Source organism: Vicia villosa, linkage group LG1, assembly GCF_029867415.1.
Source record: "Vicia villosa cultivar HV-30 ecotype Madison, WI linkage group LG1, Vvil1.0, whole genome shotgun sequence".
Classification (NCBI taxonomy): Eukaryota; Viridiplantae; Streptophyta; class Magnoliopsida; order Fabales; family Fabaceae; genus Vicia; species Vicia villosa.
The window spans coordinates 95492488-95563437 of record NC_081180.1 but is presented as its reverse complement, the minus strand read 5'-3'; the positions used below and the strand labels follow the sequence as shown (position 1 = coordinate 95563437).

The 70950-nt window shown below is 37.5% G+C and overlaps 7 protein-coding genes and 2 long non-coding RNA genes across 13 annotated transcripts in view; 7 read left to right on the top strand and 2 right to left on the bottom strand.

The window, feature by feature from the left end:
- Positions 1–326, top strand: part of LOC131612890 (L-type lectin-domain containing receptor kinase S.6) — a 2199-nt gene extending 1873 nt beyond the window's left edge. Inside the window, exon 2 of the mRNA XM_058884641.1 lies at positions 1–326. This exon is cut by the window's left edge and continues 1302 nt beyond it. Within this exon, the coding sequence (XP_058740624.1) occupies positions 1–280 (280 nt within the window). The 3' untranslated portion in view covers positions 281–326.
- A 4102-nt stretch (positions 327–4428) lies between these two features.
- Positions 4429–7145, top strand: LOC131612879 (uncharacterized). Its single transcript, XM_058884629.1, has 6 exons — positions 4429–4654; positions 5508–5593; positions 5748–6158; positions 6253–6477; positions 6566–6681; positions 6781–7145. Exons 1-6 carry the CDS (start codon positions 4652–4654, stop codon positions 6858–6860), a joined length of 921 nt encoding a protein of 306 aa, XP_058740612.1. The 5' UTR covers positions 4429–4651; the 3' UTR covers positions 6861–7145.
- Positions 7146–9940: 2795 nt separating this feature from the next.
- Positions 9941–10568, top strand: LOC131612871 (uncharacterized). Its single transcript, XR_009287491.1, has 3 exons — positions 9941–10003; positions 10315–10364; positions 10505–10568. It is a non-coding gene; the product is annotated as an uncharacterized LOC131612871 (long non-coding RNA).
- Positions 10569–32505: 21937 nt separating this feature from the next.
- LOC131649675 (uncharacterized) lies at positions 32506–33798 on the top strand. The gene has a single exon (XM_058919426.1). It carries the CDS (start codon positions 32506–32508, stop codon positions 33796–33798), a length of 1293 nt encoding a protein of 430 aa, XP_058775409.1.
- Positions 33799–38222: 4424 nt separating this feature from the next.
- LOC131643611 (ABC transporter C family member 10-like) lies at positions 38223–44847 on the top strand. The gene is made up of 12 exons (XM_058913872.1): positions 38223–38330; positions 38688–40755; positions 40939–41259; positions 41386–41472; positions 41601–42194; positions 42294–42458; positions 42589–42883; positions 42993–43207; positions 43302–43607; positions 43746–43809; positions 44112–44351; positions 44469–44847. The coding sequence occupies exons 2-12, from the start codon at positions 38716–38718 to the stop codon at positions 44579–44581; spliced, it is 4440 nt and encodes a 1479-aa protein (XP_058769855.1). The 5' UTR covers positions 38223–38330; positions 38688–38715; the 3' UTR covers positions 44582–44847.
- A 27-nt stretch (positions 44848–44874) lies between these two features.
- Positions 44875–46045, bottom strand: LOC131643613 (acidic endochitinase-like). Its single transcript, XM_058913874.1, has one exon. It carries the CDS (start codon positions 45937–45939, stop codon positions 45055–45057), a length of 885 nt encoding a protein of 294 aa, XP_058769857.1. The 5' UTR covers positions 45940–46045; the 3' UTR covers positions 44875–45054.
- Positions 46046–48094: 2049 nt separating this feature from the next.
- LOC131643614 (ABC transporter C family member 10-like) lies at positions 48095–49322 on the top strand. The gene is made up of 4 exons (XM_058913875.1): positions 48095–48427; positions 48567–48630; positions 48848–49087; positions 49204–49322. Exons 1-4 carry the CDS (start codon positions 48095–48097, stop codon positions 49314–49316), a joined length of 750 nt encoding a protein of 249 aa, XP_058769858.1. The 3' UTR covers positions 49317–49322.
- Positions 49323–50400: 1078 nt separating this feature from the next.
- LOC131649659 (F-box/kelch-repeat protein At3g06240-like) lies at positions 50401–51198 on the bottom strand. Its single transcript, XM_058919413.1, has one exon. The coding sequence runs from the start codon at positions 51196–51198 to the stop codon at positions 50401–50403; it is 798 nt and encodes a 265-aa protein (XP_058775396.1).
- Positions 51199–61785: 10587 nt separating this feature from the next.
- LOC131643615 (uncharacterized) lies at positions 61786–65855 on the top strand. 5 transcript variants are annotated; one of them, XR_009296250.1, is made up of 5 exons: positions 61787–62332; positions 62595–63425; positions 63854–63922; positions 64048–64352; positions 65488–65855. It is a non-coding gene; the product is annotated as an uncharacterized LOC131643615 (long non-coding RNA). The 5 variants fall into 5 exon arrangements; XR_009296252.1 differs by having other exon boundaries at positions 61787–62798; positions 63283–63425; XR_009296253.1 differs by having other exon boundaries at positions 61787–63425; positions 64048–64083; positions 64228–64352.
- The last annotated feature ends 5095 nt before the right edge of the window (positions 65856–70950 follow it).

Below are 70950 nucleotides of genomic sequence, written 5' to 3'. Positions count from 1 at the left end.
CGCGGCGGATCCGAAATTGATGGGGGAATTCGATATCGTTGAGATGGAAAGAGTGTTATTGGTAGGGCTTGTTTGTGTTCATCCTGATAATGAGAAGAGGCCTAGAGTGAGGGATGCAGCTAGAATGATTAAGAATGAAGCATCAGTTCCTTTGTTGCCACCATGTAAACCAAGGGTGAGGATTAGGCCTATTTGTTTTAATGAAACACAGAATTTTGGTGATGATTGGGTTAGTAATGATGAAGCTCTTTATATGACTCCTAGAAGCCAGTTTTACTAGGTTTTTGTGTTCTGGAATCAGTTTTTTGATGATTGGATCTTGTAAATTTTTAGGACATAAGAAAAAGTTCTTGTTTTCTTTAGTATTTTTAGTTGATTATTGAAACAAAATGATTATAATGCACTTTGTTTAGATGACTATATTAACATAAATGGACATTGTTTCAAACTTAATGTAACAAGCTAAGCAAGGTTATGTGATAATTGATGAGTACTTGTCATAGAGCAATAAACAAAAATTGAGATTGATAAGAAGCAGAAGAAACAAAACGTAGTAGATATGTCTGAATGCATTCATAATTGCTACACATTGAAAAAGCAACAAAATTTCTCTGTAAGAAGCAACATCAGTTTTGGTTGCCAGTATTCAGATTTCCATATGGAGAAAAAATTAAAGGACAAACATTGTATGCTTTTAATCAAATCTGTGTGATTCGTACTTTTGTCAGTCATTTAATCTTGGCCATTTATTTCAAAATTTTGAAGATCCAACTGTTAAAGTTTTCGTTTATTTATTTTGATTAACTAATTACTTATTTTTGGTTGAACACTTTAATTACAATATTTCACTAAACAAGTAATTACTAAAATAACCGGGTTTGTGATACTCACTCCATAGACTCTCTTTAGTAAAAATAGCGGTTGATAGATAAACTACTTTATAGCTTATAGTTGATGACTTATAGATGATCATTGATGACTGATGGCTAATGACTAATAGCTTATAGCTGATGAATTATAGATGATAAGTTAGTTGAAGTGTTTAGTAAAATTAGTAGTTTAATAGCTGATAAATTGAAATGTCATAAAAGATATTTAATATATAATTGTTTTATATAAATTAAAATAAATTATAAAGAATAATAATAAAATTTAATTAAAATAATAAAGACAAAAGTGGAAGAAAATATGATAAGTTATAAGCTAAAACGCTATTTAAAGTAGCGTCTGAAAAATAAGCTATAAGTTAGTAAAATAAACTATAAGTTCGTGATGAAAAGACGGTTATCAAACAACTTTTTAGTATCATATGAGCTTATAAACTATAAACGTTAAGACATAAGCACAAAAACTGTCTTACTAAACCGAGCCATAGACCATTATATAATTTAATTTTTAAAATAATATAAAAATATATCAATTAATTTTATAAGATACATAATTATTTAATACATGAACAATGATACATTCTTAGTAACAAAAAAAAGTAATACTTCACTATCTTGAGTAGTTGAGTTAATAATATTTTACAATAAAATTCAACTGCTAAACCTTTAAGATTTAATTCATGGTGTGGTTACGTGGAAAGAGATTTCACAATCTTTATATTTATGTATATATTTCAAGAATTAATATTACATCATAATCTACATAACAAAATTTACACAATTACTAAATCAAATATATATTTGTTGAGATATTTCACACATAATTAAAATACATTATGTTATATATATATATATATATATATATATATATATATATATATATATATATATATATATATATATATATATATATATATATATATATATATATATATATATATATATATATATATATATATATATATATATATATATATATATATATATATATATATATTTTCTTTTACCAAAACAAACTTAACTTCTTTCATTCATAAGAATAGAATCAATACAACGAGGAATACTGTTAACATAACTGCGTCGAGGCTAAGAATTGACCGCCTTTGTAAGACAATGGGCAACCATATTCGCTTGACGTTTAACGAACTCTACCTCAAAGTTCGGAAAATTACAAAGTAAAAGTTTAATAGAGCGAATAATAAAATTAAATTCAGAACCACCTATGATATTGGAATGAATAGCTTGAACTACTTGAAGAGAATCACCCTCAAAAATAACATGATCAAGCTGAAGGGCTAAAGCACTTTGGATAGCTTCCTTTAAAGCCAATGCTTCCGCTTCTATGATAGAAAATGAACCAACATCCTAAGCAACACCGGCTTTAACAAAGTTCCCCAAATTATCCTGGATACACCAACCTCTATTAGTAGTTCCTTGGTGACGGTTAAAACCCGCATCAACATTACACTTAACCCAACCGGGAAGGGGGGATCCAAGAAAGAGTGGAAGGAAGGGCATCCTATCCATCCTGAGGATTTTTAGCCAACCACCACTCATGCCTCTTGTGAAAAGCTAACCACCCAAGCCTTGATGCCTCCTCCTTCTCATTATTCCAAATAAAATCATTCCTGTTATGCCTCATCAACTCAATCATCATAGCAAAGCGCCCCGCCGCCTTCCTATCCTCCCTAGTACACAAGTTCAAAATAAGAGATCGAATATCATTAGAAAGAAGAAGGAGAGGTGCAACAATGTCGTACAAACCTGCTGTCCTCCAAAACTCGATAGTCTCCGGACATCCGACAAAAACATGTCAATCATCCTCCTCCACCTCCCCGCAAAATTGACACGTAATAGGACAAGGGACATGGTGTTGTCTTAGCCGGACCCGGGAAGGAAAACAACCTGAGCAAATCCGCCAAAGAAGGTGTTTCACTCGTGGGGGGAAATAATAGACCACAATCCATTCCAATTAACCTCAATATTCTCCTGAATAGGAAGCTTCTGTCTACTCTTCCAAACACGATAACCGGAACGAACACTATATTGACCATCTTTCTTCTCCCTCCACACCAAACGATCAACGACAACGTCCTCCACTAACGGGACAATAGTGATAGCTTCCGCTCTTGTAAAATCAAACAGCTCTCGAATCAACCTCATATTCCACTGTTTTACATTTGGCAACAACACATCTTTAACCACCATATTATAGATACCATGTTGTTGTGGTCCCGAAACATACCTCTCATCTTTTCCCCGAATCCAAGGTTTCTGCATAACCTTAATCTGCCTACCGTCACCTATACTCCACCTACAACCGAGCATAAGAACATCTCTAGCTTTCCAAATACTCCTCCATACAAAACTAGGATTAGAACCAAGATTAGTTTCAAAGAAAGATGTTTTTGGGAAGTACCTTGCTTTGAAGAATTTGGACACTAAAGATTGCGGGTGACTCAAAATAAACCATCCTTGCTTAGCCATCATAGCCATATTAAAAGCTCTAAAATTTCTGAAACCAAGACCTCCGTCCTTCTTAGAACAAGCTAAACGGTCCCACGCCATCCAACAAATACCCTTACTGTTAGAACCTCCACCCCACCAAAAAGCATTCAACATTCTCTCACTATCATTAATCACTGATTCAGGCAAAATAAATATACTCATCACGTAAGCCGGGATAGCTTGGAGAACCGATTTAATCATGACTTCTTTACCAGCTTTTGACAGGGACCGAACTTTCCGAGAATTAATCCGTTGCCAAATACGGTCTTTGATGAAAGCAAAAGTAAACTTTTTACTCCTCCCGATCATAGAGGGCAGCCATAAGTACTTGCCTGTCCCTAAGACATGACGGACTCCCATGATATTTGCAAGATCCTTCTGGGCAGGCAAACTCAGATTCCGGTTGAAAAAAGACCTCAGATTTGGTTAAATTGATTTCCTGACCAGAAGCCTTTGCATAGATATTCAGAACCTCCATAAGATGATAAACTTCCTCCACATTGGCCCTGCAAAATAGAAAACAGTCGTCAGCAAAAAGAAGATGCGACACACTAGGTGCCCCTCTGCAAATTTGGATACCATGGATATCTCCTCTCGCTACAGAACCCTTGATGAGGGTCGAAAGACCTTCAGATATAAGAATGAAAAGATAAGGCGACAGTCGGTCGCCTTGCCTGAGTCCTCTTTCAGGCACAATAGGTCTAACTGTGTCCGAGTTAACTAGAACCGAATAGTGAACTGACGTAACACACATCCAAATCCAGTGTGTCCACCTCTCCGAAAAACCCATCTTCAGCATCATACTTCTTAAGAATCCCCAATCCACCCTATTGTAAGCCTTTCTGATATCAATCTTAAGAGTTAACTGAGCTCTCCTACCATGTTCTATATTTAAATTTCCACAATTTATGTATTTTATTTTGTCCTATTATAATTCTATTTACCAAACCTATCTATATATAAATAAAATAAAATTTTCTTTTTGAAAATTTCAGCTGATTTAATTTATTTTTAAAATAATGAGATTTTGAAGTTATTTCCTTCTAGTTTTGCGTATTCGGGTTCGTAACAGACAAATAATCCGTTTCCACTTGTGTTTTGTACTTGATGAATCAAAGCCTTTGTTTTTGCTTCCAAATCCTCAAAATCGCTTCTCAATCAAAAAAGTGAATTACTCCAAAATCGCTTCTCAGAGTAACAACTTATTGAAATCCAAACATCGCTTTCTTGATTGCCTTCTTCACGCTACAATTTCAATGGTAATTTTTCTTTTTCAGCTGATTAATTCAATGTTCAAATGTTGCTATTGTTAACGAAATTTCAATGGTAATGTGGTTTTAATTCAGGGATGCAACTTTTTTTCTTTCTTGCTTTGTTTTTTATTTAAATTTTTATTTATTTAATCATTCTGTGTTTTTTATTATTAATTCTTACTATTATAGATCTATATTAGGATATTTAGTTGCAAGGTTATTTTAGAAATCCAATGTCCTGATCCTACTCAGTGATTTTTAATTACAATTAATAAATCTTTGTTTCTGTAATTTAGGTTTATTTTAATGCTTTTGATACAGAATATTGTTAACTGTTATTAGCACCGAAACCTCTGAAAAATGGCGTGTCTGAGTTGGGATTACGTTTAATTTATTCAATTTTTCAAATTATTACTGGAGTTGCCGAGTTGATGTCGGTGTCATGTTCGGGGTGTCCGTGCTTCATGTTTGTTACCATTAACTAACCAACAGTTCTGCTAGCATGTACAAAAGTTGATAAACATGATATCCATAAAATTTGAAATGATCAGTAGAATATGTTAGTTTTTTTTTTTACAGCTGGTACAAATGTTTATGTTCTGATTTTCGGCGAAAATGTTGGACCTCAAAATGGGGGAAAGTGTTATTAAGTTCTAGTAATTGTGTTTTTGTTTTTGATCGAGCACGCACGACTCAAAAGTCGAACTGAGCTTACTAATTAACTACAGGTTTTATGTGCAGACATGAATCATGATTACATCTGTTATAGTTTTTATAGAAGAATACATATGCGGAGCTTCACTTTTGATCTTAATTGAGTTAGGAACCATTTCAGTAAAAATCTATATACCTGTTGCAGGAGAGTGTTTGTCTCAAGTGTGGCGATGTAGGTTTTATCGAGGCTATAGTTTTTTGCAACAAGTGTGAGGCTTGTGCTCTTCACAGGTACTTATCGTTCACTGCTTACTTCTTTTTGCTGCATTATTTGATGCTCTTGTAGCAAGTTTTTGTTGTCGTATTTAGCTTCAGGTTTAAACACCTCAAATTATGAACTTTATAAAGTTGCAATTTCATGCTCTTTGTGTCCTTTTCCTTCCAGGTACTGTTTAGATGGACCTGTGATTTTTACTGATGAAGTTATATGGTTTTGTGAGGATTGTGAACCAAAGCAAATATCGCAAAAAACTAAATTGGCAAGTTTGGCCAATTACAGAATCCAAACCCGAAGAAAACTGAAACATTGTGTAAAGAGACTGAAGGAAAGAAATCAACAGCACAAAAGGAAGATTAAAGAGAAGGGGAAGAACGGAAAAGTTAAATCTGGCATGCATAATATCAGCCATGAACAAGAAACTGAATCTAAAAATGAGTGTGAACCAGTTCCATCAAATTCACCAAATAGCAACGTTGTTCCTGAATCTATTCAAATCTCTCAAGTTACTGTCACTGATGATTTAATTCCTTTGGAAGTTCATGTTGATGCACAACCGATTGCAGAACCAATATGGAGGTATCAATTTTGTTTTGCCTCCTTCGTTTGAAAATCAGTGAACTTTTATAGCTTAATGGTGAATATCATTGAAGTTGAATTTTCTGGTTAGTAGGGGAAACTTGCTCTTCTGTGATAAAAGTAAAACTACCGGTACTGTCAAACTTCTGGCCCATTTGTCCAGTTTAGCATCCCCCAAAGTTCTGGAGGAGGTTGATCTTTTCCCAGAAGTGCTTTCCGCTGATTTGCTTCCCAGATCTGCGGTGTGGCCTACTAGCTTCAAGAAGAAAGGACCAACTGATAAGAGCATTGCTCTTTATTTCTTTCCTGTAAATGAAAGGTAGTTTCTTAGACAAGTTTGAAATCATGTCAATGCGATCTTACATTAAATTGATATATCTATATAATATTTACCGATCATCTATCAGTGTCTTTGATAAGCTGGTTGATGATATCATTCGGACTGAAGAGGCCGTAAGAGTTGTGACCGAAAATGCAGTGCTTTTAATTTTTCCTTCCACCTTGCTTCCAATCCAACATCAGAGTGAGTTTCATCTATTCTAGCGAAATTCAGTTTAACATTTCAGTCCAATTATTTATCCATCTTAAGATTCCATTTTAATTTACGTCATCGTTTGGACAGGGTTTCAATCCAAACATTACTTGTGGGGTGTCTTCAAGAAAAAGCAAACTTCACTCGAGGCAAATGATGCTGTGAGCTGAAAGGATGCTCATGTTACGAAACCCTTAACTCGGCCTAACCATAGTCAGTTTTATATTCTTGAGAAATAATAGTAGCTATAGTTATAATGCTTAGATTGTACTACTGTAGTAGTTATATGATATTTGCATGATGATGTGATGGTGTTACTTAGTTGCATAATTGGTCATTATTTAGGTAAGGATTATCATTCTTTACTAATCCTTAGTCAATTTCGTGTTTTCACGGTGAATCATATGAAGCTTTTGACAGTTAGAAATTATCTATAATGAGAATTGTCATTTTTACCGATGTTGTTCAAATGAGTTATATATTGCATCTGACATCCACAACCACAAGGGTTTTTTCCAGCTCAATTTCATTGATCAGAGGTACAGGTCATCAATGACATATTTTCTCCTGCTATATCAGTTTAACTCAGAGAAGAAACTAAGTATTACAACTAAGCAGAAGAATGAAAAAAATGCATGAGACCAAGGCCAGAGTTTATCAAAAAGATGAAAATGCTTATTACAGTAACAGTTGCAAATTTGAAGAGATTGAGATGGACAAAAAAGTTCCATCATAACACGCTACTCCTATTGTAGAATCCCAACTTGCTTGTAAGTGATTCATGTCTCTGATCAATGTATAAATCTTCAGCAGTAGCGGCAGTTGGTAGCTTACACTCAAGTTTGAATGGCTAGAACCCTATCACAGACTTGGATTGAGGGGAGACTAGGGATGTCAACGGGGCAGGAAATGTTCGGAGGATGTTTCCCCGCTCCCCGCCTCCAAATTGATTCCTTGGGAGACCAATATTATTATTATTATTATCAGTTGTTCTGTTCAATCTTTTAAATCTAATTCTTTATCCAGGATCCTTGATTCAAGGGCAACCTCGCATACTACTCATTCCTTTACATTTTTTAATTTATAAAAATCGCCTTTCACAAAAATGACACTCTTCCTAATTATATGGAAGTTTTAGTTCCTGCAATAGGCACAATATTTGGAGCTCCAAATCTGATTATTGAAAATGTCATTTGCATTCCAGATTTTCACTTTAGTCTAATTTAAGCCATTTCCTTGATACTTAACTTGAATCTTGAAATTATGTTCTCAGAAGGACACATGTCGGACTTGATGTTTGGGACAATTTGTACAAATGATTTATAATAATTGACTGATTTTAGGGATAGATGTCAGGGACAATTTGTACAAATGATTTATAATAATTGATTGATTTTAGGGATAGATCTTTTTAGAGTAAATCTTTTGGATGTTTCAAAATAACTTTTTACCGTCATTACTTACTTTTTCAAGCAATCGTTATTTTCTGACACCAAAACCTTTCTAAAATCCTTACTCAAAACATTATTAATTGTAGAACAGCGGTAATATCGCATCGATCCATGGGAAAATGATAAAGCAAATACTACCCTAACAAGAGTGTTTTAACAGACATGCAATTCTAATATAGACTTGTGTCGAAGTTTAATGTTAAATGTTGGGATTGAAGTCCCTATACAAGGAAAATAATTTTAATAAACACGAGTTAAGGTTTAACGAGTTTATTGCCTTGACTTGTCTTAAATTTTCAACGCTCTAAAAGTGAACTTGTAAAAACCATTCCCCAATAAAATCAAACCCCATTTGCATAAGAAACCTCACTTAAACGCAAGGCGTTGACTTTAAAGAAAGCATATCTTTGGGTCAGATAATAAGTTTATGGAGATTGTGCTTACAATTCTCCACAGCTACCAAATATTCTTCTTCAAAGATGATGATTTCCATCTGATCATCCTTAATCATTGGTTTACGAAGCTAACTCAGAGGTATATTACAAACATTGTTAATTGTTTGGGCGAAACTTCTTTGTTGTGCATGTAGGTTGGGGTTAGGGGTTTAAGATTGAAACGAATGTGGAAGCTAAGAGTCAAGTAAAAAGTACGAGATAATCACATTATTCTTCATGGTCAGAGTAGGGCGGGGGTAGGGGATTCATAGGAAACCTTTAAAGTGTGTTTAGATGAGGCGGTTGAAAAATTTTAAAAAATTTAAAAATTTAAACAATTCAAATGATTCAATTCAAATTTATTTAGTTTTAAATTCTTTTATTTTGATATAGTATTAAGATAAATCATTGTTAGATTTTGGAATATTTTATAAATTTTAAAATACACTTTTTAATTTGGTTTTTGAAAATTGCAATGCTTTTAATAGAAAAGAATGATTATATGTCATAAGTTGAAGAATACTATAGTAAATAAGTTCTAATTTCATTTTAACTTTTCTTGGTGTCAATGTTTGTTAATGGGTAAATAGTAAGATAACCATAGTTTCTTTGGATCTTGTCTACTATTACTATGTCCAATTATTTAATGTCTTATTATTTCGTTTATATTTATTTTATCGGTTTTGTTGCGACTTAAATCATGGTAGCAAGTTTTCTTTCAATCATGCTTATGAGAATTGGAGCATCAACCCAAACATGGTAGCACAAGAGAGAATCATTTTTACTTTTTGCATCCATGAGATAAAAATCTACTAATAGCAATAAGTTGATTTGTTTTAAAGAGATTAGGTGGTCTCTTATCATGATTATGAGTTCCAATTAAATAACCTTGTAAAGTTTATCTACAAGATCTTATGTGAATATCTCACATGAGTAGTTGTTTTTGAGAATTTTTTGCTTTTTTTATCGTGATTAATAACTCATATATACTCGTATTGATAAATTAAAAGCAATAATGATTGGATGCACTTAAAATTATTGTAATTTGGTTCTTTTATTTTATCTTTTTCTGGTTTTGGTTCCCCATTTCTATAAGAAAATTTCTTTAGCCACCTTCCTATGGGGTCACCCCCAGCGAAAATTTCAAAATACCTCTGCTTCGGAAGTTCATTTCCGAAAGCGTCTTTTTTTGAAAAAATTGACTTATTTCGGAAGTTCATTTCCGAAAACATTATTTCGGAAGTTCACTTCCGAAATACTGCGATTTCTGCAGATTTATCAAAACACTCCCCCTCCCCCAATCATTTACCCTAAATCAAAACAAAAAGTGGCAAAGGCGAAAATTTGTGCAAACAGAACTCCAAAGCTGCATCAAGGCTCCAATCACACTGCTAAACAACATTCAAAAGCCCTCAATCCTAACACTTTGTAAGTTTTGAAGTTTTTAGATATATTATTCAAATGCATGTTATTTAGGGTTTTAATTGCATAAATGATATATGGTTAGGTTGTTAGTAGTATTTAGGTTGTTTAGAAGCATTTTGATTTGGTTTGAAGTTTGGTTTAGGGGTCTGCCATGGAAGTTGCAGAAAACTCCATCGCAGGGGTGTTTCGGAAGTTCATTTCCGAAAACACCTCCATCCCAGTTTTCGGAAATGAACTTCCGAAATGTATCAGAAGTTCAAATTTTTTTGTTTTTTATTTTGTCTCGCATATTAATCGATTTCAATTGTTTACAGGAACATGTCAGACAATCAACCAGCACGCAGGACTGCGTCTTCTAGAGAGGGTAGGGAGTGCCCGTTTTAATTTGCAAGTACTTTATTTTTAACGCCTTTGTTTATTGTGCCTATTTCTTTGAAGTTTGTGTCCCTTTATTCTTTTATAAAAGGAGGTCTCATGGACCTTTCTTTCTTCATTTTTACGCAGGAATGGGTGGCGCTAAGGGAAGAAAGGGTTCTTCAAAGAAGGAGGTGAAGGAGGTGAAGGAGAAGAAGAAGGTTTTGACTGGTTCTGCTTCTCGTCCCCTAGGGGTCCATGGCTCGGACGTGCAGACTCAGTCTTCAGGCGTGATCAACGCTGATGGTTCTGATACTGAGTGAGATGAGGATTGGTATAATTATATTCATTCGGAGGAGTTCGCTCGTCGGGAAGAATAATGTGTTTTTATTTTGTTTGATGTGTATTTTGTAACGCTCGTCGGGCAGAATAACGTGTTTTTGTTTTGTTTGACGTGTTTTGTTTTGTTTTGTTCTGATTTCGGATTGTATCGCACAGTGTTATTGTATTGGATTTATCATCTTAGTTTTTGGATTGTTCTGATTTCAATATGTAGATTCTTGGATTTCATCGCCGCGAACACTATCCATCTTCTGGATTATAAACATAGAACTTTGACTTTCCCAGCGCACCCCTTTGTTTGATTTTTTTGTAATGACGTCCCCTGATCAGGTAAGAAATGTGGACACATGTGCCTACGTAAGCCTTCTAAGACGGTTACCTTCTAAGAAATATGGTAACACTTTCCTACTTAAAAGCCTACGTAACAAAAATTGGGAAGCTCCACAGCCACGCCCTATTTAAAAGAATAAAAAACCTTTTGAAATTTCGAAGTTCTCTTTTCCTTCTCCCCACCACTCTCAGACGGTTAACTTCTAAAACACTTTCCTATTTAAAAGCTTCTCACCCATTTTTCTTTCAAAATATCCCAAATCATTTTCGATCCTAAGTCTTCTTCTTTGCTTTAACGTTTTCTATCTCTTGTTACTGCTTTCATCACAATGTCTCGCCGCGGTGGAGGAAATCATCCCGAAAATCGCCGGAGTCAACCATCTCCTGCACATTCTCAACAATCATCCATCAATGCTGCAGGATCAGACCGTGGTGGTGGTGGCCGTGGCTCTCGCGGTGGACGTACCTCCAATCCTTCTTCCTCCGGACATCCACCTCCTCCGTCATATGCTCCGGCCCCGGTTACCTCTCCTCCGTCTGTTGTTGCAGCTCCGGTTGTTCGTCCATCTGTTTCAGCGCCGTTTGTTCCATCTATCGCAGCGCCGGTTGCTTCCTTGAGTTCGGCTCTGATCTCCATCGAGAGCCTGACTGCCGAAGTTAAACAGAAGGCTACTCTAGAGTCGGCTCCGTCGTCTCAGAAGGAAAATTGGGAAGGAAAATTCAAGTTCGTGCTAATCATTTTCAGTTGCGAGTGGCTGATAAGGATCTACACCACTATGATGTAAGTATAGTTTGCTCATAAGTTTTTTATTGTTGTTTATTATGTTGGTAAGTTACAATGTGGTATGGATTTCTAGAGGATCAGGACTTTCTAACCTGTTGCAGCGTCTCCTCCATCGTTTTCATCCGATTAAATAAAGCGAATCGTTCTTGTTTGTTATTTTTCTTCTGTCCAGACCTTTTTTCGGAAGTGCATTTCCGAATTCCTCCAAGGGGGGTGAGTTCGGAGATGAACTTCCGAAACACCACATTTTCTGAAAATGTAACTTTATTTCGGAGATGCATCTCCGAAATCAATATTTTATATTAAAAAAAACACGTTTTCGGAAGTTCATTTCCGAAAACACCTTTTTTTCAAAAAAAAGTACCTTTTCGGAAATGAACTTCCGAAACAAGGGGTAGTGTTGTAAATTCACCAGGGGTGAGCAAGAAGGTTAGGAGGTGGGTGAAGAAATTTCCTTTTATAAAACCACAATTTTAGTCTTCCTTTTAAGTTTTCTTTTGAAAAGAAAAATAAGAACTAATTTTATAGAAAAAAAATTATACAGAAAATTTAAGAAAATGACTAAAATAGTAGTTTTTAAAATAGAGTGGTCAAAATCAAGAAAAAGACAAAATAAAAAGACTAAAATTATAATTAAACCTAAATAAAAATTAAAACTAGTTGATGCTGAAGTCTATAGTTTATAGTTTATAGTCATAAATTTACCTAAATGAATAACCAGAAGTGAAATTCTTAGATGAATTAGAGATAGTAAATTATTCATGAAAATCTATCCAAATGAAGTATTTTATTAAATATAGTTTGAATATGTTTTTGTCCCCATAAAATATAAATTTAGAGAATTTCTTTAGCCACCTCCTAACCTTCTTGCCCACCCCTAGTGAATTTACCACATTACCCCTTGTTTCGGAAGTTCATTTCCGAAACGGTACTTTTTTTTGCAAAAAAGGTGTTTTCGGAAATGAACTTCCGAAAAAGTGTTTTTTTTAATATAAAATATTGATTTCGGAGATGCATCTCCGAAATAAAGTTAAATTTTCAGAAAATGTGGTGTTTCGGAAGTTCATCTCCGAGCGCATCCCCCATGATGGAATTCGGAAATGCACTTCCGAAGTTATGTCTGGACAGAAGCAAAATGAAAAATAACAACGATTCGCTTTATTTAATCGGGTGAAGATTACAACGATAATATTATTGAAAATCAAAGTTACATATTGTTGAACACGGGTAGGTGGGGATGAGTCAACATTTTGATAACGTCGTCCGCCGATCTTTGAAGTTTGGCGTCCAACTCGATCGGGCCTTTCGAAGAAAATCGGTCGAACGTTGTCCACATAACCGCCAAATCTTCGTCGTTCTTGATCTCAAAAGGTGTGAACTTAATGCCTCCCTCGTCGTTAAGCGATGGCGAGCGGTACTCGAGCTTGACAACCTTTCGATTCTCGGGATAGCGCAAAAGCGTGTTGAGCGACGGTATCAACTCCGCAAATGGCGTGTCGCGCGAGAAGCGAAATTGGAACGGCATCGGGTAGCCGGTTTCAAAGTATATGAATGCTAGGTGGGGGTAGGTTTGTGTCATTTTGTGTTTTGTGGTGTGGAGAGGTTGAAGAAGAGTGTGTGGTATTTATAGACTTATTGGAGCATTGATGGCCCAACAAACCTTATCCTGCATCAGGGGACATTTCGGAAATGAACTTCCGAAAATAGGCTCCAGACATGTATATTTCGGAAGTTCATTTCCGAATTATGCAGAAACAGACATAAATTTTGCATTTTGTTGATTGCTTAGTGTGTTGTCAAAATTGAACATATGCAATTAACATTAACCATAAATTAGACAAGCAAGTCATAAAACATAATTATATTATAAATGTATTGAATCGGTCCGATTTTACATGATAAACAACAATACATACAAAAAACGATCCGGAACAAACTAAAATTCACCGAACCAATCGGTGGATCCTAAGTCCAAAATAGGCTCATTCTTCGATCGCTCTCTATTTTGCTCGCGCTCTTGGCTCATCATTTCTTCAAACTCCGCCATTTCTTCAAAGACTTGCAAATTCCCAAGGCCCACGTAAAGTTTTCTTCTTTTTCACACTCCAAAAAAGCAAACCCCACCGAATAAGTCATGTCCGTCGAGGTCACACCGACGATCTCTAGAAGAGGAAGCCTATACTTGTTTGTCTTGTACGTCGAATCCATGACTAGAACGGTTGGAAATGTGTTGAACAATTTGATACTTTCGGGATGAGTCCAAAAAATATCACGCACGGTAACTTTGTCCTCGGAGGTTCGGAAGCTTGAAACGTAATTGTTATTGCCTAGAAGTTTCAAAAGTTGTTGCATTTCCGACCGAGGGCCCATATTCAAAACCTTGAGATTGTGCCGTTCATTGTAAACTTGCTTGATATTTGAAACGTTGTCCGGTTTCTTACGCTTCAAATCGGCAAGTATGTTGCGAGGCGCCACTTTGACTATCGTTAGGTCCGATATCACATTCCTCTCTTCGCGGGACAAACGACACGCCATTGGATGCCCGTGTAACTTGACATCCAAGGCATGATGATGCATTCCACAAATTACGGTTAACCGCCACAAATCATCAACCCTCCGAGTGGCACGCAACTTAAACGGACACCCGCACTTTCTCGATCCCGTGTCCTCGTGTTTTAGCACACGGTTTGATTGCACATAACTACCACCACGTTCGCAATTCAAAACAACGAAAGCTTTCCGCCTACTATTTCCGTTGTCCGACCTTAAAATGACAATTCCAAATCCAAGTTTACTAGCTTCGTTTCGAACCCAATCAATCAATTGTTCTCGACTAACGAAGCTCCGATCATTTGTAAAATGTTGCCTAACATCGACCGCATTGATCATAGGAGTAGCGTCAATAACCGGATCGTTATTAACGTTGACAATTTCCGGATTTAATACCCCATCGTCTTGCACAATATTGTCCGGATGCACCATACCTAGCAAATGCAAAAATTAGCAAAATTGGCCAAAACTATTTTTTTTTAAACTGCCAGGGCATATTTCGGAAGTTCATTTCCGAAATTTGTTAGGTAATATATTTCGGAAATGAACTTCCGAACCATATCAGTTTTCAGCATAAATTTGTTGAATCAATGTAGTGAAATAGGGGATGAAATGAGAGATGTTTACCTGAAATTGTAGCTTTCTATGCCCCCTTTAACGTGATCAACGGTTTGAAACTTGCTTTTAGGGCTAAAAATTGATGGAGAGTGATAGGGTTTAGAGAGGGTTTTGATAAGTTTTTGGAGAAAAATGATGAAAAAGTGAAGGAGGGAAATTTGTATATGCAGCAACAGCTTCGGAAATGAACTTCCGAAAATATGCACGGATTTTGAATTTTTTTTAGTTCGGAAATGAATCTCCGAAAACATCAAATTTTTGATGTTTTCGGAGATTCATTTCCGAACTAAACAAAAAACAAAAAAAAAATAACTTCGGAGATGCATCTCCGAAGCAGGGGCAGTTTTGGGATTTCGCTGGGGGTTTCCCCCATAGGGAGGTGGGTAAAGAAAAATTCTAAATTTAACATTTAACCTTTATAAAAAAAAGTCATGTTTTAGTCTTAACAAAATTATTTATAAAATTATTTATGTACGTAGTTTTAGTTCTGATAGAATAATTAAAATATTATGGAAAAATAATTTTAAAATAATTAAAGCATAACATTTTTTTTATAGTTACTAATAATCAAATTAAAAATATTTATAAAAACTAAATATATATTTAACTCTTAAATATAATACCAATGGTTTATGAGAATGGGAGCTTCAACCCAAACATATTATCCTATATATTTTTCCTATAGATATAAGAGATAGTAAATTACATTCAAGAAAAGCATTATTCTATCTATTTTTTAATCTATAAAAATAAGTTGAAAATTTTTAAAAACGTTCACCTTAAAAAAAATCACACCTAAACTAAAAAGGCATCAACATTTATCAAAAGTAATTAAAAAGAATCTTTAATGATGGTTGTTAAAGCATATACATTTCCTATTAATTTATAGGGAACAAGAAATATGTCGTGAAGTGATGTAATATAAATTTGGTGGGATGGAGCAGACTTTCGATACGACAAAGAGGGATTAAATATGTAAAGTTAACATTCTAACGCATATGTCATTGATAAATGAGAAGTAGTTTGAGAGTGAAATGAATTAAATACTAAAAATAGCACGACATATCTTTATATAGTATGAATAGTTCAAATCGTTCATTTGTGATTCGATGTCTGATGCAGATAGCCGTTTGATTAGATTCAACATTGAGAGGTGTAATGAAGAGCATTATTGCGTGTCCTCCGTGGAGGTAAGTGTCCATATATTTCGTGTTCCATTTTCTACGTTTGTTATTGAGTCTTCTTCATGAATTTTGTGAATGATCCATAACACCTATGAAAGAAGAAGAAGAACAATCAACAAATAAAACCCTACAATATCAAAATGCCATTACAAGGAGAAGGAACAAAAAAAAACTTTAAATCCACCATATATGTTAGATTTAAGCCAACAATAAAGACGGGTTTTTCAGTCCACTTAAATTATAGAAGGTGCTTTATTTCAGGACAATAAATCACTCTAAAAAGAATTAAGAATTGAAAATTCTTTGATAGTATTGAACATGTTATTAGAGGAAACAGGTCTAGAAATAAAGAACAATAATTTACTTGAATTGGTGATAGATATGCCAAAGATGAGTAGCCTGAAGGAAAATAATGATACAATGCGCAGCGGAAAACTTAACATGATTAACGACTCACATGATTAAGTCACACTTAACATTTTATTAAACGGTATCAATATGTCCAATGTCTAATGATTCACATGAATATTGTCCTTCTGAAGCCAACTCTAACTATAGCAATTACCACATCTTATAGTAAATCGATATCATATTATAAACATTGCTACATGCTAATGATGTTGAGAATGTAATTCATAGTTTCAAAGATGTTGCTGCCAAAACATCTAGTGCTGCCGAAATGTCGAAAAAGTAAGCCTCGATAGGAATTTCGACTTCAGCTTATTTAATGTGTTTTAGAAGAATTAGGTTATTTGAATTTTGTTCAGGGAACAAGCAAACCCAACCTATAAATAGGGAGTTACCCTATTGTTGTCAACTCGTGATTCACTTGCAGTTGCAAATAATAAAAATCATAGTCTAAGAAAAGAGAGAAACTTTGCAAAAACTCTCTTTCTTCTTCCCCATTTTTTATGAAACCATAATTCCCTTTCTTCCCCAATTCATCTTTTTCTTTCTTCTTCCATTATTGATTGTGCACCAAAATCATCTTGCAATCAAGGTTGGTTAATCAACTCGAGTGAATAGTGGATAACAAGAGGAGAATTTGATCAGTGCGATTAAATCTTGTTCATCAAGATTGATTCGAAATTCTTCGTAGGTTTGGTGTAATTGCAACATCTAGTATCTAGAGCACTGGATGTGAGATTCGTGGGAAACATAGCGCGGCAAATCATCCGATAAACCATTCGAGTGGGCATTTTTTTGGAAAGTCTCCTAATTTTGAAGAGTCAAAATTATGAGGACTGATGCAAGCAAATGAAGGTTGTTTCGGTTATCAAGATCTTTAGGATCTTGTGAAGAAATGAGTAACACTGCTTGCAGAAAATGCAACAGATGAACAAAAGACTGCGCATAAAGAATTGAAGAAGAAAGATTATAAAGTTCTCGTTATAATTCATCAATGTGTTGATCCAGATAATTTTGAAAAGCCGAGTGATGTTGAATCAACGAAAGAAGCATGGGAAATTCTGGAAAAAAATTTTGGTCGCTGAGAAGGTGAAAGAGGTGAAGTTACAAACTCACAAAAGAGCATATAAATTGCTTCATATGGAAGAAAGTGAAAGCATAAGTGATTTCTTCACTAAGGTTATGAAACTGGTGAATCAAATCAAATTATGTCGAGAAGCATTGACATAAAGATCAATTGTTGCAAAGATCTTGAGGTCATTTCCTTTAAAATTTGATCACAAGGTAGTAGCCATAGAAGATTCAAAATATTTGTCAACATTGACAAAGGAAGAGCTTCAAACGAAGCTTGAATCTCATGAACAAAGAATGACTGAAAACAGTTGTAGGCAAGTCAAAGAGTAATGTAGTTGTGCAGGCTTAACCAGCAAGAGAAAAGAAAGGAAAAGGAAAATGGTTCGACAACAAAGGTAGAGGAGGCTACAACAATCGAATGGTCGAGGAAACCAACAAGAAGGAAATGCATCGAACTAGAGAAGACCATCATACTAAAGCAACCGAAAAGGTGATGTTGCATGTAGAGGAAGAGGTAGTGGTCGAAAACTTGACAAAAGCCACATTCAGTGTTTCAATTGTCAGAAGTATGGTAACTACTCTAGTGATTATCCTAAAAAAACAAAAGAATCAAGAAAATGATGCAAAGTTTGCAAATCACGAAAAAGAAGATGTGGTACTGATGGTCACAACAAGAGATGGAGAAATATTCATAGACGGATTGTAATTGGACTCAGGATGCTCATCACACATGCATGGAAGGAAAAATCGATTTTTCAATATAAAACCCTCAATGAAGAACATAGTGAAATTTTCAAATGACAATACTCTAGCAATTGAAGGTATTGGTGATGTTCGGATTATGAGGAAAGATAGAAAAAGGTCGGTAGTTTCCAATTTATTGTATATACCAGACATGAAAATTAATTTTATCAACATAGGTTAGTTGGCTAAAAATAATTACAAAGTGTCGATTGAAGAAAAGATGATGAGAGTTGTGAACTCAAGAGGAAGGTTACTCTTGAAGGCTCCTATGCTCATAATAGAACCTTTAATATTTAACTTAATGTGATGGAGCACAAGTGTCTTCAATACTACTTAAAAGGCATTTAACAGCGGTTGAGATAGATATATAACCACGTGGGACCAGAAGTTGTTATGTAGCGTGTGGTTGTATATGTGGTACTTACAATCACGGTCCTGTGACCGTTGTTGTATTCTAAAAAGTGTGTGCCATATGACAATTGTTCGTTAACCCAACCGTTGTGATATAACTAAAGGTCCCAGGTTCGACTCTTAGCATCAATATTTTGTAATTTATATTATTCTAGTCACCGTTCAATATACAATCACAGTCAGGTTTTATAACCGCTGTCAAAACTTCCTCTGTTTTAAATATGCAATTATCTACTTATCAAATTTTTCCCCTTTTTTACCTTGTAACTAATATAACCAAATCAGAGAATTTACAACAATCCGTATTTTTATTAACCATGCATTAAGAGCATAAAAACAGTTAACATTGTGCATCAAAAGCCAAAATTAATATTTACATCAAACACAATGTGTTTAAGTCAAAGTAATATTCAAACAATAATATATAGAAAATAATTCATTAGCACATCTCAATAAATCAAATAGCAGAACCCTTAAGTACATTGTGGATATACGCTCAACAATTACGAAGATCGACGAAGTCCTCAACGGGGAATGAGGTTACATCGTTAAACATCTACATATGAAAGAGCAAAAAAGAAAATATCATGCATGATAATAATTCAATAGTCAACTTATATATTAATATATGTATACATGTTATGACATATATACCTTATCCTATGAATCAACAATGTCAGCAAGGACAATGTTAAACATGTATTTCATGACATAATACCCACACTCGTATTTCTTATGTTGTTTCCTAGTCTACAAATGAATATAACTACACATGAATGTAACCACACATGAATATTACTCTAGGAGATATCCATGAGGGCTTTATTCTAACATTTTTCATCATATTCACTTGCTCCACAACACTGTACATTGAATATGAATTAAACATATTCCATGATAAACTACTTACAATATTAAGTAAAATGAATGTAACATACACTTACGAATTAATAATCTCTTTCATTTTCTTATCGAGTGGATTATGCTGAGAACACAGTACATTTATCATATTCGTCTTAAATGATATCATAATCAATTTCCAGTGTCCATTGAACAAATATGAGCATATATATTATTAGTATTTGCTAAAACAAAACTAAATATAAAATATGATCGTACCTGATCAGAAGAATCGTCGTAGGCTGCTCGGACTGGATCTTCTAGGAAGGAGAAAGGGGGGGTGTACCTGCAAGGTACTCCAATGCCAAAGTAAGTTGACGAGCAAAGGAGCGCAAGTACTAGCTAAGAGTGAGTAAGAATTGAATACCTGACCCTCTACTGAGAGAGGGTATTTATAGCCCCCAGCGCTGGGCCATGATCACGCTAGTGGACTGGATTTCCAAGCCCAACTAGGAGACTGCCAGGTTTCCTAGGCGGAAATATCGGAGGTGCGTGATGCCCTCTGTCCTGGTTAACCGCTCCGGAATCCAAGGGAGACGCGGTCTTATAGGGGCCACGTGGACTCCGTAGTATTCGGAGGATTGGGTGTGAAGGACCACTGCGCGGAGCAGGGTCCTCGGCAACGAAGGTGTTTGCGGGGTCGTCAGTGCCGAGCATGTCGGGTGTCATATGCTCCGGGGATATAGGACAGCCGAGCATGTCTGAGATGGGCATCCTAAGTGCGTAGGAGGGCCGAGGAGGAACGTGGGCCTCTGAGGTTTATTGGGCCGAAAATCATAGTGGGCCTAACCTTGGCCCAGTCCAGAACAGGAGCCCCCCAAGTCGGAGTTTTCTGGTCAAGAAGCTGTGACTTTACCTGATGCTCGGGCCGGGGAGATGCTCGATGAGATGGCTCCTCGTCAACCAGGCGTGCTCGGAGGAATAACCTGTGGAGGGACGAAACGTCGCGCGTGGGTGGCGCGCGCTGACGTGGCATAGGTAATAATGGCCTAGGGTCTAGGAGGCGGCGTTTGTCAGAAGAGGCGACGCTTCGCCTTCCGAGCCCTTTCCCTATAAAAGGGGGCGAATCCTCTCATTTGGAAGTTTCACTCTCTCTGTTTACCTGCTCGGCATCAGACAGGCGTTCCCCGGAAGATACTCTTCCAGATTGTTCACCATACCATTCGTCTACCGAGAAGCTCATCCGGTCATCGTTACCATGTCTTCACGTAAGTTCGCTTCCCTCTTCGTTGCTTTATTCTTTTCCGTAGGGTTTGTGTGCTTTACTTTCGCGGTCGTCGTCGTAGACGTAGGCTGGAATCAACGAGCGATCGTTGTTTCCTCCTCGGGTTATCCAGGCGATGCCCGGGGGTTAGTATGGGTCGGCGGACTAGATGACGTGGCGTTGGGCCACCGTGTTTGTTCGGATGATTTTTCGTTGTCATGTCGCGTGCTTTCGCGAGTCCTCGGCTGACGGGCGTCTTTCCTCGATGGGGGTTTAGCCGGGGGCTCCGCCGCTCCTGCTCTACCCTTTCGCTTGCATTGCGGTGGAAGGGTGGATTTGATGAACTGTCGAATTCACTTTCTCCCTTCTGCGTGCAGGTGAATCTGATTCGAGCGCTAGCTCGGGGTCCGGCTCGGGATCTGATTCGTCGTGGAGTAGCGAGTCGGATGCCTCGACGGCCACAAGTTCAGACGTCGAGATCATCGAGGATCAAAACGCGCCCTCTCTGGCCGACGACGACCATGTTGATTCTCCCGGCCCGGACGCCGAGGGAGGGGTCTCCCCAATGCCCTTGTTTAGTTACGAATGCACGGTTGCGGCCGACTGGATAGCCGAGGAAGCCTTAACGGTCACTTCCCGATATACTGAGTCTCTAGATGGGGTCTTTACAGAAATCGAGGTTTTGAGAGAGGGCGAAGCGCCGAATTACCAAGTGACGTGCCCGTCTCAGGACGAGCGCATATGTTCTCGGTTCAACGGGGATGGCTTCGCGATGTACGAGTACGTGTTCAAGGAGCTCGGCTTCTGACTGCCCTTCTCCGACTTTCAGAAATCGATGATGGCGTTTCTAAATTTGGCGCCGTCCCAATTGCACCCCAATGCTTTTGCTTTTATGCGAGCATTCGAGATTGTTTGTGATTACTTGGGTATTGGCGCCACGACCGCATTGTTCGGCCGGTGCTTTCGTGTTCAAAGACAGGCGGCAGACGGGCGATATGGTTGGGTCTCGTTCAAGAATGCCGAGCGGAAGCTCTTCGGGATGTACACTGACTCTGTGAAAGGTTTCAAGGATCGATACTTTGTCGTTCGTCCGCTCAGCCCGGCGGCTTACCACGATGTGTCGGATTCCGTGGTCCTTCGTGACGACGACGGGGAGTTAGTGAGGGGTGAGGACGGGCAGGTAGCAAGGGAATTCTGTACGAGGTTCCCGTTTTTCTGGTGGAAAGGTCACTTCTCGTCTCCCCCTAAACATTACGTTTGGGAAGATGGGGACCTGGACGAGCAAGACGCGGAGTCCTATTCGGTCCTATGCAAATATGTGGACAGCTTTACTATGTCCCGGTGGGTGACGAGGAATGGGAGTCCCATATTGGACAAGAATGGTGTGCCGGTCGTGGAGCAGCGGCCTATTAATACCAAGGCTCTGCTATCTTGTCGGACTCCCGAGGAGACTCGGGCGTTGTTCGGTTGTGCCTATTCACCCTGCTTTCCTTTTTCTGTCCTGTGTTTTCGCTAACTCCTTTTATTTTTTCTTTGCAGATGCCATGCCGGAGAAGGAGGACCCAGTCCTGAAGATGGCCCTGGATGCAAAGAGGAATCAGAAGAAGAAGAATCGGGGCACTGGTGCTGCAGAGAACTCGGCCTCAGCAGGTTCTCCTCGGATGAAGGAGGACGAGAGGTCTTCCAAGAGACCTCGTGCTACCGAGGGGCGTCATGAGCCGTCGAGCTTAGGTCCCGAGCGTGGTTTTGTATTGCCTCCTTGCTACAAGGATGGAGGTTATTTTGAAAAGTTTCCCATGGTTACTTCTCCGGATGAAGCTCGTCGGATCGGAGAGATGGACCCTCCGTCCCTTCAGAAACAGCTGGCGTGCGACGCTGCTGCCGTGATGAGGGTTTTGGGGATGGCCCAAATGTTAGCCAGTGGTGGCTCGGGCTCGTCCGAGGCCCTGAAAGAGGCGGAGGCGGCAAAGAAGACTGCCGAGGACAGGGTGAAGACCCTGGAGACCGACCGCAAGGAGTTGAAGAGAAAGATCGACGCGGTTCTCAAACAGAAGGACGGAGAGATTGCGGCGGAGAAGAAAAAGCTCGCCGACCTTCAGCTTGAGTGGGCTCCCTCGGCTGACGAGTCGTCGGATGTGGCCGTTCTGCGGACTAGGGCTGAATTCGTGGAGAAGATAGATAGCCTGAAGATAAGCTTGGCCGACATGGCTGAAGTCGGTTTCGAGCGTGCTGTCCGTCAACTTAGGCTTCTAAACCCTGGTTTGAAGGAGGATAACGTCGGGCTTTCTTCGAAGATTGTGGACGGCGCGTTGGTGCCCGAGTCTCCAGAGAGTGAAGAGTAGGTAGTGGTCCTGGGCCTGCGTGCCCTTCTTCTTCGGCCTGCGTGCCATTTTATCTTTTGTTGGGTAATGCCCGGATTACTTTGGGGGCCTGCGTGCCCGGCATTTTGATTGTAACTTTTGGACATCGTCGACCATGTTGGTCGGCAATTTTAATGTTTTATAACTTTGTTTGCTTATATCTGTTTATCTGCACCTTCGGTGTTATCGTTGTATGCTCGTGTTTTGATAACTTTCCTGTTGTGCTCGTATGACGAGGTATTTCCTCCATACTTAGAATATTTTTCGATTGTTTTAGGTAACTGATGGCTTATGCTCGGAACGCCGGAGAGTTACTCATATACTTGTGATATTATCGGTTTTGTGGATTATGCTCGGCCTAGATTGATTGCCCGGGCGTGTTGAGTACGGCCCGGGTGCGCAGAGCAGGTGTGCGCTGTTAGCGAGTACGAGTCCATGATCATGGCCAAGTCCTCGCGGCGTGAAAGGTCCCATCGCGAGCTGGGGTTCTGCCATGCAGGTACTTCCACGGAGGGTCTAGGTGTAGAGTCTTCCGTGTGGTCGGTTCTCCCATTTTGTGGTAGTATCCGACCGTTGCTGTCGTGGAGTCCTCGCGTTCGTACCTACGACGCGGGTCCATACCCGGTTAGCACCTGTGTCGGATACAGGCGTCCGGGAGTGTTAGGTCGGGTCTAACTGTAGTAACGTCTGAGTTTTTCAGCGTTCCAGGGCCGAGCAAGTCTTACTCCGAGGAGATCCTCGAGGTAATAGGCGCCGTTCTCTGTTTTATCGTAAACTCGGTACGGGCCTTCCCAGTTTGGGGCTAGTTTTCCCTCGCGTGAGTCTTTCATGTTTCTGCGGAGCACTAGGGCGCCGATTTCAAATTCGCGCTTTATAACTTTGGTGTTATGGCGAAGGGCTATTTGCTGTTTTAGTTTAGCTTCTCGGAGGGAGGATCCTGCTCGGATCTCCTCTACCATATCGAGCTCTTCCCTCATGGCCTCGTCGTTAAGTTCTTCCTCGAGGGGGTATTCGGTGCGCCGAGAAGGTTCTCGGATTTCCACGGGGATTACGGCTTCGGTGCCGTAGGTTAATCTGAAGGGAGTCTCGCCCGTGCTCGAATGGGGCGTCGTTCTATACGCCCAAAGTACACTATGTAGTTCCTCGACCCAAGTCTTTTTAGCTTCGCCGAGCCTCTTTTTCAGTCCTCGGAGGATGACTCGGTTGGCTGCCTCCGCCTGCCCGTTCGTTTGAGGGTGTTCGACTGAGGTGAAGTGCTGTTTTGTGCCGAGCTTGGCCACGAATTCTTGGAACTTCCTATCGGTGAATTGGGTGCCATTGTCGGTGATTATAGCCTGTGGCACCCCGAACCGAGCGAGTATGTTTCGTTTGTAGAAGCGTAGTACGTTTTGAGACGTGATCTTGGCGAGAGGTTCGGCCTCTATCCATTTCGTGAAGTAATCCACGGCGACCACCAGGTACTTATTCTGGTATGATCCGACTGGGAAGGGGCCGAGGAGGTCCATTCCCCAGGTGGAGAAAGGCCAAGGAGAGGAAAGGGATTTAAGCTCGTTGGGGGGAGCTAGGTGCATGTCGGCATGCCGCTGACATCTGTCGCATTTCTGAACATGCTCTTTGGCGTCCTGCTGCATAGTCGGCCAATAATAGCCGGCTCTGAGGGCTTTCCTCGCCAGCGACCGACCGCCGAGATGCTGGCCGTTAATCCCCTCGTGAAGCTCTTGCAGTACTTCTAGTGCTTGCGAGCCGTCGATGCATTTAAGGAGTGGGACGGAGAAGCCTCGTCGGTAGAGTTTGTTTTCGATGACTGTGTACGAGCAGGCTCTCCTCTTAATGGCTGAGGCTTCCTTCGGGTCCTCGGGGAGCTCGTCGTTCGTGATGTATTTGTACACCGGGGTCATCCAGCAATGGTCGTCTCCGATGGCAAACACTTGTATGGCTTGCGCGTTTTTGCCTATGCTTGGATCGGACAAGATTTCTTGTATCACTGACTTGTTCCCTCCTTTCTTCCTCGTGCTCGCAAGCTTGGATAAAAGGTCGGCCCGTGAGTTGTGCTCCCGAGGGATGTGTGCGATGTCTGCCTTTGTGAATCCTTTCATCTTTTCTTTGACGAGCGATAGATACTCGGCTAGTGTGTCGTTTTTGTCCTGGTAGTCGCCGCTGACTTGGGACGCGACCAGTTGAGAGTCGGTATAAATCATGACTTCTTGAGCGCCCACGTCCTCGGCGAGGCGCAGGCCCGCTAGGAGGGCTTCGTACTCAGCCTGGTTGTTCGACGTGGTGAAGGATAGGACTAAGGATACTTCGATGACGAGCCCCTCGTCGTTCTCCAAGATGATACCGGCTCCGCTGCCCGCGTGGCTTGAGGCGCCATCAACATAGATGGTCCACTTATTCTCGGTGGGTGTTGGGGAGTTGGAGATCGTCGTCATCTCGGCTACGAAGTCGGCGAGTGCTTGGGCTTTTAGCGCTTTCCTGCCCTCGTATTGTATGTCGAACTCGGACAGTTCGAGGGACCACCTCAGCATTCTCCCGGCCATGTCCGGTCGGCTGAGTAGCTGTTTAATTGGTTGGTCTGTTCGGACGACAATAGTGTGGGCGAGGAAGTAGTACCTCAGTCTTCTGGCGGCCGTTATTAGGGCTAGCGCGATTTTTTCTATCTGTTGATAGCGGACCTCGGGTCCCTGAAGGGCTTTGCTAGTGAAGTACACCGGCTTCTGCCCGTCTTCCGTTTCTCGGATTAGGGCCGCGCTGGCCGCCTCGCCCGAAACGGCCAAGTAGAGATAGAGAACCTCGTTGCTGTCTGGTCGGGATAGCACCGGGGGTTTGGATAGCACTTGTTTGAGGTGGGACAATGCTTGTTCGCATTCCTCGGACCACTCGAAAGCTGCTTCCTTCCGAAGAAGCTTAAAGAATGGAAGTGCATGCTGGGCGGATTTCGCGACGAAGCGGGATAATGCCGTGAGCATTCCGTTTAGTACTTGGATGGATTTTTTATTGGTGGGGGTAGGGAGGTCTGAGAATGCTCGGCATTTATCGGGGTTGGCTTCTATTCCTCGTTCTGTTAAGTAAAAGCCGAGGAATTTACCTGCCCGTACTCCGAAGGTGCACTTCTCTGGATTGAAGCGCATCCTGCAGGACCTGGCCTGCTTGAAGACCCGCTCGAGGTGTAGCGTGTGGTCGGAGTCCTCTCGAGATTTGACGATCATGTCGTCCATATATACCTCGAGCGTGTCGCCGATTTCTCCTCGGAATACCTTGTTCATCATCCGCTGGTAAGTTGCCCCGGCGTTTTTGAGTCCGAAGGGCATTACATTGTAGTAATAATTGCCCGATTCGGTCATGAAAGCCGTGCATTGCTTGTCGTATTTCGCCATGGGAATCTGGTTGTAACCAGAATAAGCGTCCATAAAGGACAACAGTTTATAGCCGACCGAGTTGTCGACCAGTCTATCAATACTAGGTAAAGGGTAGGCGTCTTTTGGACATGCCCGGTTAACATCAGTATAATCAACACACATTCTCCATTTTCCATTAGATTTTTTAACAAGTACAACGTTTGAGAGCCAAGTTGAATACTTGGCCTCGAAAATAAAATTTGCCTCTAGGAGGTCTTTACAGCTTTCTCGGCAGCCTCCGCTTTCTCGGGAGACTGCCGACGCCTACGTTGTACTACGGCCTTGGCGGTTGGATTGATGGAGAGGTGGTGGCAGGCGACCTCAGGGTCGAGTCCGGGCATCTCTGCGGCGCTCCAGGCGAACAGGTCGGCATTGGCTCGAAGGCAGGCTACGAGTTGCTTCTTTGGCAGTTCAGGGATGCCTTTGCCGATCTTCACTACTCTGTCGGCGTTGTCTCCCAGGGGGATCAGCTCGAAATCTCCGTCGGGGACAGGCCGGACGGGATGGGGGGCCTTTGATTGTGTTTCTTCCCCGGTCTTCAGTTCTTCTTGTGTGAACCTTGCATCGAGGTCGACTGAGCTGACGTTGGCCGTTGGAACCTGATCTTCCCGGGGGCGTTTGTCTTCGACTCTCGGTTTTTTGTTGGAGCTGGTCGGAGGGGCGATCAGCTCTAGTCCTTTGACGGAGGCATCGAAGATTCTCCTCGCAGCTTCAATGTCGGCGTTGATGGTGGCCACTTTCCCTGTCCTCGTGTAGAACTTCATCTTCAGATGGACCGTGGAGGGCACGGCGGTTAGCTCGGCCAGTGTTGGGCGTCCGATGATGCAGTTGTACAATGTTTTGCAGTCGATCACCAAAAACCTGGTTTTGACTTGTCTGGACGCTTCCCCTTCCCCGAAGGTGACAATCAGCTCGACGTAGCCCCATGGTTTGGTGGTGGCTCCGTTAAAACCCTGGAGGTCGGAACCCACATAGGGAGTGAGGTGCGAGTCGTCCAGCTGAAGTGTTCGGAAAAGGTGAGAGTACATGATGTCGACCGAACTACCTTCATCCACCAGGACTCGTCGAACATCGAAGTTTGCCATTCTGGCTCGGACGAGGAGGGGAATGGTGGCGTTTGGAGCTCCGCCGGGCAGTTCCTCGAGGTAGAAAGTGATTGGCTCCGACTTTCCTCGGAATTTCCGCAGAGTAGGGCCGAGGTCGGCATTGGCGCTGAGTAGCTCGTCGAACTTTCTCTTGACTGAACTGACGGTGAGAGAGCCGGGGTCGCCGCCGTTGGAGATGACCATTGCGGTGGGGAAATGTTCCCAGGTGCTGAGGGCGGTCGTCACGCCGAGTGAAGGGATGAAGTCTTCCGGTCGGGTCACGGACAACGCGACTTGAAGCGGTCTGCTGTCTGGTGAGTTCCCCTCGTCAGAGTTTCGAGGGATGTCTCTTCTGGAGGGTTCTCCCTTCTTGGTGTATTTTGCCAGGTGGCCCTCTTTGATCAGGGTCTCTATGGCATCTTTGAGATGTACGCATTCGTCGGTCATGTGCCCGTGACTCTTGTGGTACTTGCAATACTTGGACTTGTCCGTCCCCGGTCTTGTAGGATTTGACTTCGGGGGCCTGATGTTGGATTTTTTGAACTCGGCGTTCTGGCAGTCGGCCAGGATTCTCTCCCGGGAGGTGTTCAAAGGAGTGTAGTCGTTGAAACGCCCTGCCGGTCCTCGCCGTTCTTTGACATCTCGGGACCTGTCGTCCCTTCTTTTGTCTTGTCCTCGGCGTGACCCTGGATCCTCGAGGTTTGAGCTGCGAGCGGCATTACTGCCCCTCGAGGCTTTGATCGCGGCTGCCTCGCCTTCCTCAAAGTCGATGAATGCCTTTGCTTTGCGGAGGAGGGCATTCATCGAGTGCACCTCCTCAATCTTGATGGCCTTCTTGAAGTCACTGCCGGGGAGAAGTCCTCGCTCCAAGATGTACCTCTTCATGTAGTCGGCCGTCTGCACTTGGACGGCCTCCTTGTTGAATCTTTCAAGGTAATCCCGAAGAGGTTCGTTGGGTCCTTGTATCACGGCCTCGAGATTGGCTTCCGATTTCGGTTGTCGTTGGGAGGCTGTGAAGTGGCTCAAGAAGAGTTCTTTGAGCTCGGTCCAAGAGTGGATGGAGTTCGGAGGGAGGTTCCTGTACCAATTCATCGCTCCCTTCCTGAGGGTGGTCGGGAAAATGCGGCACTTGATCGAGCCTCTGACGACGTGATAGTCCATGACCGCTTCGATGCTCCGAATATGGTCGTCGGGGTCAGTGGTCCCGTCGTATTGGTCCAATACTGGCGGTTTTTCCATCCCCCGAGGGAGGTGAGCTCTCCGAATATTGGCGGACAAGGGGCTGCGGAAGTCCTCCTCGTCGCTCGGTCCCGGTGAACGGTAGTGCCTGTTTCATCGGGAATCCTCTTGGTTGTCACCCAACGCGGCCTTGGAGGGGCCTCGACGGCCCTATTCGGGGGAGGGGCTTCTTTGTTCAGCGGCTTCGGGTTTCTGGTTCCTCCTGTTCTTTCTGGATGGAGAACGGGAACGGGTCCTCCTTCGGCGATGTCTTCTCGGGGGAGACCTTGAAGAGGATGGAGAACGCCGACGGTATCTTCTCGGCGGTGAGCGTGAGGAGGAATAGGAGCGAGACCTGTGGCGCCTCCGCGGAGAGGGGCGACGTCGTCGCTGTCTTTCCAGTTCGTGAATTCGGTCGTCCTGGATTCTGAGGAGGCTATTCGTCAATTGTATTTCTTTGAGCAAGCGGACGGTGATGGGGTCAGTGTCCTCGGGAATGTTGAGTGGCTCCTCGTCTTCTCCATGACGGGTTCTCCGCCTCTCGGAGGTGTGGGTGAATGAGGAAGCATGTTGCCCGTCTCGGAGGTCGGTCTCATTCACATTCTGGGCATGTTCCGGCCCGTTGGTCGTTGGGATCTGCTCGCCGTTCTGAACGTGACCCTCTGGAGGAACTTGGTCAACATTCTGGACCTGTTGTAGGACCTGCAGCAGCTGAGTGTCCTGGGTTATATGCCCGGACCTTTGTTGCCGACGATCCCCCCGACGACGATTAGCTAGCTCGCGGGAGGATTCCTCGATCAGCTCGTGAAGGAGGAAAGGGTCAGCGCTTGGGATGTTGTTGTTGTTGTCAGCCATGACGATTGGAGATGATTAGCTTTGATCTTTGTTTGTTAAAGATGGGGAAGCAAGTTTCCCACAGACGGCGCCACTGATCGTACCTGATCAGAAGAATCGTCGTAGGCTGCTCGGACTGGATCTTCTAGGAAGGAGAAAGGGGGGGTGTACCTGCAAGGTACTCCAATGCCAAAGTAAGTTGACGAGCAAAGGAGCGCAAGTACTAGCTAAGAGTGAGTAAGAATTGAATACCTGACCCTCTACTGAGAGAGGGTATTTATAGCCCCCAGCGCTGGGCCATGATCACGCTAGTGGACTGGATTTCCAAGCCCAACTAGGAGACTGCCAGGTTTCCTAGGCGGAAATATCGGAGGTGCGTGATGCCCTCTGTCCTGGTTAACCGCTCCGGAATCCAAGGGAGACGCGGTCTTATAGGGGCCACGTGGACTCCGTAGTATTCGGAGGATTGGGTGTGAAGGACCACTGCGCGGAGCAGGGTCCTCGGCAACGAAGGTGTTTGCGGGGTCGTCAGTGCCGAGCATGTCAGGTGTCATATGCTCCGGGGATATAGGACAGCCGAGCATGTCTGAGATGGGCATCCTAAGTGCGTAGGAGGGCCGAGGAGGAACGTGGGCCTCTGAGGTTTATTGGGCCGAAAATCATAGTGGGCCTAACCTTGGCCCAGTCCAGAACAGAATACATGAATATCAATTAAAAAAATACGTACAAACAGAGAAATGGTGCGAAGTAACATTCTTTTTTCTCCCTCATTTAACCGATTTTTCAAGTAATCTTGAATGTCTCTTGGCTGATTATACGCCCATCAAATAAAAAGCAGATCCAAGATTCCATTAATACTCGATTTATTTAACTCTATACAAACACGGTGAATGTACCTAAATGGTTAAAGAAAATGAATAAATTAATTGAGGAAATACAAAAATGATATTGTTCAATAATGACATGTATATTCAACTATATACTTATGTGCACCAAACTTGTAACATTCCTACATCCAACCACTTATATCCACAGAGAAAATCCCTTACATCTGTAGGAGTGTAATAGAATAACTCCACATATGGATAATGTTCTAGCGGGAGAGGTTACGTATCATTTATCACCACAACGTTCAAGTATAACGTGGTGATTTCATTTGAGTTAGAGTCCACTAACTCATTGCGGTTAGCTGGAGGGGGGAAAAGGATGAACAATTACTTCTTTTTATAGAAGCATGGTGTACAACACTTCTACTTAGAGTTTAATCATGATCCTGATCATTATCACCATCAACATAACGTTGTTCGAGGATTTCACTTAATCTCTATATCATAATATTCACTTAGAACATAAATTAGCACAATATATATAGGGGATGTATCAAATGAGAACTTTGGTTATTACGAGAACTGAGAACTTTTAATAATTACCATACGATTTAAAATCAATGCTTCATAATTCACTCATATTTTAAGAGACAATAATAAATAGATATATTATGGTTTAAATACATATCACATAAATGCAGATCTGAGCATTGATTTTAAATCGTATGGTTATTATTAAAAGTTCTCAGTTCTCATAATACCAAAGTTCTCATTTGATACGCCCCCTTATTTTAATCAATAGTTCCTCCACGCTTGCCTTTGATTGCTTCTCACTCACTACAGTCTTATTTTAATTAATATTTTAATTATTTATTTCAATAATTATCATTTTATTTCATAATATGTAAATAAGTAAATATTTAAATATGTAATCTTTAAATATGTTTTATTTTAAATAAGTAAATATTTATTTGTATATTATCTTAAATAAGTAAATATTTATTTATGTATTATTTGAAATAATTAAATATTTATTTACGTCTTATTTTAAAGAAATAAATATTTATTTATTTCTTATATTAAATAAATAAATACTTATTTATATATTTTCTTAATTTAGTAAATATTTATTTAATGTGTTATTTAAAATATTTACTTATTTTTAAAATATACTAATCAATACTTATTTTAAATACTTAGTGTAAATAATACACAAATAAATAATTATTTATTTAAAATAATATAAGAAATAAAATTTTATTTATTTAAAATAAGAACTAAATAAATATGTACTTTTTAAGGATAATATACAAATACATATACTTATTTGCGATAATATACAAATAATATTTTTATTAAAGACAATAATTATTATCTTAGTTAATAAATTATTTATTTACTTATTCTCGTATAATAAAGTATTTATATATTCATTATATTTGTTTTTTTTAATCAAATGGGCACAATTCATGAAATAAAAAAGGGAAATAGTTACCAAAAATGAGGAGGGCAAAGAACCTAAACTCAAACGTATTTAATTATATAAATTGGTAAACCTAACTTGTTTTTGTTAAACAACAAAACATTTGAGTGAACCTCATTTCATCAAATAAAACTACTAACCTATAAACCTAAATTAATTAATTTATCTGCAACGTAAATATGTGTGAAGAAAATATTTCCCACGTGTTTCTAGAGTGAGAAGGTCCAACTTCTCACTAGAAATTTAGCGTGCCTTTTCCCCTTCTTTTAGGGTTTTCCCCCCTTTTTGTCTAGGGTTTCCCCGACGGCGCCTCCGTCGTTATCCCCAGTGTTAGCTGGTTTTTCACCTCACATCAAGTTAATAAAACAAAAACCCGGTTGCTTTTCATCTATTCGTTCTAATGGAAAGGTGGAAAGAAATCCCTTTGTCCAAAGAAGAAGAGGAAGGAGTCACTATTGAAGCAGAAGAGGAGCAGGGTGGAGATGTTTTTGAACGTACGTTAGCCGGGAAATTGTGGACGGAAAATAGATTCAACTCTAAAGCCTTTATCTCTACTATAACTGGAGCCTGGAAGCTTAGGAATCCCATTGAAACACAGGAGCTAAGTAACAACCTGTTTCTTTTTCGATTCAGTACAAAGAGGGATCTGGAAAATGTCATGCGAAATGGGCCTTGGAGCTTTGACAGGTACCTTCTCGTCCTCGACAGAGTCTCTGGAGAGGAACAGCCTTCGGATCTAAAGATGCATTATGGTGAATTCTGGGTCCGCATCTATGAACTTCCATTAATGTTGCGCTCTGAGGCAATAGCACAGAAGATGGGGAACATTATTGGAGAGTTTGTGGAAATGGACATGAGAGAAGCACACAGAAACGGCCGTTTTCTCCGGGTTAAAGCGAAGATTGATCTCAAATCATCTCTCAAACGGGGCACTGTGGTTCGGTTCAAAGGGAAGAATCTTCGAGTCTACTTCAAATATGAGAGGCTTCCCACATTCTGCTTCGTCTGTGGTAGACTGGGTCACCAGATCAAGGATTGTGAAGAGATCGATGATTTGGGAGATGAAGGATATGAGGACTTAGAGGAACAAGAATTATCCTATGGAGCATGGCTGCGAGCATCTCCATTACCAAGAACAGGTGAAGAGCAAAAGAAAAAGGAATCCAGTTCTAGCACATGCAGCAAGAGCCTCTTCAGCGTATCGTCTAGCCAGAGCAGATGTGACAACAAAACAAATTTGATTGAAGGTGAGGTGGGGGGGGAAGGAGTAATAGAGAAAGGCAAGACGGGGAGGGATTCGGGGAAGAAAGTCAATTCGGGGAAGGAGATAGTAGCAGAAACCAGCATAGCAGGTAAAGAAATTGAAGCGGTGGCTGAATCTTTGGGGGCAGTGGGCATTTCAAATAAAGAACCGGAGAAAGGTACCAACCAGCAATCAATATCGCCAAAAAAATGCAAAAAATGGACTAGGAAGCAGACAACCAGGAAGGTGGGAGCAAGAGCAACAAAGAAACAAATGGCTTTAGAGATGGGCAAAAGACAACTAGTAGATGTGATGATTGTAGAAGGAACACTGGAGGATAGGGATAGAGGTAGCAGTGAGAAGAAACTCAAAAGTCAAGCAAACAGCCCAAATGTAGTACCCAAGTTACCAGAGGTGGTGTTGGAAGACCAACACCGCCTGCACCAATGAAAATACTGAGCTGGAACTGCAGGGGTTTGGGGAGTCCCCGTGCAGTTCGAGCCTTGATTAGGCTCATCAAAGTAGAAGTCCCTGACGTGGTCTTTGTGATGGAAACTCGTCTGAAGGCTAGCGAGGCTCAAGAAATTTGTTACAGGAGTAAAGTTGGTTGTTGTTTAGGAGTGGATTGTCTTGGAAGTGGAAGAGAGAGAGCAGGAGGGTTGTTAATGATTTGGAAGGAAGGAATTCAGCTGGCAACGAATGCAATCTCAAACAACCACTTTGAAGGAGTAATTCATGACGATGAAGACAACAAAGATTGGACATTATGTGGGGTTTACGGCCATCCGGAAGAACAACATAAGTGGAGAACGTGGGAACTGATAAAGGACATTGTGAGAAGGGCTGGAGACCGAATCCTAATTTGCGGGGATCTAAATGACACATTGTATGCAAATGAGAAACAAGGAGGTAACTGTCGAACGTTCAATCAAACAGCGATTGGCAGAGCAGCGATGGATGCTACTGGATTACGGGATGCAGGCTTCAATGGGCACCCCTTCACGTGGACGAACGGTCGAGAAGGAAGTGAGAATATTCAATGCAGGCTGGATAGATGTCTGGTTTCCTCTGAATTCCTGGAGAGATTTGGTCCCATAACGGTTAATCACCTATCTAGACTTGGGTCTGATCATGCAGTGCTTAGCATCCAGTTCGAAGATGAAGACCAGGGCAGCAGAAGGAAACGACAATATCTGTTCAGGTTTGAGGAGGCGTGGAGTAGGGACTCTAGATGTGAAGGATTGGTGAAAAGTTTATGGAACAATCCTAGTAACGTGGGACTTGGCAAGTTTCATGCTATTCAACACCTTAAGGAGTATTTTCAGGAGTTCAGAACTGGAAGTATTAAGAAGGAACTTAAAAGAATCGAAGAGATGCTTAATGAAGAGGCTAGATGGGGAAGTGACATTGAAGCCATAAAAGAACACAGAGCTCTGGTCCAACAAAGAAACAAACTGTTACATACTGAGGAAGTTATGTGGAGGCAACGTAGTCGTGCGGTGTGGCTTAATCACGGGGATAGGAACACAAAGTTTTTCCATGGTAAGGCGGAGCAAAGACGTAGAACAAATAAAATTGCCAAGATGATGGATGACAATGGTCACTGGTGGAGCGGAGAATATCATTGTGAACGAATTCTGGTTTCCTATTTTTCAGAACTCTTTGAATCCTCTCACCCATCTATACCAGAGGCTGTTCTTGAGGTTGTGAAAGATAGACTGAAGCAAGAACATGTCACTATCTGTGATGAGCCTTATACTGGTGAAGAGATTAAGGAAGCGCTGTTTCAGATGCACCCGCTTAAAGCCCCGGGGCCTGATGGCCTCCCTGCTCTTTTCTTCCAAAAGTACTGGAATATTGTAGGGTCAGAGATTACTCATCTTGCGCTGGAAGTTTTGAATAACAATATGGACCCCAGCCCCATGAATACCACTCACATAGCACTCATTCCAAAGTGTAAGAACCCAAAAAGCCCAAAAGACTACAGACCTATCAGTCTATGCAATGTCATCATGAAGATCATCACAAAAACTGTGGCAAATAGATTAAAAACTCTCCTCCCTGATGTCATCGATGAAGAACAAAGTGCATTTGTGCAGGGAAGGCTCATCACTGACAATGCCCTAGTAGCTCTCGAATGCTTCCACTGGATGAAAAAGAAAAAGAAGGGCAAGAGGGGTTTTATGGCGTTAAAGCTGGACATGTCTAAGGCATATGATAGGTTGGAGTGGGAGTTCATATCCAAAGTCATGTTGTCTATGGGGTTTCCAAAAAAGATGGTGAATCTGATTGCGCTTTGCGTATCCACTGTTTCCTACAAAATCCTTATTAACGGCCAACCAAGCATGAGTTTTAAACCGGGAAGAGGTCTCCGTCAAGGCGACCCTCTTTCCCCATATCTTTTTATACTGTGCGCTAATGTTTTTTCAGGTTTGCTGAAGAAAGGAGTTGAGGTCAACAAAATTCACGGAGTCAAAATTGCTAGAAGTGCCCCAGTGATTTCACATCTGTTTTTCGCTGATGACAGTCTCCTATTTGCGAGGGCAAACACCAGCGAGGCAAGAGAAATTATGGATATTCTGCAACAATACCAATCAGCTTCGGGGCAGGTCGTAAATTTTGAGAAATCCGAGGCCTCCTTCAGCGCCAACGTTCGGCAAGAAGATAAAGCCAATATTCAAAGCTGGATGGGTGTCAACACAGTTCAGAGGCACACAAAGTACCTGGGAATCCCGGTTATTTTTGGTAGATCGAAGAAAGACGTCTTCCGACTCGTGGTAGACAGAGTTCATAAAAAAGTGAAAGGCTGGAAGGAAAATGCTTTGTCAAAGGCTGGAAAAGAAGTGCTCATAAAGTCAGTGGCCCAAGCAATCCCCAATTACATTATGGGATGCTACAAAATGCCGGAGTCTGTGTGCCAAGAGATAGAGAGCATAGTGGCAAAATTTTGGTGGGGATGCAAGGAGGGAGAAAGGAAAATCCATTGGATGAGATGGGAAAGAATGGCCAAAGCAAAAAATGTAGGAGGATTGGGTTTTAGAGGCTTCAGTGAATTCAACAAAAGCTTGTTGGGCAAACACTTTTGGAGACTCATGCAGGAGGAAGGCTCTTTATTTGAAAGAGTTTTCAAGAGTAGATATTACCCTAACCGGCCTATAGAGGAGAGTCACTTAGGAGCAAACCCCAGCTATGCTTGGAGAAGCATACTTTCAACAAGAGAATTAGTGCTCAGTGGTACAAGATGGCGCATAGGAAATGGGGAGAAGGTGATGGCTAAGAGTGATAAGTGGATTCCCACTACAGCGGGCCTCAAAGTTGTGGGGCAATTGAGAAACTCTGAAGCAGATGTTAAGGTCAGTAATTTCATTGATAGCGAGCTGGGTATATGGAAGGCTGACTTAGTGAGGCAAACGTTCGCAGCAGACGATACAGAACACATCCTGGGTATTCCTTTGTCTAGAAGGAACGTAGAGGACAAGAAAGTTTGGCATTACGAAAAATCTGGAGCCTATTCAGTTAGAACGGCCTATCACGCGTGCATTAAGGAAAAAGAAGCGAAGGAACCGGGGCCCTCCAACCCTCCCTACCAGGAGCTGTGGAAGAAGGTGTGGAATGCCCCTATCCACACCAGAATTAAACATTTCCTTTGGAGGCTTGCTCGCAAGATACTTCCTGTGAAATCTAATCTACGGAAAAAAGGAATTGCCCTGGATGAAACCTGTGAAATGTGTCACCAAGGAAACGAATCGACCTCTCACCTTTTCACTCAGTGTGATTTTGCTAGAAGGGTGTTCTTTGCTTCAGTCCTAGGAGTTCACTCCAATGGGACACCTGACATTAATGAGTGGCTGTTAGAGATTCTGTCTAGTAGCAACACTTTCTTTGTGCAGGTTTCTTGCTATTTAATCCACCACATTTGGAAGGCTCGCAACCTCAAGCTCTTTCAAAAGAAGAATGCGGATCCTGTCAAAGTAGCTATGGAAGCTAGAGACGCAGTGATGGAGCTAAACCAACATAATCCAGCTTGGTCCAAAAAGGAGGATGCGGGAAGTGGAGCAAATGGCTGTGAACCGGTGAATGGATTTCACACTATTAGAATAGATGCTGGCCTAGGAGAAAACAATGTGGTTACTTTTGGCTGTGTTATTTTGGATGATGAGGAAAAAATAGTGTTATCTATCTGCAAGAAACAGGTTCTAGAATCAAATCCCAGCTTGGCAGAAATTTTGGCTTTGAGATGGAGCATGGAGACAGCTAGGAGTTTAAAGCTAAGTAAAGTGATCTTCCAGTCAGATGCAAGAAATGTGGTGGACTGTGTGAACGAAGTAACCAAAGACGTGTGTCTGGACCTAGTGGCGGAGGACTGTCGTAGCCTAGCAAAATCTTTCAGTATTGCTTGTTTTGTTTTCATTCCTAGATCGTTTAATTCAAAAGCCCATACTTTGGCTCAGTTAGCAAAGAGAGTGGGATCAAAAACTTGGCTGGGAGTTTTCCCATTTGAGGACTCTCCCTCCACTGTGTTGTAATTTCTGTTGGTGTTATAAAATGCCTTTTTCCATCAAAAAAAAAAAAAAAAAAAAAATGTGTGAAGAAGAAAAAATTAAAATTGCACAACTTAAACAAACATTTATCCCATCTGTTCCCAATTTTCCAAAGAACCGCATTTGTTCATGAATGATTGAATTCAACAAAAGTACGGATACCTCCAATGCACGTTCATCACTGATTATAAATCATATTTATAATTAAGAAATATATTTTAATAAAAAGTAATTATTTTAACTAATTTAACAAATTTATTTTTGAAGAACTCCTCCCCAACACAAACAAACACAATACTTTTTAGGAAAAGGTGACAATACGTGAGCCGTGACGACATGGTTGCTCTTACAGTTAGTTACCACCATATATACCTACGCACTCACTCACTTCCTTCCAATCTTCCCTCTTTCAAACGCCTTTTCTTTCGTCTTCTTCCTCAGGTACAAACGAAACCACCAATTTTTTCTTCTCTTCTTTCTTATTATAACCAACATTGCCGCTTTCAATTTCACTCATCATTAATTCCACGCTTTCATCATTATTCACTTACTCAAGTTTTCTTGTATGATTTTTGTTTATGTTTCTAGCATTTGTATTTGCGTTTAGCACCAAATTCATAATGTGTTTTCTTGGCCTTAATATCTGAATTTTATGAGAAATTATATTTATATAATATAACGCTGAATTCAAACAAGTTATGTGATTTTGCATGATTCATTGACTATAGGTAACTGTGTTGAGTTAATTTTTCTCTCAGCAAAAGCATGAGGGCTTGAACTTCTTGTTTTTTTTTACAGATTTTGAGCGAGAAAGAGGAGAAAGAAAATGGCAGGATTTTGGAGTGTGTTTTGTGGGGAATCTGGTTGTTCAAAGCCTTGCAGTTATTATGATGTTAAGTTTCTCATTGATCCTTCCTCATGCATCAACCATGTCTTAGTATCTTGCTTTGATGTGTTTCTTCTCATCATGCTCCTATTTATAATGATCCACAAGTCGTTATTAAAACCATCTCAGGGTCATATACATAGGGAAACATACTCAAATCTGCAACTAGTTTCTGCCATAACCAATGGTGTTCTTGGGTTGTTGCATTTGTTTTATGGCATTTGGATTTTAGAAGACAAGTTGAGGAAAAACCAAACTGCATTGCCTCTTGATTTGTGGTTGCTGGAATTCTTGCAGGGATTAACATGGATGTTAGTTGGTTTAACATTAAGTCTTAAGTTTAAACAACTTCCAAGAGCATGGTTAAGGTTTTTTACTATTCTAATCTTCTTAGTTTCTGGTATAAACTGTGGCATATCCTTGTTTTATGTAATCGGTAGTATGCACTTGTCCTTTAAGGTAGCAATAGATGTTCTATCTTTTCCTGGGGCAATTTTATTGCTATTATGCACATATAAGGAATCTAAGAGTAGCGACACTGACAGAGAAATCAATGAAAGCCTTTACGCTCCTTTAAATGGTGAATCGATTAAAAACGATTCTGTTAGTCACGTGTCGCTATTTGCGAAAGCGGGATTCTTCAGTAGGATTTCATTTTGGTGGCTGAATTCTTTGATGAAGAGAGGTAAAGAGAAAACACTTCAGGACGAAGATGTGCCCAAGTTGAGGGAGGAAGATAGAGCAGAAAGTTGTTATTCGATGTTTCTAGAGCAATTAAACAAGCAAAAACAGAAGGATCCATCCTCACAGCCATCTATTTTGAAGACAATGGTTTTATGCCATTGGAGAGAAATTTTAATATCTGGACTCTTTGCAATGCTTAAGGTACTTGCACTTTCTTCTGGACCTATGCTTCTGAATTCTTTTATATTAGTTGCTGAGGGTTATGAGAGTTTCAAATATCAAGGTTTTGTGTTAGCCATAGCACTTTTCTTTATAAAAACTATAGAATCTCTATCACAAAGGCAGTGGTATTTCCGGTCAAGACTCATTGGTCTCAAAGTTAAGTCGCTGCTAACAGCAGCCATCTATAAAAAACAATTGAGGTTATCCAATTCTGCGAGATTGGTGCACTCTAGTGGTGAGATAATGAATTATGTAACCGTGGATGCTTATAGAATTGGAGAATTTCCTTACTGGTTTCACCAAACATGGACAACAAGCTTCCAACTATGCATCTCGTTGGTAATACTTTTCCGTGCAGTTGGGCTAGCTACAATTGCATCCTTGGTTGTGATATTTATCACTGTACTTTGCAATACACCACTTGCAAAGTTACAACACAAGTTTCAAAGCAAACTAATGGTTGCACAAGATGAGAGATTGAAGGCTACTTCTGAGGCTCTTGTGAATATGAAGGTACTGAAATTGTATGCATGGGAAACCAGCTTTAAAAATTCTATAGAAAGATTACGGAATGAGGAACTCAAATGGTTGTCTGCAGTACAATTCAGAAAGGCATACAACACATTTCTCTTTTGGTCGTCACCAGTTTTGGTCTCTGCTGCTACGTTCGGAGCGTGTTATTTTCTTAACGTGCCTTTGCATGCGAATAATGTTTTCACTTTCGTGGCAACTTTACGCCTTGTTCAAGATCCAATTAGAACCATCCCCGATGTTATTGGGGTGGTTATTCAAGCAAAAGTTGCTTACGCTCGGATTTTAAAATTCCTGGAGGCGCCCGAACTGCAGAGTGAAAATATTGGGAAGAGGTGTTCAGAAGACAATATGAGGGGCTCAATTTCGATCAAGTCTGCTGAATTTTCATGGGAGGACAATAATGTATCCAATCCAACATTGAGAAATGTTAATTTGGAAGTAAGACCTGGCCAAAAGGTCGCGATTTGTGGTGAAGTTGGCTCAGGCAAATCAACTCTCTTAGCAGCCATTCTCAGAGAAGTTCCTATCACTCAAGGGAAAGTAAGATTTTGCTTTTTTTAATTTTTAATTGTATAGACTTTGCCATACTTTCATTATTTATAAATTTGATGGCATTTCCATTTTCAGCAGGCAGTTTTATAATATAACTTGGCATGTATATTTAACTTTTTGTCCTGAGTACTAGTAGTAAAAGGTTATTTGATTATCTTTTCTGGAATACAGATTGATGTTTATGGGAACTTTGCGTATGTTTCTCAAACAGCATGGATACAAACAGGATCAATAAGGGAAAATATAATGTTTGGATCACCTATGGATGTTCAAAAATATCAGGAAACTCTTCATAGGACTTCACTAGTGAAAGATCTTGAGCTGTTTCCTCATGGTGATCTCACTGAAATAGGAGAGAGAGGGGTTAACTTAAGTGGTGGTCAGAAGCAACGAATTCAACTTGCCCGAGCTCTTTATCAGAATGCTGATATATATCTCTTGGATGATCCATTCAGTGCTGTTGATGCACAGACTGCCACAAATTTGTTTAATGTAATGATAACATCACTTCCTTACATACTGTGTTTATAATGCAGCAAGTGCACACGCGCGCGCGCGCACGCACACAAACTTTAAATACTGTAGTTGGTTATGCTTGTGACACAATTAACTGGACAGGAATACATTATGGAAGGGCTTGCTGGGAAGACAGTTTTGCTTGTGACTCATCAAGTTGACTTCCTTCCAGCATTTGATTTTGTTTTGGTAATTTTATAAATCATTGAAGCAATGCTTATGTCTATGTCATTATTCTAACTGAAAATTAGAACATTATTTTATAATCTTTGGCTAACTGAAAACTATGCATGGACACAACGATTTTGCGGTTACAGTTGATGTCAGACGGCAAAATCCTACAATCTGCTTCGTATCAACATTTGTTGACCTCAAGCAAAGATTTTCAGGACCTTGTGAATGCTCACAAAGAGACTGCTGGTTCTGACCGGCTTGTGGATGTTACTTCTTCTGAAAGAAATTCAAATTCTGCCAAAGAGATAAGAAAAACGTATGTGGAGAAGGAAAAGCAATTCGCAGCACCAGAAGGAGATCAATTGATTAAGCAAGAAGAGAGAGAGACAGGAGACCAAGGGTCTAAGCCTTACTTAACGTACCTGAATCAGAACAAGGGATACATATACTTCTCCGTGTCTTTTATTTCTCAAATTATATTTGTGATTGGTCAAATATTGCAAAACTCGTGGATGGCTACTAATGTTGACAATCCTAAAGTCAGCACTTTGAAACTGATTCTAGTTTACTTGTCGATTGGAGTTACTTCAACAGTGTTCTTATTGATGAGAAGTCTTTTTACAGTTGCTTTGGGCCTTCAATCTTCAAAGTCTTTATTTTTACAGCTACTTAACTCCCTTTTTCGTGCACCTATGTCGTTTTATGATTCCACACCTTTGGGACGGATACTTAGTAGGGTAAGAATATTAAACAATCCTTTCTCTTTCCATTTTACCATTTACGTTCATGCAATGAATGGGAAATACTTATGCTTTGACTATTACTTCTTTGTTTAGGTCTCTTCTGATCTCAGCATTGTTGATCTCGATGTTCCATTTGGTCTTCTTTTCGCCGTAGCAGCTACTTCCAATTGTTATGCTAGTCTAACTGTTTTAGCAGTAGTTACTTGGCAAGTCTTGTTTGTCTCCATACCAATGCTCTATTTTGCACTGCGGTTGCAGGTAATGAACAAATTCTTTGGATTAAATTGCCATGACGATTTGGTGTTCTACTTTTGCTTTAATATATTATAATTATCTTTCATAGATTTAAAATGTGCTCATTGAAAATCCTTTTTTTCCCTCCATACAGAGATTCTACTTTGCTTCAGCAAAAGAACTGATGCGGATGAATGGCACAACAAAATCCTTTGTAGCTAACCATCTTGCGGAATCAGTTGCTGGAGCTGTGACAATAAGGGCTTTTGAAGAGGAAGATCGTTTTTTCGTAAAGAACCTTGATCTAATCGATATCAATGCTACTCCTTTCTTTCATAGTTTTGCTGCAAATGAGTGGTTGATTCAACGGTTAGAAACAGTCAGTGCTGTTGTTCTCGCATCTGCCGCACTGTGTATAGTTGTACTTCCACCTGGAACATTTTCCTCTGGTGAGAGTCTTCTTCTATTAGTCCGTTTAGAATTTCCCTTTTATTGTTTTCTTAACCATAGTTGTGTTTTATGCAAGTAGTAAAATTTCAACATATGATGCTATTTCAGGATTTATTGGCATGGCTCTCTCTTATGGCCTTTCCCTTAATGCTTCCTTAGTATTCTCAATTCAAAATCAATGCAATATAGCAAATTACATAATATCAGTGGAGAGGCTAAATCAATATATGCATGTACCAAGTGAGGCTCCTGAAGTAATAGAAGGAAACCGCCCTCCGATGAATTGGCCAGTTGTTGGTAAAGTAGAAATAAAGGAACTCAAGGTATTTGGTATTATTTTTAAACTCATTTGCATAATGTTCTTTTCAAAATGTAAGCTTGAACTGAAACAAGATTTGTTTCATGATATTGGAACAGATACGGTACAGGCATGATGCACCACTAGTACTCTGCGGAATCACGTGCACATTTGAAGGAGGACACAAAATTGGTATAGTTGGTCGAACAGGAAGCGGCAAGACCACTCTTATTGGTGCTTTATTTCGTCTAGTCGAGCCAGCTGGTGGAAAAATCATTGTTGATGGCATTGACATTTGTTCTATTGGACTTCATGATTTGAGGTCGCGCTTTGGTATTATACCTCAGGATCCTACTCTTTTTAATGGAACAGTCAGATACAATTTGGATCCTTTATTTCAACACTCTGATCAAGAGATATGGGAGGTAGTATTATCACATGCTTAGTTACGTTTCAGCATTTAGTTAGTAACAACATGGAGTTTTTTTCTTCCTGTTTATTTAATTATCTCTATTTCCAAGTTCCAACTATTAATGTGGACTAATTGTGGTTTCTTTACAAAGGTTCTTGGCAAGTGTCAGTTGCAAGAGGCTGTCCAAGAGAAAGAAGGTGGTTTAGATTCCTCAGGTGACATTTCATGTTATGCTACCATTACAACTTTGATGTGATAAGTTCCTCTCTAGTGTTCTGATTGGATTGGTTTATTTTAACATAACTACTATCATAAGAACTTGTGATAATGTCCGGAAGAGCTCATGGAAATAGCTTATTGGAAATGTCTAATAAGAACTTGTGATAATGTCTAAAAAGACAACTTATAGCTTATATGAAAACAGTTTGACTTGTGATAATGTCATAAATGTTTAATTAAGTTGTTTATCCAAACAGTAGTTTGAGATACTAATGTTTAGTAACATATTGCTATACAGTCGTTGAAGATGGGGCGAATTGGAGCATGGGACAGAGACAATTGTTCTGTTTGGGCCGTGCTTTGCTCAGGAGAAGTCGGGTATTAGTGCTCGATGAAGCAACTGCGTCAATTGATAATGCAACTGACTTGATTCTGCAGAAAACTATTAGGACTGAATTTGCAGATTGTACGGTAATCACGGTAGCTCACAGGATACCGACCGTGATGGATTGCACAAAGGTTCTTTCCATCAGTGATGGTAAGTAGCATATTAATTACTCTTGTTGATTGAAAATTTAGCATATGTTGTTGAGAAAGAATTTGATCCTTTCATAATTTTGTTCGAAGAAAATAAAATGTGCAATTGAATTTTCAGGAAAATTAGTAGAGTATGATGAGCCAATGAAGTTGATGAAGAGAGAAGGATCTTTGTTTGGGAAGCTTGTCAAAGAATACTGGTCTCATTTTCAATCTGCAGAGTCACATTAAAGCTGAAAATGTTTCTAGTTTTTGTAGGATTGGCGAAAAGCCAAAAAGGGGAAATAGAAGTAGGATGTAACATGTACTAGTATCATTAAATTTGGACAAACACCGGGTCCTAGGTAGAAGAAAATGATGCAAAAGAATTCAAATGTACAATTTGTAAGACGAGGTATGAGCAGTTTCACACTGGAAACCTGCATTGTTTACCAAATACCGATGAATGTTAACTATTGTACAATGTTTTGAAACTTTGGATAAACTTCCTTGACCAATTAACCAGATTCTATATCTCTTTTAATATATAGGTATAGATTATATAAATTCTCATTTAAAATTTGCAAAGACACTTCCAATGATAGGTGAGAGATAAACAAAGCGATCACTGATCACATAGCACCTATTAATATGTAGGAACAAATCCTACTGAACATGCTACTTATTCCAAATACGTAATAAAGACTACAGATTTAACTAGTTAATTAAACACTACCCTTAATAGCATTACTGTATCCACTATTTCCATCAGCAAATCTATTCCAAATCATGACTCCAGCATAATTAGGAGAACTCTTAATAGCAGGAAGAACTTGAGAGTTCAAAACATCAGAAGGAACAAAACCAGAAGCAGCACTATTAGCAGGAACACCTAAGAACACTTGTTTAGCTTGACTTGAAGTCCATTGATTCCAAGCCTTAACAAGATTGCCAATATTTCCATTTGAGTATTGACACTGACCATTATTATAAAACTGAACCCAAACATAGTCAAATAAACCAGTTTGAATAGCTGAATCTAAATGAGCATCAGGATAAGGACACTGTGGTGCTGCAGACAAGTAAACTCTCTTTTGCGCACTAAAACCATTAAGTGCTTTAGCAAGTTCATCCCAATGTTGACCATCACCTGCTTCAATATCAAAATCTATTCCATCCAAAACTGCATCACCTAATGGTCTTGAACTTGATGTTCCACCAAGGAAATTGTTCCATAGGTAAGTTGCTAGTTGTGTGGCTTCATCGGCCGAATTAAGAGAGTAACTACCAGAGGCACCTCCGAGAGAGAGTAACACTTTGATTCCCTTGCCTTGACAAGTTTGAATTTCATCACTAAACTTTGTGCAGCCGTTGACACTTGGATCGCAATGACCAGCAAGATTTAGTTGTGGGTTTTGGCTATTGCCAAAAGTGGATAGAAAAGCTATGTTTACAAATTGGTAGTTGTTTGTGTTGCAAGCATCTGCCAAGGAACCTTCACCTCCATCTTGGCCCCAATAGACTGCAATTCCTGCAGCATGAGAGTATTTGATTAGGGAAATGAGGAAAAAAGGGAATAATAGGATTGAAACTTGTTTTAAAGAGGCCATGTTTTTGAAGGTTGTTTTATGTGTTGTGTTGAAAATGTAGATAGATGCATAACACTTTATAGCTAGGGGAAAGTTGGAAGAAGAAACAATGAGAACCGTGTTGTGTACGTCGGGGGAGAAATTGGTTCCATCCATTCATAGGGAAGAAAAGTAAGAAGCATGAAATTTCAACAACTAGTATCTTCTTAGAAATTTCAAGACAAGCTCATAGCAGTTCAATTAATGATTCTCAGATTTAATTACACGTTGTCCTCCTATTTATCAAGAAAATAGTTTACATTTTTTTTTAAATCAAATTTTTTGGTTATTAAATTTGTGACAAATTTGGTCCAAACTCTCTTTTTGGTCCCAAAAGTGTAATTTATTGTCTTAATTTTGATGATGAGTAAAATATATCACTTCTTTGAGGTCAAAAGCCTGAGTAGAAACCTAAATTGCAACCAATTTAATATATTAAGGAATCTGAATTGAGCGTTATGAAAGAGAACTTTTTCATTATTGTGATCAGAAACAATGATCCAGTTATATATAAGAGTCTAGATATATATAAGAGTCTAGACTTACACCATAAACAACGGCGTTGAGCTGCACTAAATAGTTACTTGACTAGCAAGAAACAAACTCAACCAATTCCCTAACTAAATTAAAATAGAATTCTAACTACATATAATTTTCAAATTATTTCACTACTATGAAAAATGTCTTTAAGCTCGGTTGGATATGAGTTGTTACCTCAGTTTCATATGCGAGGTAACGAATGGCGTCATAAAAAGTGCCTCATTTTAGCTCTCGGTTTTAGATCTACCAACGAAAAAGGTGTAAAGGTTATGGGTTCGATCCCCAATGATAACTTTTTAAAAATTTTAAATAGCGAAAACACTTTCTCCTCGGTTTTGTCATTTAACCGACGGGTAAAGCACAATTGAATTTATTATATCTAATGTGGATTGCTTATTTCACCAAACTCTAACTTAACATATAACTCTTCTAATTGGTTTACAAAATAATTATGTTATATTTGAAGAACAACTTACACTAATCAATGATTTTCGAGCATCTTGCAACTCATTATTCATCTCTCATTTAATAGTTTGAATATCGTTCAATATTTCAAGTTCTTCATTCAACATCCTTCTCTACTAATTCATTCTTCAAAGCATAAAATTTGATGCTTTGTTGTTATGTCGGAATGTCGTAAAGAACAAACCAAAACTATGAGAAAGATTTAGTTTCTTGAACAAGTGAATAACAACAATCAACGGTTAGGAACAGTCAGTGTTGTTGTTCTTGCATAAGACACAACTATGGTTACGAAAACAATGAAATGGAAGTTCTAAAGACACTAATAGAAAAAGTCTCACCAGAGGAAAATGTTCTGGGTGGAAGAGTAGAAACAGGGCCGGCCCTGGGCCAGGGCAAGCAGGCCCACAGCCCAGGGCCTCATAAAAAATTGGGGCCTCATATTAAATGGGTTTGGGCTTTAGAAATTATAAAATAAAATATTTATATATATGTTATGGTGCAACAACTAACACAAATCAAACAATAGTGTGTTGGCTGTGTTCCGAGACTTCATCCACTAGGTGATGTGTTCGATCCTTGAAACACATTTTGAAATATTTTTTCAATATTTTTCAAATACTGGTACAATAAATGTATATTTGTTTTCAATGGTTTTCAAAAACTGACACCTAGTACAATTATATACACATTTTGAAATATTTTTTCAATTGTTTTCAAATACTGCTACCTAGTACAATTATATGTAATTTTATTTTTCAATTGTTTTAAAAAAACCACCATATTTTATAATATTAAAATTAAATCATGGGTAATGTGCTAAACAACCATGGTTATATTAAAAATTTATTAATATTAATACTTTTCTAATATTAATATTATTTTTAACTAAATTATTATGATTAAATATATATATATATATATATAATTAGATTAATAGATTTAAAATATTTTTGAAGAAGAATTAAATATATTAAGAATTATATATATTGGGGCCATTTTTATTATTTGTCCGGGGCCTCTAAAATGTCGGGACCGACCCTGAGTAGAAATAAAGGAACTCAAGGTATTTTTTATTATTTAGATACTTATTTGCATAACGTTCTCTTCAAAGTGTGAGTTTGAACTGAAACACATGATTTGTTTCTTGATGTTGAAACAGCTACGCTACAGGCATGATGCACCACTAGTACTCTGCGGAATCACATGCACATTTGAAGGAGGACACAAAATTGGTATAGTTGGTCGAACAGGAAGCGGCAAGACCACTCTTATTGGTGCTTTATTTCGTCTAGTCGAGCCAGCAGGTGGAAAAGTCATTGTTGATGGCATTGACATTTGCTCTATTGGACTTCATGATTTGAGGTCGCGCTTTGGTATTATACCTCAGGATCCTACTCTTTTTAACGGAACAGTAAGATACAATTTGGATCCCTTATTTCAACACTCTGACCAAGAGATATGGGAGGTAGTATTATTACCTGCTAAGTTACTTTTCAGCATTTAGTTAATAACAACATGGAGTTTTTTTTCTTAGTGTTTATTTAATTATCTCGATTTCCAAGTTCCAATAATTAATGTGGACTAATTGTTGTTTCTTTACAAAGGTTCTTGGCAAGTGTCAGTTGCAAGAGACTGTCCAAGAGAAAGAAGGTGGTTTAGACTCATCAGGTACATTTTCTCCTGAAGAGCTCATGGAAATAGCTTATTGGAATGTCTACGAAAACAACTTATATGAAAACAGTCAAACTTTATTTTTTCTTCTGTTGTAGAAATAGCTCATACATAAGCACTTTTCAATAAGCACTGATGTCATAAATGTTTAATTAAGTTGTTTATCCAAACAGTAGTTCTAGATACCAATATTAAGTAACAAATTTTTATACAGTTGTTGAAGATGGGGCAAATTGGAGCATGGGACAACGGCAATTGTTCTGTCTAGGCCGTGCTTTGCTGAGGAGAAGTCGGGTATTGGTGCTCGATGAATCAACCGCATCAATTGATAATGCAACAGACTTGATTCTGCAGAAAACTATTAGGACTGAATTTGCAGATTGTACGGTAATCACGGTAGCTCACAGGATACCAACCGTGATGGATTGCACAAAGGTTCTTTCCATCAGTGATGGTAAGTAACATATTAATTACTCTTGTTGATTGAAATTTTAGCACATGTTGTTGAGAAAGCATTTGATCCTTTCATTATTTTGTTCTAAGAAAATAAAAGTGCAACTGAATTTTCAGGAAAATTAGTAGAGTATGATGAGCCAATGAAGTTGATGAAGAGAGAAGGATCTTTGTTTGGGAAGCTTGTCAAAGAGTACTGGTCTCATTTTCAATCTGCAGAGTCACATTAAAACTGAAAAGTTTTTGTAGGATTGGTTAAAAGCCAAAGAGTGTAAATAGAAGTAGGATGTAACATGTATTAATATAGTTGGACAAACACTGGGTCTTAGGTAGATATATAAATTCTCATTTTAAATTCGCAAAAGACACTTCCAATGACCACATAGCACCTATTAATATGTAGGAACAAAACCTACTTATTAGATGTGTAAGCTTGTAACAGCTGTATTGTTCCAAGGCAAATTCATACGGTAACAGCTCCTATCATGTATGATAGAAAGAATAAAATGATTGAACTCTTGATGAGGAATCCTATCATGTAGAAGAAGATGATGAAACAGTAAAGAAATTTATCGGCATAATCTTTGGCACATTAATATGCAGTTTCTTTCATAATAACTCAAACTGTAGCAACAAGTTGTTGTTATCCATTTACATTATTCCACTCTCATTCCATTAATTTATGATGGAAATCACAGTATAATTTACATATTTTTCATAAAGTTTTGCATTTGCAAATCATGATTACTGATTCTGTCATTCCTTCAAAGTGAAGGTAGAAAATGGTTGTGATTTGTGATTAGGGTTTGCATAGATGGAGATGGAGATATGACAGAGAATCACAACTCTCTGTTAGAAATACACCACAAGCAAAAGGTTAGGTTTGGTTGGGTTAGGATTTTGGACCTATCTATTAAAACCCAAATTAAAATTCACCCGTTTTTCAATACCAAATAAGGTTATGGGTAAACAATGAAACCAATTAAAATCAGCATTCCTAGTACTGAGCCTAAGCCATGAATCCTGTAGACACCGTGATAACTGAGTTTGATCTTGTTAAAAAAAATCAAAAGAGCAAAATAGTATACAGCGGCATATATATTTCAAGGAAACTCAAAAAAGGCATATATATTTCAAGCAGAATATATGGAAACTCAAAAAAGGATATATAATTGTAAAATTGGAGCACATTCATTAATATAGAAAACACAATCTGTTTGCAATTATCACAAAGACCTAAACCTTTAAAATTAAATTGATAAAACAAGGTCGTATCACCATAGCGATCTAACTGCGGATGGAAACAAGAAGAAACTAATTACTTGATCCTCCAAATGAAAGAAGGCTTTCCTTGTAAAGACCAACATTAACATAACATAACTGTCCACCAGTAATACCAATCTTTTCAATTATTTGGGTGCTCAAATTAACATAAGCCAGTTCATAATCATTTTTTTTAACGTATATATATCCCATCTTCCCAAATCCAATTGGGGGCCATTGAATGGAAGGGAAGGAGCCACAAGTATATAGTTTGATCCATGATTCACTCACACCGAGTTCACCCAAAATAGATATTTGAAAAACAATCTCATTGACATAACTTGAGATTAAAGCAATTGATCCATTTAACACTGCCAAGTGTCTATTGTATGGAAAAGAAGATGCTTTCCCGATGGGTGTTGTAAGGAACACCTCATCACTCAGGTCAAATGACAAGAGAGATATTTCATATGGACCATCTTTGATCAATTTGTTAACCAGCCAATGACACGCTCCATCCACATAAACTTCGAGACCAAAAAATGGATTAGGAAAATTACAATTAAACAAAACATTGTCCATGTCGATCATTCTCCAAGAATTACTTTTTAAACTATATATCTCAAGAAAACTTTTTGTTGGCAGAGTATGGAAGTTAAATGATATATACTGAATGACCTTATAGTCATCTCTAAGTTGGTCATAACCAAACCCGTGAAAAACACAGCTCAAATTTGGTTTAAGTTCGCCGGCATAAGGGCTAGAAGGAATGTCCATGAATTCGTCGGTATCAGGGCTAGAAGGAATGCCCATGAATTCGTCGGTATCAGGGCCAGAAGGGCTGACCATGAATTGTATCAGGCCGAGAAGAAGGGACTATGAATAGAGCTGTCAAACAAGCCCCTTAATTAAAAGCCCTAACTATTTGGCCCCATTAAAGCCCCAATATATTAAGCCCCTAATTATTGAGATTTATTTTAGGGCCTAAAATTTTAGGCCCTTTACCTAATGCATTTTTTTTTGGCCCCATTGAAGGGGCCTTATTTTATTAAAAAAAAAACACAAAAACTTCATAATGAATCTCATTTTTTCTGGGAGTAATTATATGTCTAATGATGCAGTGATAATAATGTTAAATTTTCTACACATTGATTCACAATTGAAATGGATTTTTCAGTTGTTTCGTTACTTGATAAAGTCACTGTATATGAAAAGTCATGTTCTTTGGCTTGATTGTAAAGTTGAAATACTACTTAGATCTTACACTAATGAGGATGCTGTGTTGTATATTGTTTGATATTCAATGAAAAGTTCAAAATATATATATATATATATATATATATATATATATATATATATATATATATATATATATATATATATATATATATATATATATATATATATATATATATATAAAACCAAGATGAGCATAGCAGTTTATTTAACTAAACCATCACCCAATAGCCTTAGACATACAAAACCAAACAATAGCAGACAAATTTAGGATTTATAACATCAGTGAAAACAATTCATTAAATTAGAAGAAAGTGTGACCAAATACAGTACTATAATGCCAGATTTATCAATTAACGTGTTTCATTTTCTTTCCATGTTACATAATACTTGTAGATTCAAAGAGATACTATTTCAACCCTCTATCTTATAGAAGTGAGCTCTATATCTCCATATATATATATATATATATATATATATATATATATATATATATATATATATATATATATATATATATATATATATATATATATATATATATATATATATATATATATATATATATTTACTCTTCAAATTTTTAATTGAAAAGATTATTTTTTGAATTTTTAATTATTTTATTTGGGGCCTTATGGCCCTCTTTAAAATTTTGGGGCCTTTTAACTTTGGGGCCTATGTATTTGAGGGCTTACTATTCATTAATTTTTTTTAGGCCCCTTTATTATGGGGCTGGGGCCTAAATTAATTGGCCCCTTAAATTGACACCTCTAACTATGAATTCGGTATCAGGGCCAGCGGGGTTGCTAGAATGAATGACCATGAATTCCTCGGGAGCGTGGCTAGAAGGAATGACCGCGAATTCCTCGGGGACGTGGCAATCCTCGGGAGAAAGAAAGACCTTGACAGTGGTAGTGGGGCTAGAAGGAATGACCATGAATTCCTTGGTAGCAGGATTCCACAATACATATTGGACATTTTCAGGATAATAAGTTTGCACAAGACAGAAAATGCCGTTAACACTTGTGGAGCCCAGAATACAAATTACATCAGACCGTCGAAGTGGAGATGGGAAATTTAATTTGACGCTGTTATTATTATCGAGCAAATGGAATGCAGAGTAGAGATCATCAGTGTTTTGATCATAATGATTTGTGAGAATAAATGTATGATAATCATCTTGAGAACCGTGACGAGATATGAAACGGTTGGTGTACATGCTCATGAAATCAGGATTTTCAAATAAAACGGACCATGATTTGCATACGCTTTCAAAGCGCTTCAATGATTTTATGGACAGTTTTGAAAGAATGGAGAAAGCAATTTCATCGGGAATAGAGGTTATGCTAACCTTTGATTCAGAGGACTTGGTTTCCATCTTTGATTCGGAGGACTTGGTTCCCTTATCCATCGGATTGTTTTCCATACACATCGGAGCAGGGTGGTAGACGGTGGTGATGGTGGGGTATAACCATGTTGCAATGACGTTAGAAATCGGACTAGGGTTGTTGACGGTGGAATCCATGTAGAAGAACGATAGTGGAATAGAGCTTCTGCTGATTTCACTTCGTTTTGTGATGAGTGATGACCACGGCTTCTGCTTTATTTTCTCTATGTTACAATTAGGGCTCCAAACCCCCCTACTTATAGGTTAGATTTCGGGCTTCAAAACTCCCCAAACTTATTTATTTCTCAAGAATTTGTCTATGTACTCCTAGCAGTAGTGAAAAATATTTAAAATATTTTTTGGATGTGTATATTTAAATGCATATTTTTTTTATAATTTAAAAATGTTTTAAATATGCATATCCGAAAATATTTTTTTAAATTTTTTTATTTAAACGTTAGAGGTAAAATGTCATAATTTTTTTTGAAATATACAATATCTTAATTAACTAGTATTTCAAATTTCTTTTAATTTTATTTTAAGATATTTATTTATAATATAGTTATAATAGTTATTATTATAAAGATAACTAAATACAAATTGTTATAAATAAGGAAAAAAAATTAAATAAAATTTTAATTTTGTAATAATTTATTTATCACAATTTTTTAAAATTATAAAAGTAATTATTTTTAAAATTGACTACAACATTATACATTATAATTAATGAAAGTATCATGTTAAAAATATTCTCTTATTAGCATTATAATTTTAAATTTAGATTAGCTTTTTTTTAATTTATTTTATATGAAAATAATGTGTTGATTTAGATATTTAATACATTGATATTATTATTATATCTTGATTATAATTGTTTATATTTAATTATATATTTTGATTAATACAATTAATTATATTATTAATATAATTGATTCACCTTAATTTAATTTTTTTTATAAATATTAAGTTATTTCGAAAATATATTTTCGAAAAATTCCAATATCAAAAATTAGATTACTTCGGAAATATATGTCTGAAAAATTTCAATACCAAAAATTGAGTATTTCGGAAATGCATCTAAAAAAACATTAAAAAATTATAAATTTAATTTTTTTTATAGTTAATGGATGTTTAATTATTTTCTACTTTGATTTTCTCTTATAGCTCCATTTGATATTGATGGACCCGATTTTGTTGAGGACCTTTCAACCTTCTTTTCCACAACATGAGGTTACTGGAAGTTGCTATCTATCTTGGGAGAGCATTATACAAATATGGTACGTAAGTTTCTCCCTCTTCTTTTATACAACTTTGAATGAATGTGCCTAATTTCAATTGAACTGGATAAAGAAATTTGAGACTTATGGCTCTGTTCATAATATCAATTTCATGTGAATACTCTCTTGTGCCATAGTTTCTTGTTATTCGATAGAATAGAGCAGAAAAGAAGTTGGTACTGTCTGAGATAATTTACTTTATCTTTAGATTTTGCTTTTCTTTTTCTTTGGGTCTGTTTGAGATAAGAAGTGATACAAAAAGTATAATATAGTGTGTGTAAACAAGAAGTGATACAAAAAGTATAATATAGTGTGTGTAGGGTATAATTTGCATGGTGAAATGAATTGGGTTTGTTTGAGATAAGAATGGAATATGATGAAGAAAAACAAGTTTGTAGAGAGAACAGTGGAGTCAGATCTCCGTGACACAAAAATAGTGAGAGGACTTGGTACCTTTTCTTTTGTATCAGCAAAATTATTTGATTTTACTTTGGACTTTTTCTTTTGTCTTCTCAAACACATTTCTCAATAAAGCTGATACCAACCATTTAGGTAGTATTGTGTGAGTGTGAGCCAATGATTTCATAATTATAACTCTATCATTTCTTATTTAGAAGTCACCATCTTTTCCAATCATAAATTTCATCATTACTCTCTTCATTTCAATTTAATGGATTATTTTCATCATTTTACTTTATGGCAGGTTCTTTAACTTGAAGATGAGCAATGATGAGAATGGCATGCAAAGAAGAGGTCGAAAGGTGAAGAAATTGAGTGGCTCAAATCAGTTGGAATTCTCTTGTAGCTTAAGGACTTTGATTTTATGCAACTCGAATTCAACTTGTTTTAACTTGGGATATGTAGCTAGTAGTCTAGTACTGTATGTAATCTTGAATTTGAATCTTGTTTCACTTAGAAATTCTCTTTTGTAATTCAAGAACTTGATGTAATTGAAATCGAAAGATTTGTACTAATTTTGTATCACTTTTTCTAAACTTATTAACATTAATTATGTCATTTCAGACTAGTGTATGTCTAGTTTACTTCTTAGAATAATGGATTTTTCCATTTCCTTAAAAGATTTGTTTATATATATATATATATATATATATATATATATATATATATATATATATATATATATATATATATATATATAGAGAGAGAGAGAGAGAGAGAGAGAGAGAGAGAGAGAGAGAGAGAGAGAGAAAGTGTGGTATTTTACAATTAAGAATATTTAAATTATTTTTTGTGAAATTTAAATTTTTGAAAGAAATTTAAAAATAATGGGTATATTAATTTTTATTTGTGAAATTTAATTTTTTTATGAAATTTTAAAAATAATTAACAATAATTTTTTTGTGAAATTTAATTTATTAAAGAAATTTAAAAAATAATTAACAATATTTTTTTTGTGAAATTTAATTTTTTAATGAAATTTAAAAAATAATTAACAATATATTTTTTTGTGAAATTTAATTTTTTTTATGAAATTTTAAAAATAATTAACAATATTTTTTTTTGTGAAATTTAATTTTTTTGTGAAATTTAAAAAGTAATTAACAATATTTTTTTTTGTGAAATTTAATTTTTTTTATGAAATTTAAAAAACAATTAAGAATTTTTATAATTATTTGCTTGGATGGATGGATATCCATCCATTTAAAATATGTTAATGGATGGATTGGATGGATTTTATTTCTTAATGGATGGATTGGATTGGATTTTTATTAAGAGATTTTAGTGGAATGTAATGGATTAATGGATTGGTTTGATCCATCCATTAACAATCCAATCCATATCCATCCAATCCATCCATTTTGCCACCCCTAAGAATTTTCAAATAAAACGGACCATGATTTGCATACGCATTCAAAGCGCTTCAATGATTTTATGGACAGTTTTGAAAGAATAGAGAAAGCAATTTCATCGGGAATAGAGGTTATGCTAACCTTTGATTCAGAGGACTTGGTTTCCATCTTTGATTCGGAGGACTTGGTTCCCTTATCCATCGGATTGTTTTCCATACACATCGGAGCAGGGTGGTAGACGGTGGTGATGGTGGGGTATAACCATGTTGCAATGACGTTAGAAATCGGACTAGGGTTGTTGACGGTGGAATCCATGTAGAAGAACGATAGTGGAATAGAGCTTCTGCTGATTTCACTTCGTTTTGTGATGAGTGATGACCACGGCTTCTGCTTTATTTTCTCTATGTTACAATTAGGGCTCCAAAACCCCCTACTTATAGGTTAGATTTCGGGCTTCAAAACTCCCCAAACTTATTTATTTCTCAAGAATTTGTCTATGTACTCCTAGTAGTAGTGAAAAATATTTAAAATATTTTTTGGATGTGTATATTTAAATGCATATTTTTTTTATAATTTAAAAATGTTTTAGATATGCATATCCGAAAATATTTTTTTAAATTTTTTTATTTAAACGTTAGAGTTAAAATGTCATAATTTTTTTTGAAATATACAATATCTTAATTAACTAGTATCTCAAATTTCTTTTAATTTTATTTTAAGATATTTATTTATAATATAGTTATAATAGTTATTATTATAAAGATAACTAAATACAAATTGTTATAAATAAGGAAAAAAAATTAAATAAAATTTTAATTTTGTAATAATTTATTTATCACAATTTTTTAAAATTATAAAAGTAATTATTTTTAAAATTGACTACAACATTATACATTATAATTAATGAAAGTATCATGTTAAAAATATTCTCTTATTAGCATTATAATTTTAAATTTAGATTAGCTTTTTTTTAATTTATTTTATATGAAAATAATGTGTTGATTTAGATATTTAATACATTGATATTATTATTATATCTTGATTATAATTGTTTATATTTAATTATATATTTTGATTAATACAATTAATTATATTATTAATATAATTGATTCACCTTAATTTAATTTTTTTTTATAAATATTAAGTTATTTCGAAAATATATTTTCGAAAAATTCCAATATCAAAAATTAGATTACTTCGGAAATATATGTCTGAAAAATTTCAATACCAAAAATTGAGTATTTCGGAAATGCATCTAAAAAAACATTAAAAAATTATAAATTTAATGCGTTCAGAGAGATATGTCTGAAAAATTTTAATACCAAAAATTGAGTATTTCGGAAATGCATCTAAAAAAACATTAAAAAAATTATAAATTTAATGGGTTCGGAGATGCATTTTTAAATTTTGAGAAAAAAAATTACGCTAGAGATTCTAAGTATGTGGGTGTATAGAGAATTTTTCTTTTTTTTTTCCTCTTACCCAAGGTGCAAGGCCATTATCTCTATCTATTAGTTATCTTATATATGTGATTGGTCAAATAATATGCAAAATTCGTGGATGGCTGCCAATGTGAGAATCCTAACGTCAGCACTTTGAGACTGATTCTAGTTTACTTATTAATTGGAGTTACATCAACAGTGAATGGCACAACAAAATCCTTTGTAGCTAACCATCTTGCTGAATCAATTGCTGGAGCTGTGACAATAAGGGCTTTTGAAGAGGAAGATCGTTTTTTCGAAAAGAACCTTGATCTAATCGATAGCAATGCTACTTCTTTCTTTCATAGTTTTGTTGCAACTGAGTGGTTGATTCAACGGTTAGAAACAGTAGGTGTTGTTGTTCTTGCATTTGCCGCACTGTGTATAGTTGTACTTCCACCGGAACATTTTCCTCCAGTGAGACTTCTTCTGTTAGTGCCTTTACAATTTCCCTTTTATTGTTTTCTTAACCATAGTTGTGTCTTATTATGCAAGTAGTATAATTTGAATATGTGATGTTACTTCAGGATTTATTGGCATGGCTCTCTCTTATAGTCTTTCACTTAATGCTTCCTTCCTTAGTATTTTCAATTCAAAATCAATACAATATTAGTAAATTACATAATATCAATGGAAAGGATAAAATCAATATATGCATGTACCAAGTGTAGTTTTTGGATTTTGAAAATATTGTCACGGACGAAGTAATTCGCTGTGTCGTGGAACAATATGCTTCCTTTAAGACGTTTTGCAGTACTGTCAAAATTATACAAAGCAGCTCTTAATAACTATGACGTCTCCAGGATAAAACAACTTGTTCACAAAAGGGTTACGATTATCACTTGTACTGTGATGAATCGTTCAAAGAAATACACCTTCAAATTGTGTTTAAACCACTCTTAGTATCTGAAATAATTTCAATTGTTGATGGCGCACAAGGCCACTCGAAAAATAAAGAAGAAAAAAGTTGTTTTGAAATGAAGAGAATATAGAGGGAGAAGAGAGATTCCAAAAGTTTAGAAATCTGGCGTACGTTTCCAATAAACCACTCTTTTACTGACTTTGCCTTTTGTAGCTTCTAACGTTCCTTTTGTCAGTAAGAGATTAGACTTAATAGTCTGTCATCTTGTACTTTCTTCAGGACTCAGATTTGTAGATACAATGTTTGAATATCAGAGTCAAACAGCTTTGGTGCAGAGCATCTTTCGTCTTCTGACTTTGAAGAGCTTTGAGTGTGATACCATCAGAGCTTCAGAGCTTTTGCTTCTGACTGCATTCTTCTGATGCTTTACAGTTCATGTTCTGATTCTGCATGACCATCTTCTGATGTCTTGCCAGAGCATGTTCTGATGAAGCCATCTAGAACCTTCTGAGTCAGTGCTTCTGAGCCCTGCTTTGTGCATACTCTTTATATATTTCCTGAAATGGAAAACGTAAAGGATTAGAGTACCACATTGTCTTATACAAAATTCATACTTAATGTTATCATCAAAACATAGAATATTGATCAGAACAAATCTTGTTCTAACAAGGTGGTCATGTTCCACTTCTACAATATCGACAACACTAGTGGTGTGGACATCTCCCAACAACACTTTCTTATCTTTAATATCCGTGTATGTTTTAAACGTAACACGATCATAACAAACATGACGAGAGGTGCCAGTGTTTATCTACCAACCATCAGATCTATCAACCTTATTGATTTCAATTATCATAGCAATGATTTGCTCATTAGTCAGATTAACTTGTGCATTACGAGCTACACTGGGTTCAAGCATGCTTCTACATTTATTAGCCATATGACTTAATTTTCCACAGTTGAAACAAAGGAAAAACATCATTTCTTTGATGTGGTGGTTGTTGTCTAGTTGGAGCAATTGAGGCAATAGAATTGTTCTCATTCTTAATTCGGCTCACAATATTGCGGTTCTAATTCTTTAATGATTTTCCATATGGCTTTAGAACCACACCGAATTTCTTTTTTGTTGTTTAAAACAACCAAGACTTTTCTTTTTAATCATGTCTCTGAGATTCTTCTTTAATTTAAATGAGAATAATCAGTCTCTCAATTAAAAATTATTTTATTTTGTAAGAAAGCATAATTCTTAAAAACTTTCAAACTAGGGGGCAGTTTGTCAATAATAAAATAAATTTGAATTGTTCATATAAATACATACCTTTAGTGATGATCTCAAGAACAATCTTTTGAAGTTCTTGACTTTGGATTTTCACTGACCTTTCATCTACCATCTGATACTTCACGTAGCTGCTAAAATCATTCTCCTGTTTTCCGGCTTCTTCAATGTCATACTTGTTTTTCAGAGCCTTTTAAACATATTTTGAAGTATCATAGTTACTGTAATAGTCATACCGATCATTTGCGATTCCATTCAGAATATTTTAATCATTCTTTCAATAAGGTGATTTCTTTCCTAAGTTGTAAATAGTTTGCTTTAATCTGTGCAACAGACTCAATGTCAAAACTATTACGTGTTCCTTTTGAATCCTCATATTTTTTTACCGTTAGTTTGTTCGATTGATCCAAAAAGAGCAACAAAATATCTTCGGTCAGAATGTTAGCTATCTTTTTCAACATTAAGAAGAACATCATCCTTTTGTTGCCAACATTTGAAGTGACATCTCTCAAACATGAACGATTTGTCAAAGACAGTATCCATAGAAGTACCAATAACTTCTTCGGTAGCCATTGCAAGTCGAAATGTCTTAAAATTGTTGGATCACGATTTGAACAAGTTTGCCACCAAAGAAATTACCGGGTCAAGTCGCGGATCGATACGCTTTCTTTAAGACGTTTTGCGGTACTGCCAAAGTTATGCAAAGTAGCTCTTAATACCCACGACGCCTCTAGGATAAAATAACCCATTTCTATACTATATGATTACTACTTGCAAGGTAGATAATTGTTCTAGAAACACACCCTCAGATGGTTCTAAGACCACTTAAATATGGTATATATACGAGTAGAAATACACCTAAAGATGGTTCCAAGAGAAATTTCAATAATTCTCAAAAGAGAATCCAAGAAAAATTATACTTGATAATTTCTCAACTCAAACGAGGAGAAATTAACATTATTCTCTAAGGAGAATTCAAGAAAGTACTCGGAAAATTCAACGAGTAGAAAGAAAGGGGGAAAAGTTGGCGCTTCGACAATTCAAAAGACGTGGAGTGAGGAAGGAAAAAGTCAAAATAAGTTTTTGGTGTGTTTTGGAATGAAACAAGTGATTTCCTTATATAATGAAATAAACTAGCCAAGATTTCTAATCTAAGCATTGTGAGACTAAGGAGTTTTTTCAACTAACACACAATGTGGGACTTGACTTGTAAACTATTTCAATTCATCTCCCTATTTTGAAATATTGACATAATGTTCCAACAATCCCACTCAATTACCATAGTTTTGAAGATATTTATAAAAGCAAGGATTCTCTATATTTCTCAAAAGAACTTGAGGTATCCATTACTATAGTTTTAATATAAATAATATATATATATATATATATATATATATATATATATATATCACTACAAGAAAATTAGGATTTTACGACACCAAGATTACGACAGTTACTTAATAGCCGTCGTAATTCACATATAGAGACAGATGTTACGACGGTTAACACCAACCGTCCTTGTTTTTTTATAAATTAAAATAAGATTGCGACGGTTTTTACTAAACCGCCCTAAATTGAATTTTACGACGGTTATAGTAACTGTCCTAAAACATCAGTCACGACGGTACATCAACAGTCGCCACGATACATTTTAACCCACGCGTTGGAGATTAAGCAACTAAAACAACTCATCACATCCATGACCACGACGGTGAACCAACTGTCGCGCCCCCTAAAATTCATCAAAGGTCACGACGGTGAACTAACCGTCGTGCCTATAAAACCCATAAAAAAATTTGTTTCATTGTTTTGTTTTCCCACATTTTTATTGTTATTTATTAAATATTAATCATATAAATAGTAATAAATAATTACATTTACAACATAAATTATAAGTTATATTTATATTAGTAATATTTATAATATACTAACAATATCAATACATATTTAATAAAAAGTAAAATATATATAAAAATATATTAAAAATTATTGATGTCAAAAATATTTTATTTATCCCACACATTTCATTTCCCTCTCTTCGTTTTATTATTATTTTTAAAACAAAAAAAATTAAAAAAAGTTAAAACAAATAAAACGACACCTTTCCAATATCATTTAGTTTCCCCTTTCTATTTCTTTAGGGTTTTTCTTTCACCAATTTCTAGAAGGCATATAGTGAACCAATTGCTCGGAGTTGTAACCCAGAAGAAGGTCTAAGTCTCGGAAAGGATGATATCATTCTTGAGGATGAAATCGAAGACTTACCACGAAACACCGGTGAATCGCGGTTGTTGCCTGGACCTGATAGAACAACGAGTTCAGAGCTGGACGTTGATTTTTGTTTTCAGATTCAGAGTTAACTCGGTCGGTTGAGGCGCTGGACGTTGATTTTGGTTTTCAGATTTAGAGCTATCAGATGACCAGAACAGTTCAGCTTTATTGAGCTCATCACCGGCGGAGGTGGTGATACTGGAAGGAGGCGAGAGATTGAAGGCACCGAGTAGGTGGTCGGAGTTGGGAGGAAATCGGCGGTGGAACGGAGACGTGGGTTCCATTAGGAACAAATCTATTTCAGGGCATTCTATTACGGTTTGAGAAACTGTGGGAGCTTGTTCTGTTAAAGTAAACGGTGCTATTGCTTTTGAGATTTCGGGTATTTAACTTCATTCAATTCCGTTTCTAAATGTGCTTTTTTTTATTGGATGGACCTATTTTTTATGATATTTATAAATATGAATTTGTTATTATTTGTTGTTTTGTACTTTTTAACGATTCAAGAACTCCTCTGGATTCTGTGTTTCATTGGCTTTCTCTAGGGTGTTATGTCCGTGGCCAAAGCTTCTGTTGGTTAGCATTTATTATAGTTTTCTATCTTACAAATGTAAATTGGTGTCTGTTCTCATGATGAAATGCAGTGATCAATGAATCGCGGTTTGATGTGATCTTAATTGAGTTGCGAACCGGAGCATTCAAAGATGTATCATATCAGGCAAGTGCCACACCAAATATGGGTCATGTTCGAAGTCGTAGTATTGGTTGGCATGGAATTGGAATCTTGTTGAGTGGCTTTTTTGGAACACTAATTGGTCAAAAGTTTCTGTGTATTTTCTAATTTTCTTGTAAGTGTGGGTGGAAAGAGATTAAGTCAATTTTAGGTTGAACTAATATTTGTGTTGTCTATTCACATTGGTGACTCTTGTTTCAATTTATAGTATTGTTTATGCTTTGAATATTTAAGATATGACTCTTAATAAAGCTAGCAACAAGGAATTAGTGGATACAGTAGAAAAGGTTTCAATTTGTAGTATTGTTTATGCTTTGAATATTTAAGATATGACTCTTAATAAAGCTAGCAACAAGGAATTAGTGGATACAGTAGAAAAGGTTTCAATTTATAGTATTGTTTATGCTTTGAATATTTAAGATATGACTCTTGAATATTCCAAGAGAACATGTTAACCACAATCACTTTTGTATTGTAAAATTAGTAGAAGTAATTGGTGATAATGTAGGAGCCTTTAACTCACGCATTCCTTCTATGTGTGGTGTCCTAGTGTCATGCACTCACTAATATGAGCCTAATGATCTCATTAATTTTGACAGGAAAAGGTTTCGATCTGATCTTTAATTTTGGTGGTTCCAGCAAGCATGAAACTGCAAAATCCTTCGAGTTTAACATTTACTTCAACTGTACTATCCTTCTCTCATACTAGTGTTTAACGAACGGAAGTCATCATTGTTAATAAGTAAGTGCATCTGTTATTAGTGTTTTGTTGCAAGTAGATATGCGGTGGTGTACTAATTAAGTTTATGTTAGAATTATGTTTTGGATTATCAAATACAATGTATGAGACAAAAATCTTAATAGACTTGTACACCAGTAACATTTCTTTGTGGTTTAAATTGCTCCAAATTCTCTTATACTGTTTTGGGTATGTTACTGAAACAATAACATTACAATGTGGTTTTCTCTGAGTTATTTATGATGTATAAGAAGTATTGTTGCGATTCTAATCTTGGTTTCTGACTAGTGGTATATACCATTTATTTGTATAAGAAGCTAGTTAGTCTATTGGCTTTGTAATCAAATATGCAAGTAGTTTATTTTCTTGTAGATCTGCCTATTATATTTGACATTTTTTTTCTTTTAATTTGGCATTTCTTCTCGGTGCAGTTTCAACGGCTTGATGTGCGGTTGGCGGGACTGGTTTTTCACATCAATGAGCTATTATTTTTAGCAGAAGTATGTGATGTTTTTTGCTAAATTCTGATATGTTACATTAGTTTAAGCATTGGTTTTGGGAGGACTTGATGTATGAGCTGGTTGAATATTTTTGCCTAATATGGTCTTTTTTGTATGATGCATAGATTATCTTGGCCGTTGTCAAATCAGAGTGGGAGAAGGTGCATCTTTTTGTGTTCCTCTTGATTTACTTCAGTTGTATTGTTTCTTACTTTTAAGCTCCTACGCTATATATATTTTTTGGTTCAGTAGTATATGTTTCCTATATTTGATGTGCAATCATTGCTCTTAGCTCTTTTGTTTAGGGCTACAAAGGATAGGATACATTCAGCTCAAGAACTTGTTCATTCTTGTCAAAGTTGATGATGCATTGATTATGATGGATTTCTATTCACTTGGTTGTATAGATTGCAAAGCACTTCACCCAAAGGTACTATTTTGTATGATTTCTTTATTGAAGCCATGATTTATAAGGATATATTAAAATTTATGATACAAAGATAACATACATAATGCACAAAAGTTTAAGGAAAATATAGTGATGAAAGAGGTCACAAGGGGTGCTGCTAGTTTTTTTTTGTTGTAACAGAGCCTGTGCATTAATTTATATAAGAAAGAATTACACCATAGGTTGTTTCTGTTATGCCTTTAACTGACTTCACTAGAAAGGGATGATTTTGAATGTGGGTAAGATCAAGACACTGGATTATAGGTCAGACCATTAAACTGGAAAAGAATGATACTGGATGTGGGTATAATGGGATGCTCAAGTCTCATATTGTGTAGTATAGGGTGCTCAATGAGTATTTAAGTGGCTTAGATATTTCCTCCCCATTGATAGCTAGCATAGGTTGTTTCTGTTATGCCTTTAACTGACTTCACTAGAAAGGGATGATTTTGAATGTGGGTAAGATCAAGACACTGGATTATAGGTCAGACCATTAAACTGGAAAAGAATGATATTGGATGTGGGTATTATGGGATGCCCAAGTCTCATATTGTGTAGTATAGGGTGCTCAATGAGTATTTAAGTGGCTTAGATATTTCCTCCCCATTGATAGCTAGCATTAAGGGAGGGTTTCCCAAGTTCATACATACTTATCAATTAACATCAAAGCTTGTTATTGGTGCCTCATAAAGGGCTACTTGCAAAGGGGCTGACCGGACTGATCGAGTAAAGAATTATAGCGTGCAGCCTTCAGGACATTGGCTCTCACGGATGGTGTTTTGATAGAGACTTAGGAATTATGGAGTCTTATAAATTTTGGTGTTGTGTTGACTAAATCGGGCAGTTAAAACTTCAATCTCGTGAAATCTTGCACTCATACTAAACTTTTTGTTGGCGCTTGCATACGAGGTCGTTGCCACTAATATGTCATGGGTGCTATATACTAGTTTGTTTTGTTATAATGTGTTTTTCAGCTACAGAAAAAAGTGTTAGCTAGTACTAGTATGTTTTGTTATAATGTGTTCTTCTTTCTAAGGGATATATATTTCATGATCTACAAGTTTATTAGTTAAAGCTGGAAATTTAAGTATATGTAATATATATTTAGTATGTTCAGTTGCAGGTTCAAAGACTGAAGAATTGAGTATTGTGAAGGGTGATGGTATTTTTGGTCTGTCAAGTGACTCAAGTCTCAGTATGCTGCAACTGTATGTGATATTTCGCTAGAAAAAAATCGATATTGGTGAAGATGAAACAGGTTCTTGTTTTACACATGATGAAACCGTATCTAATCTTCGAGAGGAGACAACATAGGACCGCTCGACAAGTTGCTAGACAAACTGAATATCGGAGCTAATGCGTCTCTTTTCTCATCTTTTATTACAAATGGAGCTCTTTTGATAAGTTTGGTAGAAGAATATTATTTCTATAATGCTGCATTAAAAAAAAATTGTTACAAGTTAAGTTATGTTTGATCTTGTGAAATGTCTCTGTATTTAGTTCTTGAATTCTAAAGAACACATTTGTTTCAATATATTTTGAATGTACTAGTTAACATTAAAATATATTTTTTTAAATTAATATATTTAGTGGGGGTTTCAAACCTCCATAATTTATTTTAAAATTAAAATGTAATATAAATAACGACTGTTTGAAACCGTCGCAATTAGAATTTAAAAAAGAATTCAAACTGACTTTCACAACGGTTTGTTACTGTCATTACTGGAAATTTACGACAGTTTGAAACTGTTGCAACCAGAATTGAAAAATGAATTCAAACTAAATTTCACGACAGTTTGTAACCGTCGCTGATTGCAATTTACGACTGTATTTTACCCGTCGCGATTATTAACGACGGTTGGAGTGGCGGTTTTAACAACCGTCGCAATACACCCTGGCGACACACGTTTCCGCGACAGCTGCACAACCGTCGCGCCTTGTAATTTGCGGCTGTTAAAACCGTCGTAATCTGCCAAAATTAGCCGTCGCAATTTGCCAATTTTCTTGTAGTGTATATATATATATATATATATATATATATATATATATATATATATAGGCTTAATACTCAATTTGGTCCTCTACCTATACACTAGGGTCCAATTTGGTCCTTTACCTTTTAAAAGTGTCAAAGTGGTCCCATACGTTACCAAAAAGTATGCACGTTGGTCTTTTCCGTTAAAATGCTTCAAATGGTGTTAACATTTGATGACATGGCACATGAGATGGATCAATCACTGTTCATCATCTCTATTATAATTTGGGTTCTTACTGCAATTTTCAAAAAATCCCAAATCCTCTAACCTAAAATCCTGTAACTCAATCTTGTTACAAATTGACTTCAAAATTGCACAAGAAAGCATGAGTTCTGGGCGCATTTCATCCTCAACATCCAGAAATGTGATTGATTCGCAAGTTTACATAGGATTTGCGAAGCTTCTATGCGCGTGTGGAGACGAAGCAATATTGCGTAGGGAAAAACCCATTAACAACTATGGAAAGCTATTCTGGGGATGCAAGCATTTTAAGGTACTACGAGTTCTATTATTATTCTGAAGTATCTTTTTTTTTGTAACCATAACCATCGTTCCCAATATCGTCACAGGGTCATTCCAATTCTGGATGTGGTTTTTTCGAATGGTTCCATGAAGAATGTAGCGATGAGAAGGAAGAAACCTTGATGAAGCATGAATGGAAGATTCAGGTGCTGAGCCAAGAGATGGATGCTGTCAGGAAAGAGACAGAAGATTTGAAGTTGAAAACATTGGAATTGGGGGAGCTAATTGAGAAGACAAAGAAATAGAAGAGCATTTGGAATTGTTTTGTCTGTTTCATGTTTTTAGCTCTTGTAATTAAGATGGTCTAGTTATGTGTTCTAATGTATTTTGGAACTGTTTTGTCTGGAATTGTTTTGAGACATGTATTTTGCAAGATGTGTTGCTTGTAAACATAGTATCTTGCTAGAAATGATTGTAATGTTATTAGTGTTTTGAAATGTATTTTGAGACAATATTTTGAGACATGTATTTTGCAATATGTTATTAGACTGAAGTATTTTGCAAGATGTTTATGAGGTACTCAAAACAGAAATACCAGGAAATATGTTCATTAGAACATGACATTAAAACAACCTAAAATATGTGCATCTCAAATATGTTCAAAACAGAACAACCCAAAATATATTAGAACACAATATGTTAGAACATGACATTAAAACAACCCAAAATATGTGCATCTCAAAGATGTTCAAAACAGAATAACCCAAAATATAATAGAACACAATATGTTAGAACATGTCTTTCAAACAACCCAAAATATGTTCAAAGTATACTAGACAGAACCAAAATATACTAGTCAAACATTACATTAATTCAACCCAAAATATAGTAAACAGACCCTAACAAACTAAATGCCCTTCTTAGTATTGTTTCTTTTTGTAGGAGTGGTCCTCCTAGTGGTAGGACCAACTGCATTTTGAGATGCACTAAGCCTTGTTGTTGGACCCACATGTGCTGGTTTCCTAAATGGTATCTTGTGTGGCCTAGCTGTTGGCATCTTTTTATGAGTCCCTAGTGTAGGTGGTGCCCTTGAAGCTTGGATTGGTTGAGATCCTTGTGTCATTGAAGCTTGTCTTGGTTGAGATCCTTGTGTTGGCTGAGATCCTTGTGTTGGCTGAGATCCTTGTGTCCTTGAAACTTGTCTTGGTTGAGACCCTTGAGTTGGTTGTGATGTTTGTGGTGGTTGAGTCATCTTGCAGGTGGATTTGTTATGCACAGTTTGCCTACACCTTGTGCACCTCATTATCATACCTGTCTTCCTCATTTTCCTATCTGTCCCATCAATTTCACCAGCCTCACGATTCCTCCTCTTCTTAGGCCTACCAGGCATTTTCTTGTACTTTGGTGGCTGGACATCTGGGAACTCTGTTTTGACCCATAAATTTGTCCCATTTACTGGATAAATTATAGGCTCATAAACAGACATATACCTAGCCTTTTTATAAATGTCAGAAATGAAGTCTTCAACATGTAAACCTCTGCTCTTCAATGCAGCAATAGCATGCACACAAGGAAGCCCTGTTAGTTGCCACTTTCTACATATGCAGTTGTATTCCTTTAGGTTGACAGTAAAAGTGTCACATGGGTTCTCAATGTGCCTAACCTCATAAATGTATTCAGCTGACATCCTATGTACAGAAAATACAACAGAAAATGAATAACAGAACAATACAACAGAAAATACATAATTAGAACTTGTTAGGGAATCCATGAATAACAAAAGCTACCTAACATCCATGAATTTGTGTAGGAACTTGTTCTATCCACTTTTTTCTTTATGTTTGACAATACATCTTCATCACTTAAGTTAGGGAATTTCATCCTATTTGTTGCCCATTTCTCCATTATGTAGCCCCTAATTTCTTCTAGCATTGTCACAATTGGCTTACCTCTAGATTCCACAATAACACTGTTGAAGGCTTTAGACATGTTGTTCAACACAGTATCAGAGTTTGAAGTAGTCCTAAAATAAGACTTACTCCAAAATCTAGGTGGAGTCTGCATCATATGCTTGTATGCCTCTTCATTTATCTGCCTCATACCTCTCATCTCCTTTTCCCATGCTTGTGGGTAAGTTGCCCTAGCTGCTCTCCAGATTATCTCCTTCAACATTTATCCTGGGAACTTTTTTCTAAAGTTGTTGTATAAGTGCCTAACACATAACCTTTGTTCCACATTCGGAAGCAACTCATCCATGGCAGGAAGTAGACCCTGTAACATAAAGAACAGAATAGATATAACCTCATAAATGTGAATACAAATTAAAAAAAATAGATCAATTATAGAATGGTACCTTTTGCTGGTCAGAAATGAATGTGTAGGTTCTACATTCTTCTCTGCCACCTAAGTCATCAATGAGTAGTTGCAAGAACCATAACCAACTGTCCTTTGTTTCCCCTTTTACAACAGCAAATGCAATAGGTAACATCTGATCATTTGGATCTGTCCCAATAGCTGCTAAGATCTGACCTCCACATAATCCTTTAAGAAAGCAACCATCAAGACCAATAATAGGCCTACACAGCTTGAAACTTTGCTTACAAGCAGCATAGCATACATATAACCTCTTGAAAAAAGGCCTTGTATCTTCAACACCCTCTTGAACTGGTGTGACACTTAGCTTGACAGTAGAACCAGGATTTGTCCTTAGTATCTCATGACAGTAATCATATAACCTTGTATAATCTCCTATAAATGAACCATCAACCATGTCCCTAGCTAAACTTCTGGCCCTAATTGCCTTTGTCTTACAAACCCCCACATTCCATTTCTTTATAGCCTTTTCCTTAATGTCTTTAACTTTCAACTTAGGATTAGATTTCAATGAATTTTGTAACCTTGTGCTAAGCCATTTAGTAGACATCAGTGGTACATTGAATTCTCTAGAACAATTGTGTGTATCAACAAGTTTTCTAATTTGCCAAGTCTCCTCATTAGGCAACTTCCCACAATAAGCCTCCCATTTGCATCCTTCTTTACATTCAACCTTCACTCTCAGCTTGTCATTTTTTACAAACTTAAGAGCTCTACCAGTTTGAACAGAATAGGTTCTAATAGCTTCTTTAAAATCATTTTTTGAGTTAAAAAAAGTTCCCAATTCCCATTTATATTGAGACATGTCTTTTAATAACTTGAAAGTAGGATACTTCTTCTTTCTTATGTTACCACTATCCTCACAATCAGACTCCTCAGAATCACTATCACACCCACTATCTAATTCCTTACTATAATTGTTCAACTCTTTGTCATCACCACCACTAACTCCTTCCATAGGCTTCTTATTTTTGCTTGTTGCTCCCTCCATAAGATTGGCAAGATCCTCATCAGAATAATCCATACTAGCATCAGAGTCACTAAAATCAACCTCCATAGCTCTATCACAATTATATGTCTCATCCTCACTATCATTAGAGTCATCCTCACACGCATTCACACCTGCATTATCTGCTTCAGTCTCCTCATTATTCAACAATTCCTCACTTGCAATCATAACCTCATCAATCAGATTGTTCAGGGCTTCTTCATTTGCATTTAGGACCTCAACACCCTCATTTTCCATGTTTCCTTGACCTGCACTCACCCCTCCATCAGCCTCACCCTCACCCTCATTGTCCATGTTTCCTGCACTCACCCTTCCATCAGCCTCACCCTCACCCTCATTGTCCATGTTTCCTTGACCTGCACTCACCCCTCCCCCACCCTCACCCTCACCCTCATTGTCCATGTTTCCTTGACCTGCACTCACCCCTCCCCCACCCTCACCCTCATTAAGTACTTCATTAACAATATCCTGAATTGTATCATAGTTTTCTAGATCAACCCCATTCAAAGGTTCCTCAACAGTGGCTTCTTCAACAACATTAGGAACTTCAGGTAAAGGACTATCAACAAATTCTGGTTGGGATAAGGGGTGTTCTATGTAAATATCCACTTTAAGATGTACCCTAAAGAGGTCAGCTATCTCCAAGGCACCCTTATCATCTATGAGAAGGTTCATCCCAAATGTTGGGTCATTGTAGTAT

What these genes read in the sequence shown, in the direction of transcription:
- LOC131643614 (XM_058913875.1), top strand. Translation starts at nt 48,095, where the DNA reads ATGATTTGTTTCTTGATGTTGAAACAGCTACGCTACAGGCATGATGCA. An exon ending in CTGACCAAGAGATATGGGAG is followed by an intron (nt 48,428 to 48,566) that starts GTAGTATTATTA and finishes TTCTTTACAAAG; the next exon opens with GTTCTTGGCAAGTGTCAGTT. An exon ending in AGGTGGTTTAGACTCATCAG is followed by an intron (nt 48,631 to 48,847) that starts GTACATTTTCTC and finishes ATTTTTATACAG; the next exon opens with TTGTTGAAGATGGGGCAAAT.
- LOC131643613 (XM_058913874.1), bottom strand. Translation starts at nt 45,939, where the DNA reads ATGGCCTCTTTAAAACAAGTTTCAATCCTATTATTCCCTTTTTTCCTC.
- LOC131649675 (XM_058919426.1), top strand. Translation starts at nt 32,506, where the DNA reads ATGGAAAGGTGGAAAGAAATCCCTTTGTCCAAAGAAGAAGAGGAAGGA.
- LOC131649659 (XM_058919413.1), bottom strand. Translation starts at nt 51,198, where the DNA reads ATGGTCAGCCCTTCTGGCCCTGATACCGACGAATTCATGGGCATTCCT.
- LOC131612879 (XM_058884629.1), top strand. An exon ending in GAGGCTTGTGCTCTTCACAG is followed by an intron (nt 5,594 to 5,747) that starts GTACTTATCGTT and finishes TTTTCCTTCCAG; the next exon opens with GTACTGTTTAGATGGACCTG. An exon ending in ATTGCAGAACCAATATGGAG is followed by an intron (nt 6,159 to 6,252) that starts GTATCAATTTTG and finishes TCTGGTTAGTAG; the next exon opens with GGGAAACTTGCTCTTCTGTG.
- LOC131643611 (XM_058913872.1), top strand. Translation starts at nt 38,716, where the DNA reads ATGGCAGGATTTTGGAGTGTGTTTTGTGGGGAATCTGGTTGTTCAAAG. An exon ending in TTCCTATCACTCAAGGGAAA is followed by an intron (nt 40,756 to 40,938) that starts GTAAGATTTTGC and finishes TCTGGAATACAG; the next exon opens with ATTGATGTTTATGGGAACTT. An exon ending in CTGCCACAAATTTGTTTAAT is followed by an intron (nt 41,260 to 41,385) that starts GTAATGATAACA and finishes TTAACTGGACAG; the next exon opens with GAATACATTATGGAAGGGCT.